This window comes from Triticum aestivum, chromosome 4A (genome assembly GCF_018294505.1).
Source record: "Triticum aestivum cultivar Chinese Spring chromosome 4A, IWGSC CS RefSeq v2.1, whole genome shotgun sequence".
Lineage (NCBI taxonomy): Eukaryota > Viridiplantae > Streptophyta > Magnoliopsida > Poales > Poaceae > Triticum > Triticum aestivum.
In genome coordinates this window covers 715,386,607-715,458,695 of record NC_057803.1, presented here as the reverse complement: position 1 = coordinate 715,458,695, position 72,089 = coordinate 715,386,607, and the positions used below count along the sequence as shown (strand labels likewise).

General features: G+C 42.8%; 3 protein-coding genes across 4 annotated transcripts; all 3 read left to right on the top strand.

The window, feature by feature from the left end:
- The first annotated feature begins 32,285 nt into the window (after nucleotides 1-32,285).
- Nucleotides 32,286-34,400, top strand: LOC123088309 (7-deoxyloganetin glucosyltransferase). The gene is made up of 2 exons (XM_044510503.1): nucleotides 32,286-32,968; nucleotides 33,107-34,400. Exons 1-2 carry the CDS (start codon nucleotides 32,437-32,439, stop codon nucleotides 34,042-34,044), a joined length of 1,470 nt encoding a protein of 489 aa, XP_044366438.1. The 5' UTR covers nucleotides 32,286-32,436; the 3' UTR covers nucleotides 34,045-34,400.
- A 15,989-nt stretch (nucleotides 34,401-50,389) lies between these two features.
- LOC123088307 (7-deoxyloganetin glucosyltransferase) lies at nucleotides 50,390-52,394 on the top strand. 2 transcript variants are annotated; one of them, XM_044510502.1, is made up of 2 exons: nucleotides 50,390-51,126; nucleotides 51,308-52,394. In XM_044510502.1, exons 1-2 carry the CDS (start codon nucleotides 50,586-50,588, stop codon nucleotides 52,240-52,242), a joined length of 1,476 nt encoding a protein of 491 aa, XP_044366437.1. In that variant the 5' UTR covers nucleotides 50,390-50,585; the 3' UTR covers nucleotides 52,243-52,394. The 2 variants fall into 2 exon arrangements, with proteins under 2 accessions (XP_044366437.1, XP_044366436.1); XM_044510501.1 differs by having other exon boundaries at nucleotides 50,400-51,126; nucleotides 51,305-52,394.
- A 6,842-nt stretch (nucleotides 52,395-59,236) lies between these two features.
- Nucleotides 59,237-64,282, top strand: LOC123083354 (1-deoxy-D-xylulose 5-phosphate reductoisomerase, chloroplastic). The gene is made up of 12 exons (XM_044505417.1): nucleotides 59,237-59,474; nucleotides 60,741-60,925; nucleotides 61,164-61,250; nucleotides 61,364-61,489; nucleotides 61,579-61,641; nucleotides 62,028-62,177; nucleotides 62,350-62,417; nucleotides 62,499-62,610; nucleotides 62,699-62,803; nucleotides 63,131-63,252; nucleotides 63,350-63,496; nucleotides 63,996-64,282. The coding sequence occupies exons 1-12, from the start codon at nucleotides 59,384-59,386 to the stop codon at nucleotides 64,165-64,167; spliced, it is 1,428 nt and encodes a 475-aa protein (XP_044361352.1). The 5' UTR covers nucleotides 59,237-59,383; the 3' UTR covers nucleotides 64,168-64,282.
- The last annotated feature ends 7,807 nt before the right edge of the window (nucleotides 64,283-72,089 follow it).

Here is a 72,089-nt window from a genome sequence, read left to right as displayed (position 1 = left end):
TAATTACTTATTTATTTTCTTTTATGATAATTCTTTTTGGTTTTAATGTTTTGAACAGAATTCTAATAACTTATTTATTTTCTTTTATGATAATTCTTTTTGCTATTAAAGTTTGTAACAAAATTCTAATTACTTATTTATTTTCTTTTATGATAATTCTTTTTGCTTTTAATGTTTTGAAAAGAATTCTAATTACTTGTTCATTTTCTTTCATGATAATTCTTTTTACTATTAAAGTTTGTAACAAAATTCTAATTACTTATTTATTTTCTTTTATGATAATTCTTTTTGCTTTTAATGTTTTGAACAGAATTCTAATTACTTATTTATTTTCTTTTATGATAATTCTTTTTGCTATTAAAGTTTGTAACAAAATTCTAATTACTTATTTATTTTCTTTTATGATAATTCTTTTTGCTTTTAATGTTTTGAACAGAATTCTAATTACTTATTTATTTTCTTTTATGATAATTCTTTTTGCTATTAAAGTTTGTAACAAAATTCTAATTACTTATTTATTTTATTTTATGATAATTCTTTTTGCTTTTAATGTTTTGAACAAAATTCTAATTACTTATTTATTTTACTTTATGATAATTCTTTTTGCTATTAAAGTTTGTAACAAAATTATAATTACTTATTTATTTTCTTTTATGATAATTCTTTTTCCTTTTAATGTTTTGAATGGAATTCTAATTACTTATTTATTTTATTTATGATAATTCTTTTTGCTATTAAAGTTTGTAACGAAATTTTAATTACTTATTTATTTTCTTTTATGATAATTCTTTTTGCTTTTAATGTTTTGAACAGAATTATAATTACTTATTTATTTTATTTTATGATAATTATTTTTGCTATTAAAGTTTGTAACAAAATTCTAATTACTTATTTATTTTCTTTTATGATAATTCCTTTTGCTTTTAATGTTTTGAACAGAATTCTAATTACTTATTTATTTTCTTTTATGATAAATCTTTTTGCTATTAAAGTTTGTAACAAAATTCTAATTACTTATTTATTTTCTTTTATGACAATTCTTTTTGCTTTTGATGTTTTGAACAGAATTCTAATTAGTTATTTATTTTCTTTTATGATAATTCTTTTTGGTATTAAAGTTTGTAACAAAATTCTAATTACTTATTTATTTTGTTTTATGATAATTCTTTTTGCTAATGTTTTGAAAAGAATTCTAATTAGTTATTTATTTTCTTTTATGATAATTCTTTTTGCTATTAAAGTTTGTAACAAAATTCTAATTACTTATTTATTTTCTTTTATGATAATTCCTTTTGCTTTTAATGTTTTGAACAGAATTCTAATTACTTATTTATTTTCTTTTATGATAATTCTTTTTGCTATTAAAGTTTGTAACAAAATTATATATAATTTTAGTTTCAATAATAGTAGAGGTTTATAAAAGCTTTTTAGTTGATTCCTTTAATACCAGTTCTAAGGCTGTTACAAAGGCATTTTATTTGGTACATGTTTTAAGGCTGGTGCCCCATAAGCACCTTTTAGTACCGGTTCGTGGCATGAACCGGTAAAATAGTTTTTTAGTTGATTCTTTCTGCAGTTGTTTTTTAGTCCCAACTCGCCAAGCGAGAGGCACTCGCAGCGGTTTATAAGCCCTGAGTGTAGAGACGATGAAGGTGGAAGCGCAGTGCTCACCTGCACGTTGTCCTGAAGCTAAGCAACGTGCAGGTAAGCATTGCGCCTCTCTTTTATTTTGGCATGGTATATATAGGTATATCATTGGTCCCGGTTGGTGGCATCAACCGGGACTAAAGGGCAGATTTTGGTCCCGGTTCAAGCCACCAACCGGGACCAATGGTGATGGGCCAGGAGCGAGGCCCATTGGTCCCGGTTCGTCCCACCAACCGGAATCAAAAGGTCCAGACGAACCGGGACCAATGGCCCACGTGGCCCGGCCGGCCCCCGGGGCTCAGGAACCGGGTCCAATGCCCCCATGGGTCCCGGTTTTGGACTGAACCGGGACTAATGGGCTGACCCGGCCTGGGCCTTTGCCCCCTTTTCTACTAGTGAACATTTGAAATGCGTTTCTCATGGCAGAAATCAATGCCATCAAACTGTGCTCCTCTGACTTGAATCTCCTGCATGATGTGATAGTAGACAGGTTTTGATCCCTCCATTAGCGTGTTGATTACCATTTGACAATCAGAAGTGATCTCGATTCTCTGAGCCAACAGGTCATCTTCTAGTGAGAGGGCTTCTGTGATTGCGACGGCCTCTACCGTTTCTGCATCCATACAGCCCGAGAAAACCACAGAAGAGGCTCCCAGGAACTCGCCATCACAGCTTCTGCAACAGCAGCTACAGCCGCCATATCGTCCGTCTTCCCCAGAGCTCCGTTCACATTGATTTTAATCCAGCCTGTCGGAGGTGGCATCCACTGTTGGACAGTGGCCGCCTCTTGTCTCACTGTTGGACAGTGGCAGCTTCAGCTCTTTTTTTAGTAACTGAAGCTTCAGCTCAGAAGTATGGCAGAACGGACGACGCATTCGAGTCCCGGATTACTGGGCTTATGCCGGCCTTACCAAGCTACCATGAAGCCTAGTAATCACTCCTATGTCCAGCCTGGGCCTATGTCTCGCTTTATGTTTTTTGAGAAAACCCCTATGTCTCGCTTATCGTGTGCACCCCATCCACGGCCGCACCCCGTAGCACGCGCAGACAGCCACAACCGTACCCCAAAGCGCACGCGGACAGCCATGGCCGCACCTCCAAGCGCACACACATGGCTCCATCTAAGCCATGTCCGCTGCAGGTGTGCACCTATGAAGAAGAAACAAGATGCAATAGACTGAAAAGAGGAGATAAGGTTGATGAGGCCTACATAGACACGTGTAGCATAAATAAGGCGGTGGACACGCGACTTGTTTTCAGCTGGCTGAATAGGATCATTTCCCTTAGATAAAACATTTGGAAAAAATGTTAACCAAGTCATTGAAAAATGTAAATGTGTATAGAGAAAATGTTGCTCATGTATACGAAAAAATATACAATGTGTGTGAAAAAAGTTGATAACATATTAAAAAAGTGTTAATCAAACCTATGAAAAAGATGTTAAACAAGTATTTAAAACATGTTAATCAGGCATTTAAAAATATTAACTGTGTACAGAAAAAATGTCGAACGTGTATTAAAAAACATGTTAATCTTGCACTAAAACTGTTAATCAAGCATGTGAAAAATGTTAAATATATATAGAAAAATGTTCACCATGTATCCGAATATTTTTAATCTTTTATCTGAAAAATGTTAATCAATCAACTAAGAAATGTTAAAATGTGTGCAGAAAAAATGGTGACTATATATTAAAAAATCTTAATGTTTTATTTGAAAATTGTTAATCAAGCATTAGAAAAAGGTTATATATGTGTATAGAATAAACATTGACTGTGTACTAAAATACTGCTAAACTAGTCGGTGAAGTTAAACATGTATTAGAAAAATGTTCTTGACATATAATTTTTTTAGAAGAAAAACCAAAAGAAAAAATAAAATAAAAATACTATGGAAACTGAAAAAGAAACAAAGAAACCAAAGAAAATCAAAGAAAAAAAACCAAACAAACAAGTGCAAAGTAACGAAAAACAATGAAAACTGGTAGGGAAACGATAGAAAACCGTTGAGAACCAAGAAAGAAACAAAAATACAAAGAAAAAACAATAGCGTATAAAGTGGAGTGGTCAATGAGATGAAGAGACACGGGGCAGGCTAAAAGCCATTTAGGGGCAGCGAGGCGAGTACATAATGATACAAATCGAGCTGGACACTATAAAGGCAAATAGCTATGCCGGTGTCCATGCCTACCCACAGTGGTATAAATCACAATTTCATTCATGGATTTTTTTTAAGATTAAAAAATGACACATCATGAAGCATATCCTTTGTATTTAAGTTATTTGTTGTAAATCAACCTTGAAGTTGTTATTATTAGAATCCACTTTGGCAAATACATATTTAACATATTCTTTTTCATAAAACATATAGGCTATATTTTGCATGAAATGACAAAACTTTTCATTTTTTTCATTAAAATCGTATTTGACTTCTACACTGTGTGTTATATCTTCTACAACTTCAAAAATAAAACTTTCAAACGAATTAAATTATTTTTAACCCCTTTTAGAAGTATAGAATTAAATATTCAGGTCCTAAAAGTTGAAATGTAAATGAAATTCCAATCTAACCTAGCCGTGACATTTCTCGCGTATCTATTGTTCCCACATTTGAAAATTCGTGCCAAAAAAGTTCGGGTGTGTCTCCTGCTCACGTTCCCGTGGCTAGGCACAAACTATAGAAATATTTAGGTCCACTCCCGCTCATGAGTTCAAATGGAAAGTGAAATAGGGTAAAAAAGAGAGCTGTGACTCAAACTAGGCTATCTCTTCCCTTTCATCTGGGCAAACGGTTGAGGTTGACAAGAGAAACTGATCGATCCATGCATAACCACTATTGACCAGTCAACACCCATCAATTTGTGCCACAGCATGCGCATTCGCCAAATATGCCCACCCACGACCTTGTGCCAATCCATATCTGATTTTTTTTAAGCATGGTGCTTCCACTCAAACGCCCGTGGTTTCGGCGCACGAGATATCGGGAGAAAAAATGAAACCCAATAAAGAAACCAAGAAAATGGGTGAAAAAATAAAACCATACAAAAACAAAATAAAAATAAAAAAGCAAATGATCCATTGAAGAAAAAAAACCAAGTAGGGACGAATAAGGAAAAGAAAACGGAATAAAACCAGTAAAAAAATAAAAAAAACTACCCCAAAAAAGTGAAAACCGGAAAATAAACTACACAGAAAAACCAGCCCAAAACAGTGAAAAAATAGAACAAAAAAAAGAGAAAAAAAAACAGAACCACGGCTACAGTAACGGGCCTGCCCCGATTGCTCCGGACTTCAGACGAGAGGCCATAGCATCATTTATTGGGCTAACCCAGCGCACGCGAGGCCACACCATTATTTGTTTTGTGTTTCGTTTTCATTTCTTTTTTGTTTCTTTTGCTTGTTTTAACTTTTGTTCATACTTCCAACTATTCTAAATATAAATGTTACAAAAAACTCTTTACATCAAAATATTTGAAAAATGTTAATCATGCATTTGAAAAATGTTACGTGTGTATAGAAAATTGTTTCAAATGTATACGGAAAATATACAATGTCCATAAAAACATAAAAAATGAGTTTTCAAATATGTAAGCATTTATTTGAAAAATATTAAATGTATATACAAAAATTATTTCGTAAGTATATGAAAAATGTACATTGTGTGTGGAAAAAATAGACAGGAAAATACAAATTTCAAGAAATCTTAATCATGTACTCCCTTCGTAAAGAAATATACATGTGTTTAGATCACTAAAGTAGTTATCTAAACATTCTTATATTTCTTTACATAGGGAGTATTACATAATTTTAAATGCGCATATAAAAATGTTTCTGATGTATAAAAAATCAACAATATGTATGAAAAAAAATCAGATGTTGAAAGATGCATGCTAAAATAATGTTAAGCATGTATCTGGCAAAAATTAAATTTTAATGTAAAAGCAGGCATAATAATATATTCCTAATGTATACAAAAAATAAAAGATTTTCATGTAAAGGCAAGCATCAAAATATATGTTTCAAAAAAAATTAGTGATGCATTTCCAAAAAATTAAACATGTATATTAAAATTTTCTTGGTGTGTACACAAAATTTATAATGTATCTAAAAAATTAGAAATTAAAATAACATAAGTTTTAAGAAATGGCAATCATGTATTCGAAAACTTCTAAACGTGTATATCAAAAATATTCCTGATGCAAAAAAAAATGTACAAAGGAAATCCCAGAGAAACAATAAATACCAAAAATGGAAAACAAAGAAACAAAGAAAGACGAATAAAACGGATAAAGAAAGAAAGAGAAGCAAAGGGCCAACTGAAGCTGAGAAATGAACAAAGAAAAATGAAGAAAAATAAGGAAAATAAAAATCATGAAAGAAACGAAAAGTAGGATGAAAATCAAAGTAAAACAGGAAAACAATTGAAGAAAACCTTGAAGATACAAAAAAAGAAAAGAAAAGAAAGAAAGAAATAGAAGAAAATCAGAAAAAACAGGACCAAAAGAAGTGCGACAAGCAAGCAACCGATTTCAAAGGGAGCGAGTGCGCGAGGAGAAGTGGGCCTGCCCAGCTAAAACGTGACGCAAAGTTTCTTCGGGCGGGCATACGTACAAGTCGCTGTAAGCAAGATATAGTCGCCGTGCCCCTCTCTCTCTCTCTCTCTCTCTCTCTCTCTCTCTCTCTCTCTCTCTCTTGCAACGGATTTCAGAGAGCTCCTATTGAACATTGTTTGTGCCAAAATGTCACCCAGACGCACCAGAACGTCGCTACCTTGGCCGGTCCAACTGGAAACTATAGCGATCGCCAAAAAGAACCACTTTAGCGACCCCGCATTGTAGCGAACGAGTACGGTAGCTGACCCAGTCACTGTTGCAATCAATTTTGTATTTACTTTTCTTCACATTGAACACTTTAAAATAAATGAGAATAATTGGATTTTTTTTCTTTAAAATGCCTTTTTTGGATTGAGAACTTTTTTGAAAATAAGAATATTTAAAAAAATGAAATTGACTATGTGAACAAGTTTTAAAAATGGGATAATTTGCTGTAATTGGAAATTTTATGAAATTCGATTTTTTCTATAAAATATGATCATTTTTTTATATTTATGAATAATTTTTAAGGACAACATCAGTTTTTGAAATTTTGTACTATATTTGATACACATGTTTTTGGAAATAACGATTTATTTTTGAAATTGCAAACTATTTTTTAATTTTAAACAATGTGAAAGTAATGAAAGTAAATATCAGACTCAAACATTTTAAAGTGTAACACCCGAGTGTCATGCTGTTGTGACCTCACACTAATGGTGCCATGTCATCAAGTTCGACTAAGCCAAATTGCCCCTTGATAAAAGTCAAAGTCAAATTCAAAAAATTCAAATTTAAAGTGAGGATTTAAATTAACAAACATGATGGAAAAATAGTTTATTATCTGGCAAACATTCCGTAGAAATTATTGGTTAAGAAAAACAACATCACTTGTTTGCTCTTTAGCATTTAAAAGGGTGCTATTTAAGCATTTTTAATTGCCTTTCCAATAAGGAAAAATTCAAACTATTTCAAATAAAACCAAAATTTTTGTGGCAGTGCCAAATATTGCATAGCACTTATGTGCCAAGTCTCATGATCAACAAATTTCATTTAGTACCTCAGATGAATGTAGAACAAGAGCTATATTAATTAGCAGAAAAAGAAAATGGAAAAGAACAGAGGTGCACTGCACTGCTGGGCTTCATGTCAAACAGTGACCGGCCTAGCCCACGTAACCCCCCTCGTCCCCTACCTCTGTTCATCGCGCCCCCGTGGACGCAGAAGCGTCGTCTATGGCTGGATCTGCCATGGGGCAACCATCCCGTGCCAACCCGCCATCTCTGCACGAGGGACAAAGTCTACCCCGAGTCCCTGGACAAGACTAACACACTTCCCTCCGCTCACCTCGCATGCTCGGCTCAACTTCGCACACACCCGAGCGCTCCCATCACTGTCGCCGTGTCGATCCCGCGGCCAGGAGCCACCCCACGCCACCCATCGCCGCCTCGCTCGTCTACTCTGACTACGTAGAACGGCTCGAGTGCTCCATCCTCTTCGGTCACCGGTGCCTTCTCCATCGATCCCGCCGGCGCTGCTGCTCCTAAGCCACCACAGGGCCTCCATGTGCCTCCACGGTGAGCTCCCCGTCGACCCCCTCTGATTCCCCATTCGATTTCGACCTCTAGCTGCCCCGGCCGCCATGGTCGAACTCTTCGTCACCATCGCCCTTGTTGCCATCACTGTCATCCCTCTCGTGGCCGTCTGAGCACGTAGGCGTGCTCAGAGCATCCTTGTGGTGCGTCCCGTGCCCTTAGGTCGCTCCTGTTCGAGCTCAAGCAACGAACCCGACGAGCTCCGGCTCCAGCCGGTACTTTACGCGCGCTGTAATTTCTGCCATCCCCTGCACGCGCTGCTGCCACCGCCCGACACGCCGCGTCTGAAGGAAATATGCCCTAGAGGCAATAATAAAGTTATTATTTATTTCCTTATTTCATGATAAATATTTATTATTCATGCTAGAACTGTATTAACCGGAAACTTAGTACATATGTGAATACATAGACAAAACATAGTATCCCTAGTATGCCTCTACTTGACTAGCTCGTTAATCAAAGATGGTTATGTTTCCTAACCATAGACATGTGTTGTCAATTGATGAACGGGATCACATCATTAGGAGAATGATGTGATGGACATGACCCATCCGTTACTTCGCATTATGATCGTTACAGTTTCATTGCTAGTGCTCTCTTTATGACTTATACATGTTCCTTAGACTATGAGATTATGCAACTCCCGAATACCGGAGTAACACTTTGTGTGCTACCAAACGTCACAACGTAAATGAGTGATTATAAAGGTGCTCTACAGGTGTATCCGAAGGTGTTTGTTGGGTTGGCATAGATCGAGATTAGGATTTGTCGCTCCGTGTTTTGGAGAGGTATCTCTGGGCCCTCTCGGTAATACTCATCAGTATAAGCCTTGCAAGCATTATGACTAATGGGTTAGTTGCGGGACGAAGTATTACAGAATGAGTAAAGAGACTTGCCGGTAACGAGATTGAACTATGTATGATGCTACCGACGATCGAATCTCGGGAAACTAACATACCGATGACAAAGGGAACAATGTATGTTGTTATGCGATTTGACCGATAAAGATCTTCGTAGAATATGTAGGAGCCAATATGAGCATCCAGGTTCCGCTATTGGTTATTGACCGGTGATGTGTATCAGTCATGTCTACATAAGTTCTCGAACCCTAGGGTCCGCACGTTTAACGTTCGACTATGATTTGTATTATGAGTTATGTGATTTGATTACCGAAGTTCGTTCGGAGTCCCGGATGAGATCACGCACATGACGAGGAGTCTCGAAATGGTCGAGACGTAAAGATCGATATACCGGAAGGCTATATTCGGACATCGGAAAGGTTCCGAGTGTGATTCGGGTATTTTTCGGAGTAGCGGAGAGTTACGGGAATTCGCCGGGGGAAGTAATGGGCCTTAATGGGCCATACGGGAAAGGAGAGAAGGGCCTCAAGGGGTGGCCGTGCGCCCCCCCATGGGCTGGTCCGAATTGGACTATGAGGGGCCGGCGCCCCCCTCCTTCCTTCTCCCCTCTTCCTCCTTCCCTCCTTCTCCTACTAGGAATAGGAAAGAGGAGGGGAATCCTACTTGGACTGGGGAGTCCTAGTAGGATTCCCCACACCTGGCACGCCCCCCTTGGGCCGGCCACCTCTTCCCTCCCCTCCTTTATACACGTGGCCAGGGGGCACCCCATAGACACACAAGTTGATCTTTTAGCCGTGTGTGGTGCCCCCTCCACAGTTTTTCACCTTGGTCGTATTGTCATAGTGCTTAGGCGAAGCCCTGCGCTGGTAATTTCATCATCACCGTCACCACGCAGTCGTGCTGACGGAACTCTCCCTCGGCCTCAGCTGGATCTAGAGTTTGAGAGACGTCACCGAGCTGAACGTGTGCAGATCACGGAGGTGCCATGCGTTCGGTACTTGATCGGTTGGATCGCGAAGACGTTCGACTACATCAACCATGTCGCATAACGCTTCCACTTTCGGTCTACGAGGGTACGTGGACACACTCTTCCCCTGTTACTATGCATCACCTAGATAGATCTTGCGTGATCGTAGGAATTTTTTTGAAATTACTGCGTTCTCCAACAGCTTCGCCGTCGCCCCGTAGTGCCGCCTCTCGGGCAAAATGGTGGCTGGGAGCGCAGGTCCCTGCGCCACCGCCGCGATCCGTGGTCGCCGGCGCGCACCACCGCGCGCGCGTTCACTCAGCTGTTGTGGCTCACTAGCATGTGGGCCCAGTCGTTAACTAATAAGATTACATGTTAATCTAAAAAACTAATTAGGCACTAACATCAGACCCGACTGGATGATTAGTTTACTTAATAAAAGCGTTTAAAAACATTGTTAACCACTACAGTCACAAACATATGGGTCCCATTGGTCCATTGACCAGTTAAACTTGCTGACTGGGTAGTCCCAGTCAATGACAGGTAGGACCTCGGCGCCCACTTTGACCAGTCAACAGTGACCAGCCAACTGTTGACTGGCCAGTTGATTGGGTCCACTACTAGCCCCTTGTGGCTTCTGGCTGGGTATACTTTCAGGTGTACTTAGCATTTTAGTCCTTTATTTTAAATTTTAATTTAATTCGAGGGAATTCTAGAAATTGTTTAAAACTTTAAAAAATTATATGAAATAAACCATCACTTGGATGAAAATAATTTATATATGAAACTTGATCAGAAAAATATGACGAATCCGAATACGCCATCCACATACCTGCCACATGCCCCCAACGTAGCAAACACGGAAACTTTCTCTCCGGGTCGTCTGACCATAATTCCTAGAGCCGGGAAAATATTCCCGGATATTTTCCTGCTCCACCTATAACACTTAGCACTGCGTTAGGTCACCCCTAGTATAGCATACTGTCATGTCATGCAATGTGATGCATTTGCTTGCTTTGTATTTGTTGTTTCTTCCCCTCTTCTTCTCCAGCAGACCCCGAGACTGATGCTGGCGCCACCGAGTATAACTACACTCCTGACGACCAGCCCCTTTCAGTAGAGCTTCCAGGCAAGCAAACCCCCCTTGATCATTCATATATTGCCTATTCTGTACCTCTCATGCTTGCATAGGTTTTTCTAGTGTGGTTCGATAGCTCATATTCTGATGCATAGCCTGCTTTTGTAACCTGCTGTTATTACTTTACATGATATCCTATATGCTTAGTATGTATTTGAAAAATGTTAAATGTATATAGAAAAATTATTTCGGATGTATATGAAAAATGTACATTGTGTGTGGAAAAAATAGACAAGAAAATATAAATTTCAAGAAATGTTAATCATGTATTCCCTTCGTAAAGATATATAAGTGTGTTTAGATCACTAAAGTAGTTATCTAAACACTATTATATTTCTTTACAGAGGGAGTATTACATAACTTTAAATGCGTACATAAAAATGTTTCTGATGTATAAAAAATTAACAATATGTATGAAAAAAATCAGATACCAAAAGATGCATGTTAAAAAATGTTAAGCATGTATCTGGAAAAAGTTAAATTTAATGTAAAAGCAGGCATAAAAATATATTCCTAATGTATACTAAAAATGTAAAATTTCCATGTAAAAGCAGGCATAAAAATATATGTTTCAAAAAATGTTAATGATGCATTTCCAAAATATTAACATGTATATAAAAATGTTCTTGATGTATACAAAAAACTTATAACGTTTATAAAAAAAGTAGACATTAAAACAACATAAGTTTTTAAAAAATGGCAATCATGAATTCGAAAACTTCTAAAAATATACAGAAAAAATATTCCTAATGCATACAAAAATGTACAAAGGAAATCCCAGAGAACCAATAAAAACCAAAAATGAAATACAAAGAAACAAAGAAAGATGAAGAGAAACGTACAAAGAAAGAAAGAAAAGCAAAAGGCCAACTGAAGCCGAGAAACAAACAAAGAAAAATGAAAAATAAATAAGGAAAAATAAAAATCACGAAAGAAACGAAAAAAAGGTGAAAATCAATGAAAAACAGGAAAATAACCGGAGAAAACCGTGAATATACAAAAAAACTAAAAAGAAAAGAAAAGAAAGAATTATTAGAAGAAAAGCAGAAAAAACAGGACCAAAAGAAGTACGACAAGTAAGCAACCGTTCTCGAATCGAGCGACTGCTGGAGGAGAAGTGGGCTGGCCCAGCTAAAACGCGACGCAAAGTTTCTTCGGGCCAGCATACATACAAGTCGCTTTAAACAAGATAACGTGCATTTTCGTTAACTGGCCCCTGTGGTGTCCGTAAATGGGCCGGCCTTTCTAAGCGCCGATTAATATTTTATTTTTTGAAAATTCTGTGATCTTTTTTGAATATCTATGAACTTTTTAAAAATTTCAACTATTTTCAGATTGATGAACCTTTTTGAATATCTATGATTGTTTTAAAATTTGATGAACATCTTTTTGAAAATGTATGAACTTTGTTTTATTTATGAACTTTTTTTAAGTTCAATGAACTTTTTCTAAAGATATATTAACTTTTTTTGAATTTCTATGAACATTTAGAAAATTTAATGAACTTTTTAAAAATTTAATAAACTTTTCCTAAATTGGATGAACTTTTTTCAAATTGATGAACTTTTACAAAATTGATGAAGCTTTTTTGAAGATATTTAATTTTTTAAAAATGGATTAACCTTTTTGCTTTAAATCTGTAAACATTTTTCTATTTCATATTTATATTTTCGTAACAAAAAAATAAAATAAACTGGGGCAGCACGCTAGTGGGCTGGCCCATGCTAGCAGCACTGCAGGCGCTGGATTGTTAACGGGCGCCTGCAGCGCTGCATAGGAGCTCCCCCCCTTCTCTGTCTTGGAACGCATTTCGGAGAGCTCCTATTGAACATTGTATGTGCCAAAATGTCACCCAGACGCACAGAGCGTCGCTACCTTGGCCAGCCCAACTGGAAACTATAGCGACCGCCAAAAAGAACCACTTTAGCGATCCCGCATTGTAGCAAACCGAGTATGGTAGCCGATCAGTCACTCTAGCAATCAATTTTGTATTTACTTTTCTTCACATTGAACACTATTAAAATAAATGTGAATCATTGGATTTTTTGGGCAAAATGCCTTTTTTGGGATTGAGAACTTTTTTTGAAAACGTGAACATTTTAAAAAATGAATCTGACTCTGTGAACACGTTTTAAAAATGGGATCATTTTGTGAAATTGAAAATTTTATGAAATTCGATTTTTTTTATAAATTGTGATCATATTTTGTATTTATGAATAATTTTGAAGGATGACATCAATTTTTGAAACTTTGTACTATATTTGATACACATTTTTCTTTGAAATTCCAAACAATTTTTTAAGTTTAAACACTATGAAAGAAAGTAAAGTAAATATCAGACTTGAACCTTTTAAAGTGTAATACCCGAGTGTCATGCTACAGTGACCTCACACTAATGGTGCCATGTCACCAAATTTGACCAAGGCAAATTGCCCCTTGATAAAATTCAAATTTAAAGTGAGAATATATATTCACAAACATGATGGCGAAATAGTTCATCATCGAGCAAGTATTTCATAACAATTATTGGTTAAGAAAAACAACATCACTTGTTTGCTCTTTTGGGCTCTAGCATTTAAAAGAGTGCTATTTAAGCATTTTTAATTGTCTTTCCAATTATGAAAAATTCAAACTATTTAAAGTAACACCCAAGTTTTGTGGTAGTGCCCAATATTGCATTGCACTTATGTGCCAAGCCTCATGATCAACAAAATTCATTTAGTTCCTCAGATGAATATAAAACAAGAGCTATATTAATTAGCAGAAAAAGAAAATGGAAAAGGACAAAGGTGCACTGCACTGCTGGTCTTCAAGTCAAACAGTGACCGACCAAGGCCACGTAACCCCCTCGTCCCCTACCTCTGTTCATCGCGCCCCTGTGGACATAGGAGTGTCGTCCATGGCCAGATCAGCCATGGGGCGGCCACCCCCCCCCCCCCCCCCGACGTCTCCCCGCGATGGATAAGGTCTACCTCGAGCCCCTGGACAACCCTAACACACTTCCCTCCCCTACCTCGCACGCTCCGCTCAAATTTGCACACACCCGAGCGCTCCCATCGCTGCCGCAGTGTCGATCCCGCGGCCAGTAGCCACCCAATGCCTCCCCGCCATCTCCATGAGCTCCGCCTTGCTCGTCTATTCCGACTACGCAGAACAGCTCGAGATGCGCGCCTCTATGTCGCCGGGATCGAGTGCTCCTTCCTCTTCGTTCGCTGGTGCCTTCTCCATCGAGCTTGCCGGCGTTGCTGCTCATAAGCCACCAAAGTGCCTCCGTGTGCCTCCACGGTGAGCTCCCCGTCGACCCCCTCTGATTCCCTATTCAACCCCGTCCCCTAGCTGCCCCGGCTGCCATGGTCGAAGCTCTTCGCCGTCGTCGCCCTTGCTGCCATCATTGTCGTCCCTCTCGTGGTCGTCTGAGCACGCCGGCCTGCTCAGAGCATCCCTGTGGTGCGGCCTATGCTCTTGATGTATCGCGGGCTTTGTTAATATAGTCGGATCATATGGTGTTTTCCCCTCTCTATCTTGTGATGAGTTGAGTTTTCCCTTTGAGATTTTGTTTTATCTGATTGAATACTTTTATGGATTTGAGAACACTTGATGTATGTCTTGCTATGAATACTCGTGGTGACAATGGGGTATCGTATTGATTCACTTGATATATGTTTTGCCACTCAACTCGCGGATTCCCGAGGTGACATTGGGGTAATCTATGCATAGGGGTTGATGCACGTTCTTGTGTTTGTTTCTCCGGTAGAAATCTTGCGTCACTCCTTGAGGTTGTTCTTTCTGTTGGATTGAGTATTATGGATCTGAATTTGCTTTGGTGTTAGTTTAGTACGAACTCTTGGATAGATCGATCGAAAGAATAGCTTTGAGGTGGTTTCGTACCCTACAAACAATTTCTTCTTATGTTCTCTGCTAGATAAGAACTTTGGAGTGATTCTTCATCGCACATGAGGGTATGATCCAACTATGCTAGCATTGTTGAGAGATTGCACTAGTGAAAGTATGCACCCTAGGCCTCATTTTCCATCATTGCAATACTGTTTGTGCTCCATTTTACTATTTACTACCTTGTTGCTTTTTATTGTTCACACTACAAAAACTCATGTCTACTATCCATATTACACTTTTATCACCATCTCTTCGCCGAACTAGGGCACCTATATAATTTGCCATTGTATTCGGTGTGTTGGGGACACAAGAGATTTCTTGTATTTGGTTGCAGGGTTGTTTGAAAGAGACCATCTACATCCTATGCCTCCCACGGATTGATAAACCTTAGGTCATCCACTTGAGGGGAAATTGCTATTGTCCTGCAAAACTCTGTGATTGGAGGCCCAACACGAGTCTACAAGAATAAAGTTGCGTAGTAGACATCAACAACCAGGAGCAAGAGTATTGTACCAAGCTTTAGCATCACCCTTTAATGAGAACGGAAATAATTTGAGAATATAGTAGTAGCATATTTTCTCATCATGCGCAAAAAGGGTGGCTATGTCATTTAACTTAGTAACATGTGCCACTACAATTTCAGTTTCATAACCATGAAAAGGATCAGATTCAACCAGAGTAATTAACTCTGGGTCGACAGAGAATTCATAATCCTTATTAATAATAAAGATAGGTGAAGTAGCAAACTTGGGATCACATTTAATTCTACCATTCAAATACTTTTCTTTCAGTTTGCATAGTAATTTCTTAAGATCATCTCTATCATTCCAAGAAAGAAAATCTCTAGCTACCTCCTCATCCATCACATAACATTCAGGTATCTTAGGCAACTCATATCTAGGAGAGCTAGGTCTAATAGGCGTTTCAAGATTTTCTGTTTCAAGTACTTCATCAGTTTCAATAATTTCATTAGTTTCAGCAATTTGTTCATCAAGAAACTAGCAATTATTGAATAACTTCATTAATTTCAATAGCATCAGTTTCAATAATTTCATTAGTTTCAAGCTCTAGCAATTTGTTCATCAAGAAATTCACCTAGTGGCACATTATCATCAAGCAAGGTACAAGCATCATCATGAGTAGCATTCATAGCAGAAGTAGCATCATCAATAACTTGCGATATATCAGGATTAATAGAATGTGGTGGTGTTGCAAGTCTACTGAAAATAGAAGGTTAATCAAGTTTAGAGTGTGATGGCAGTTCCTTACCTCCCCTCGTCCTAGAGGGAACGATCTTAGTCTTGGTATCCTTCAGATTCTTCATAGTGATAAATAGATAATAATCCCAAGTGACTCAACAAATATAGCTATGCTCCCCGGCAACGGCGCCAGAAAAAGGACTTAATAACCCACAAGTATAGGGGATTGCAACAGTTTTCGAGGGTAGAGTATTCAACCCAAATTTATAGATTCGACACAAGGGGAGCCAAAGAATATTTGCAAGTATTAGCAGTTGAGTTGTCAATTCAACCACAAATGGAGATTAATTATCTGCAACAAGATAATCAGTAGCACATTAGTATGATAATTTTGATAGCAGTGGTAATAGTAGCAGCAATAGTGATAGCAATAGTTTTGTAGTAGCAAGTGTAATAGTAACTGCAACAATAGTAACTTAGCAAGAGCAATATGTGGAAAACTCGTAGGCATTGGATCAGTGAATTCGTTGGATGGTATTCATCATATAATAGTCATAACCTAGGGCGATACAAAACTAGCTCCAGTTGATAAATATAATGTAGGCATGTATTCCGTAAATAGTCATACGTGCTTATGAAAAGAACTTGCATGACTTGTTTTGTCCTACCCTCCTGTGGTAGTGGGGTTCATACGGAAACTGAGGGATATTAAGGCCTCCTTTTAATAGAGAAGCGGAGCAAAGCATTAACGCATGGTGAATACATGAACTCCTCAAACTATGGTCATCACCGGAAAGTATCCCAACTATTGTCACTCTGAGGTTTACGGATCGTAACATATAGCAGGTGCATATGACTAGCAAGATCGAATCTAGAACATAAATATAATGGTGAAAACATAAACGGTTCAGATCTGAAATCATGGCACTCGGGCACTAGTGACAAGCATTAAGCATGACATATACATAGCAACATCAATCTCAGAACACAGTGGATATTAGGGATCAAGCCCTAACAAAACTAACTCGATTACATGATGAATCTCATCCAACTTCTCACCGACCATCGAGCCTACAAAGGAATTACTCACTCCCTATGGGGAGCATCATGGAATTGGCGATGAAGGAGGGTTGGTGATGACGAAGATCGAAGATTCCCCTCTCCAGAGCCCCGAAAGGACTCCAGATCTGGCCTCCTGATGAAGAACAGGAGGTGGCGGCGGCTCCATCTCGTGAAACACGATAATTCTTCCTCCCCGATTTTTCTCTCCAAAAATAGTATTTTATGGAGTCAGAATCAGGGTCAGCAGGGCCACGAGGTAGGGATAACCCACCGGGGCATGCCAGAGGGGGGGGCCCCTGGTGTCTTGTGCCTAGCCAGGGCCCCCCTCCGGTGGTTCTTGGCTCCAATATTTTTCTTTTATTGTAAAATAATTCTCCAAAAAGTTTCGTTCCATTTCGAGAACTTTTATTTCTGCACAAAAACAACACCATGATAGTTCTGCTGAAAATAGCGAGTCTGGGTTAGTTTCATTGAAATCATGCAAATTAGAGTCGAAAACAAGATCAACAACGTTAGGAAAAGTAGATACGATAGAGACGTATCACGGGGGCAGCTCGACTTAGCGTACGGATGTGGCTCCATGTGGCGGCGCCAGGCTAGAAGTAGGACAATGCCATCATGGTGGCATGGAAGCAGTGCCAACGATGAGCATTTGTCGTGGCTTTTGCCACGTGCCACACAGATCCATGGTTCTAGCCTGACTGAGCGTGTGGTGGCTGGTGGCACACCAGTTTGATATGGGCCCTACTGGGCCGATGGCCACCGCATGTGGCACTGGCTTGGTCACGTCTCCGTAGATTGTTTGACAGTGGAGAAATGGTCAGCGAAAGTTCTTCTTGGTTTTATTCTGGGTCGAAGATTGTGACACCTTTGAGTGTCGTTACCTTGTTGAAGGAATCATCGATGTCACTCTCCCCTACCTGCCTGTTGCTCCGAGGGGGGGGGGAGGGGTCCAGGTGATCTTGAATCAGATGATGATGTCAATGGTGTCATTTTTATGTCTCGAGAGCATCATTTTGGAGCTGCATTGGTTAGTGAGGGCAATGGACGATGGGAATCTCACACTACAGTTGTCGCTTCCATTTCTTACTAGCGTCCTATTTTGAGTGGCTAAGGCGTCAAGATAGAGTGTGACAGCAGTGATCCTTCATTGCAACGCCGCGTTACAAAGATGGTGCATGGCAATTTGCCGGTGATAATCATGAACTTGGCAGGGCGGTGAAAACTCATGTTGTATTGTTTGAGGTGCCCAAATTTAGCATAGACACTAGCGATGGAAGTGTGGGATTGCTGGATCGTTTCCAAGGTGGGATTCTGTAAATTAGAGGGAGAAAGAGTTGAGGGAAAGGCGACTCTGGGAGATCATGCCTTGGAGACCAAGGACTTGACCCAACCTTATCAATCACATCAACTGACCAAATTTTGGTTGATACGACAAGGGTGATTACTTGCGTAATACACAAGATATTTACTTTAACACCCCCTCAGTCAATGCAACGAATGCACATACTGAATTGGAAGTCCAAGAACAGCTGGGACAGTAGAACTTTGGCACATGAAGAACCCAAATCTGGCCGAGAGAAACCTTTTCACGAAAGAAATGGATGTTGATCTCTATATGCTTGGTGTGATGATGTTTTCACAGGGTTGGAGGTCATGTAGACAATGCTAACGTTGTCACATAAGACGATAGTTTTGGTACAGAGGGGTCGATGAAGCTTGTGAAGAAGCTGACAGAAACAACACACTCAGCTGTGGCATGAGCAACAATGAGATACTCTGCTTCAGCAGTAGAGCAGTAGACTGTAGTTTGGCACTTAGAAGACCATGACACAAGGTTGTCTCCAAAGTAGACACAATAGCCCGAAGTGGAGCGACGAGTATTGAGGAAGCCCACCCAGTCAACGTCAGAGTAGGCTTTAAGAGATGTAGTCGGTGTCGAGTGGAGGCGTAGACCAAGATAGAAGGTGCCCTTGATGTAACGAATAGTCCTCTTCACAAGGCTGAGATGTGGCTCTCAGGGTGCATACATGTACAAGCATGATTGATGTATAATGTGAGATATGTCTTGACGAGTCAATGTCAAGTATCTAAGTGTTACCAGCAAAGCTATGATACTCTGTGGGATAATCAATGAGGGGCCCCTCATCGGCGGAAATCTTGCAACGAGTGTCAATGGGGGTGGGGCACATGTGTCATTCAAGCATGCCAGCATGGTGAAGGAGCTTGATGGCATACTACCACTATAACAGAAACATCCCTAACGGTGAGCAGGAGACAGAGATCTCAATGGAAATATGATAGCACTACTAGGGAAAAGCCTATACACAGAATCTTAGCAGCAGCGCGGCTCAAAAAGGAGCGCTGCTGCTAACTAGTAGTAGCGCGTGTGCTGGAAACGCGCTGCTGATAAGGATTTAGCAGTAGCGCGCTCGGCGTAAAACGCGCTGCTACAAATATCGCCCGGTGGTGTTCACCTAACTCTAATTAGCAGTAGCGCGGTCGCGGGAACCGCGTTACTGGTAAGGTTGTAGTAGTAGCGCGCTTTTTCTGAGATCGCTGCTGATAAATTTCAAATTGCCACACTTTTTTGTCCCAGTTAGCAGTAGCGCCGTATCCCGAAGCGCGCTGCTGCTAATTACTTAGCAGCAGCGCGTTTTAGATCCCGCGCTACTGCTAACCCGCACCAACCCACCAACTTTCCCCATCCGTCCCTCCCCTCCCCCTCCTCTCTTTCCCTTCCCCCTACCTCCCCCTCCCCCTCCTCTTTTCCCTTCCCCCTACCTCCACCACATGCTCCCACTCTCACTCTTCTTCTTCCTCAATACTTCTCCCCCATTACTCTCTCTCTTCTATCCACCTTTCTCTCTCTTCATTACTCCTACCTAACTACACCACCTCCATTAATGCATCTCCTTTCTCTTTTTCCTTTCCACTCCACTAGTTGAAGTTGTCTCCTCCCAAATTAGGTAGCTAGGTAGATGTAGGATTTAGTTAAGTGACCTATTTGCCCCCTAGCTAACTAGATCTATCTTTGTCAAGAAGAGCTTTGTGCACTTTTGATCTCCCTACAACATCATCTCCACCGTGTGCTCGATCTCGATCGAGATAGAGGTGATGAAAATTTCATGCTTTTGCAAAATGGAAATATGTTTATGTGTGTGTGATATGTTTATGGAAATTGTGTGTGTGGCATGAGTTGATGCCGCCAAATTGTGCTTTTGAGTTGCCTATGTTTTGCCGAAATGTCAATTTATTTCCGTTTCGGCGAATTCCGGGCAAACTCTAGATCCATATATGTCCTATTTTTAGGGAATGTCATGCCAAATTTTTTTATGACTTTGATGCATGCATGCATTTTTATAATCAATTTGTTTATTATTACCGTGCAGAGTTGACGATGGTCAGTGGAACGATGGTGGACAGGTGGTTGCGTTCAGCGGTGCAGGACATGAAAGAAAATAACCGGACAGAGGTTTTATGTCCGTGTCGAAAATGCAAAGGAATAGTTTGGCTCGACCCCCATGACGATGGTCGTGTCGAAGTGCACCTGCTCATGACTGGTTTCATGGATGGCTATACTCGGTGGATAATTGAAGATGAGGATGACGATGTTGAGGATGCCGACGGGGCAGGCAATGATGACACGGGGCAAGACGAAGAGATGATTGATAATGGCGGCGGGGAAGAGGCCGGACATGGCGGCGAAGAAGGGGCCGAACATGGCAGCGGAGAAGGGGCCGGACATGGCGGCGGAGAAGGGGCCGGACATGGCGTAGTAGAAGGGGCCGGACATGGCGACGGAGAGAACGACATGGACTCCACGCAGCAGAGTTCGTCGATACTAAGTTCAATTGTGCGGGACCCTCATGTTCAAGCATTGCTTCGCAAGGAGACGAGTACTGAGAGAGCTGCTTCTAGAGAGGAGGCTAAGCTGGAGCAACTGGTGGTAGACTCGAACACTCCATTGTATGATGGTTGCAATCCTGAGGTGACCCGCTTGAGTTTCACGCTCCAACTCCTGAAGACGAAGGCTAAAAACAAATGGACCGACACTAGCCTCGATGAGCATCTCAAGTACCTAAAGGATGTTCTTCCCACGGGTAATCTATGTCCTACTAGTGTTGATGAGGCCAAGAAGATCGTGTGCCCTCTTGATCTGCCACACGTTAGATACCATGCATGCATCAACGATTACATAATTTATCGGAAGGAGCACGCGGAAAAAACAAGCTGTCCGGTGTGCAATGCTTCTCGATACAAGAAGGCCGGGAAGAAATGTCCCCAGAAAGTTGTATGGTACTTACCGATCACTCCCCGTCTCCAGAGGTATTTTGTAGATCCCAAGGAAGCTAAGCTAATGCGCTGGCACGTGGAGAGGAAGAAGCCCGACGATGGAGATGATCCGAAGCTGAGACACGTGAAGGATGGAAGCCAGTGGAGAGCGTTGAACAGCTTCTATCGGTATTTTGAATGTGATGCAAGGAACATCGTGCTCGACGCGTGTACCGATGGCATGAATCCGTTTGGCAACCAGAACACCAACCATAGCACATGGCCCGTGTTTGTATGGATGTACAACCTCCCCCCTGGTTGTGCATGAAATCGAAGTACATTCACATGAGCATGCTTATTCAAGGGCCGAAACAACCAGGAAATAATATTAATTTGTATCTGGGGCTACTTCAAGAGGAGTTAGACACGTTATGGAAAACACCGGCCAAGACATGGGACGCTAGCAAAGGTGAGTATTTCAATATGAGAGCCGCGCTGATCACGATAGTGCAGGACTATCTCGGTTACGGATATGTGGCAGGCCAGGTGTGCCATGGATATTGCGGATGCACGTGGTACATGGATGATACGACGTCTCAGCAGCTAACGTCAAGGAAAGATGGCGGGTCTGGGAAAATCGTGTACATGGGGCATCGAAGATGGCTTGAACAGGACGACCCCTGGAGAAACCGTGGAGATCTATTCAATGGTCACGCTGAGCATCGAGGACCTCCACGTAAGCGGAGCGGTGCCAAAATCGATGAGCTGTTGAAAAACTGGAAGGAGTGCCCCGCGTCGGGAAAGACGATGAGAAAGGCGCCGGAGCCGCTGCTGAAGGTATGGAAGACGAGGTCTGTGTTCTGGGACTTGGAGTACTGGCACAAACTCGATACACCTCATTGCCTTGATCAAATGCATATCTGTAAGAATGTCCTTGAGAGTTTGCTCGCAACACTGATGAACATGCCGGATAAGACCAAGGATGGGCCGAAGGCAAGAAAAGACTTGCAAGATTTGAAAATCAGGGAAGATCTACACATGCCGCCTCGTAAAATGTCAGACGAGACAGAGACGGAGACAGAGGCACGGGAGAAAAAGGGCAAGAAAATAAAGAAAGAGGATTATTGCCCCCCTTCTTGCTTCACCTTAAGTCAGGCTGAGATCAATCAATTCTTTAAGTGCCTTACCGGAGTCAAAGTTAGTTCCGGTTACTGTGGCAAGATAAGCAGATATCTAGACACAGACAAGAAAAGGTTCAGCGGGATGAAGTCTCATGGCTGTCATGTGATGATGATGCAGATACTACCTGTTGCCCTTAGAGGGATAATGGACAAGCACGTCCGTGACACGCTTATTGGTCTCTGCAACTTTTTCGACATCATCTCTCGAAAGTCGATCAGTGTGAAGCAGCTCCAAAGGCTACAGGAAGAGATCGTTGTGATACTGAATGAGCTTGAGATGTACTTCCCGCCCGCGTTCTTCGACGTGATGGTGCATCTGTGTGTCCATATTGTGGATGACATAATAGACCTGGGGTCGTCATTCCTGCACAACATGATGCCGTTTGAGAGGATGAATGGGATCATCAAAGGATTCGTTCGTAACATGTCCCGTCCGGATGGAAGCATCGTCCAGGGCTATTTGGCACAAGAGTGCATCTCTTTCTGTGAGAATTTTCTATATGGCGCAGACCAGCTGCCTGGTGTTAGTGTTGGTTTGCCCGTTAACAAGCACGATGGGAGGCTCGAAGGAGATGGTCACTGCAACGGTCGTAGGGAATTGCACGTGGCATACTCAGATCGACGCAGCGACTTTGACAGAGCAAACTTGGTAGTGCTACAACACCTAGACGAGGTAGATCATTTCGTGGCACTGCACAAAGAAATTATCGCAAAGAAGTATCGTGACCGGGGGGTATGCAGGACGGACGCCGAAGTTACTAGAGAGCACAACTCCACTTTCCTGCATTGGTTCAAAGAGCATATTATTGCTAATCCCCCGGAGGAGGGCTCTAAGGACGGATTGCTCATATACGCCTTAGCACATGGCCCCTCGCCCAACCTCGTAACCTATCAGGCATATGATATCAACGGATACACGTTCTACACGGAGGCCAAAGATATGGATAGTGATGATCAGAACTCAGGGGTGACGATGGAATGCATGACCGACAGCGACAACGGCGCAACTGAACGATTTTATGGAAGGGTCGAGGAGATCTAGGAGCTTGACTACTCTGGACTGCACAACATGACGATGTTCCGTGTCAGATGGGCTAAGAATGTCGAAAGAGAAAGCCGGATGTTCACTACCATGACTATACCCAACGCCAAGAGCACTATCGTGAACGCTATCGCAAAAAACAAGCCATGGGTACACGCTAAGCACGTGACACAATGCTTCTTCATAACTGACCCGCGCAATCCCAGCCGTGTTGTCGTGAGGAGAGGCAAAAGGAACATCATTGGAATGGATGGAGTCGCCAACGAGGAAGACTATGATCAGTACGGCAACCCAATGAGGGAAGATGACGATGATGATGAAGTATACGTCAAAAGAAGAATCAATACTACATTACCTAAGAAAAATCGTACTCCATGGAGAAGGCAAAGTCACAATGAGGGGCTCAATTATTATTCGATGAACAAGAAGGGAAAGAATCTGACTCAAAAACGAAAACGTCAGCACTGAGGAAACGTATATGTTATCGGTCCAATGATGTGTAATATATATATATATATATATATATATATATATATATATATATATATATATATATATGTTCCTATTTTGTATACACACTTAGCCATTATTATGCATGGGTCCAATGATGTGTAATATATATGTTCCTATTTTGCATACATATTTAACCGTCAAATGATGCAATATATATCGCCCTCCCTTCGTTCACTGCCCTCGGGAAATAGAAGTGGGATAAAATAAAGGAAAAGAAAAAGGAAAACTGGCAGTAGCGACGGTAGTAGCAGCGCGTTTTGCATAAACCGCCGCAGCTACTGAATTTAGTAGTAGCGCATTTTGCCTAAACCGCTACAGCTACTGATGTTAGTTGCAGCGCGTTTTGACATAATGCGCTATTGCTACGTCCACTTAACCCAAAATTCTCACTCGCCCTACTTCATCCTGCCTTTTCCCCCCAAATCCCCACTCTCTCTCCCCCGTCGCACCGACGCGCCCGACCCGGCCTCGGCGCTTGCCCCCGACTCCGCCGGCGCCGGCGCTAGCCCCCGAACCCGGCGCTCGCCCCCGTCCCGGCCCTCGACCCTGACCCCGGCGCCGGTGCTAGCCCCCGACCCCGGCGCTCGCCCCCGAACCGGCCGGCCCTCGCCCCCGACTCCAGCGCCGGAGCTCGCCCCCTTTTAGAAATAAATGAGGACACTTAATCATAGGAAACATGTCAAACAACGAAGAAACTGGGCCTTCTGACCAAGATGCAGACGAGATGGATTACGAGGGTGAACAAGAGTACCTCGACTATTTGACTGCTAAGCAAGGTTTGCAGGTTGGCCTTGATGATGGTACTGACGCCGACATCGACACCGACGGCGCCGGCACTGATGGTGGCACCGAGACCGATGGGGAAGGTATCAGCGGGGAAGGTACCGGCCCCGATGCCGCTACCGAAAAGAGGAAGCATAAGAAGCAGAGGATACAAAAACCTAACAAACTAGGGATTGGACAACTTGTGATCACAAAGATGGCACCTGACAAGCTTGAGCCGTTAGAGCCGGAAGAACCTCGCAAGTGCTATGGGAACCAAGTAGGATGCATCCTACGGGAATGCGCGAGCATCAACGACGATGACTTAAGGAGTAAAGAACATTTGAGGCAGTTGCTCCTAACGAAGTTGCACAAGAGATTCAAGTTCCCCGACCGGGATGATAACATAGAACAACTGTGGGATGATCCGAAGATGAAAAATATTAACAATCACGCCATGGGCATGTTCAGCAATGATTTGGCCTCCTGGAAAGGGAGGGTGAAACGAGCTATTGAGGCTGATGAACCCCTGTCCAAGATTCTGGAGGAAAATCTGACACTTACGGAAGAGGAGTTCGAAAAGTTCAAGGACACTTGCGCTACCGAGGCAGCCAAGGCTAAGGCTACGAAATTCAAAAGCCTTCAGCAAAGGAACACGGGGAAGCATCGCCTCGGAAGCCGTGGCTACCTTGGTAAAAGGCCCATATGGGATAAGGAGGACGCGGAACGTGAAGCCGCGGGTCTCCCAGACCCCTTCGCGAAGTTCACCAACCCCTTGGAGCATGACTTCATCAGGGCCCGCTACAAGTGGGACAAGGAGAAAAAGGTTTTTTACACGGACAAGATCATGAGGAAATTGATTAGACTACTGGAGAAGCAACACCGGCTTGTAGCCGAAAGCCCTACTTCTCCAATGAGGCCCAAGTGGGACACCCCTCTCAACCGGGCCTTGAACGAACTTAAGGGACTCCCTTTGGACCAGCGGCCGCAATATGGTCGTGTGCACGGCGCTGGAGATGACGCTACGTGGAAGGTATTTTACAACGACGGCCCGGAGGCCAAGAAGCAGAAAAAGAAGTTTAGTCAGGCGGACATCGATGCAAAGGTGAAGCTTGCGGTCGAGAAAAAAGCAGCTAAGGACGCGAAAAAAGCAGCCGAGGACAAATATGAGTTGCTACAGCAGGCAGTCAATGCAGCTGTAACTGCCTGCAGAAATGATTTTGCTACTAACTTGGTTCCAGTTATCATCAACTGGGCGAAGGAAAATCCAGACAAGACGGTACATGATTTCCCGATGCCCAGTTTTGTCGCGAGCAACTCCATGAACAGCAACACCATCGCACCATCACTTGCTCAAGCAACCGGGCCTCCTCTCGCAGCCGCTCCCGCTCATAGCAGCCTGTCCTCAGTCTCAGGCGCGCTAGGTGGGCCTTCGTCTTTGGCTGAGCTCGACGCCGCCGTCACGGTAATTACATGTCGCACCAACATATATATAGATAATATTCCATTTTTTTGCCTTTCGTTTTTTTTACGCCACAGACATATGTGTTTGCAGGCGAAAGAAACCCCGTGCACCATACTCTACTTGATCAAAGGCCAGAAGGTGGACGTGGGAAAGGGGATGATAATGGACCCCTCTCAACGCACGTTCCACAACCAGCCGATCCCCGCTGGGCACTTCAGGGTTAGCTTGACCAGTGTGAAATCGGGGCATGAGGATTTGCCTCCTCCAGTACAGCATGTGGGAGCGGACAACAAGACCCCGCCGCGGATTGGAAGCTGCAAGAATTGGGTGCTGCTATGGCCAAAGAATCTTATTCGTCTGGAGCCGGCCGAGAGCACAGCAATAACTACCACACATCAACAAGCATGTGCGGAGACCACCACCCCGCCTACGCAATTACCAGCTCCTGTAGTGCTGGGTGAGAGCGGCGGACAACATGATGAAGGGGGTGCACTAGTACTAGCTGATGTAATTTCTCCTGTAGAACAGAGAATGGATGATGAGACGGAGGTCGACCCTATGGATTACCTCAATACAAACGCGTATGACTGTGACATAGATATGATGAGTCAACCATATGACGAATCGGGCTATCAGCTTGCTAATGAGGATATGAATGATATGCCCGGGCAGGGTCGTACCATGGATTGCAAAAAGTCTCTCTTCATGAAATCCTCACAGGACACGCCTGAAGATGCCGCCTCAACACAGGCTCAACTAGCCGGGCGCGAGGGTCGTACAGTACTTAGCCCGGGAACACTGGGGCAGGGGTTAAGGAACGGTCTGGAAGGTGTGCCCAAGAAAAAGGAGAGGAAGAGATCGGGGAAGGTAACTGCCTCCAAACAAGCCAGAGCACATAGCAGCCAGACGATGCATTCTGAAGAGCGTGTACCCGTGAAAGGTGCGGTCATGTTCCATATCACGGGCGAGCCGATGCTACCGCCAAAACCGCTGGAGGCACTATCAGGGGATCTCAGGAGACTGCACGACCATGTGTTGTCGACTGAGAAAAGCCTACTAGCCTCAAAGGATCGAGGATATCCGACATACACGGCTCGTGTGCCTGAGGGGAAGTGCTACGTCGACACACGTCCCACAGAGGTGTTCTTCCTGCGATTTGACCATATCTTTGAGATGTTTCTAACAAGGCGGCTTGATTTTACTATCGTCCGCCTTTTTGCGCTACATATGAGCTCCGTCATGAAGAGTGATGAAGTCTCACAAATCTGTGTGGCGGATCCGTACTACATGCACGAGTCTTTCTTGAGTCTCGGCGTCTTTGAGCGTGAAACTGCTAGGGAGTACCTCCAAAACTTCATGGTACAGAATAAGGACCGGGAAATTGTCCTCGTGCCTTATCATCCAAAGTAAGTCAGTTCCGGACAACCCTTTCGTACATTTCAATCATTCCTTCTCTTTCATATGGGGAATAATTTGAGGTGTCTTTTCCCTGCAGCAACGGGCGCGCCGTCCTTATCGTTCTTTACCCGCAAGTCTCCCACGCCGTGTATTTTGACCCTTCCAGAGACTACGAGAAAAAGGACTACACCCACATAATGAATATTCTAGATGATGCTCTCCAAGGCTTCAGCTTTAGAGGTGGCCACGTGCAGATCAGGAAACAAAGGAACAAGAAGATGGGTTTCGCGCATAAAACTAACTTCTCCTGCATCCATGTCCCAAAACCAAGCAAGAAGGATGGATTCTACATCGTCCATCTCATGATTCAGTTCAACACGGATCATCAAAAACTTCGCATTAACAGCAGAAATGATGATCATATCCACAAGTGGCTAGAATCTCATGGAGAAGCGAATTATAAACTTAGAGATGACTTCTTTTGCATCCAAAGCGACATTGCGACGATCATCATGAAAGAAGTCGTCGATGAGAAGGGGATGTTCCACCACGGCCCTATATCGCGAGCTGACGTCCGAACTCGCATAGGCATGCAACGTCTAGACCTCACGCCGTTCAAGAAGCTAGGGTTCGTCCTCGATGATATGGAAGGATGGAAATTCTAGTGATTTATGATGCCGATGATGATGATATGTGTCGGTTGAACTTGTATACTTTTTGTAGCGATGAAACTTTGTGATGTCCACGGTCCCTGCCGAACTTGCGTAACGCTACTTTGTTAGTTTGCGTACGATGACCTACGTACCTCTAGTTAATTAATTTGCGTACTGTATATGTTGCATCTAGTTGCTAACCCTTTCTTTTTCGGTGTTGCTCTAGTATATTTTGTTGCATATATATGATTGTACATCCTCTTCATTAACATGCATCTCTAACAGGTACCTAGTTTCTTGACGGCGAGATGGAAATGCTATGTCGTGTACAAAAGGAATGTTCCGGGGGTGTACAACGAGTGGCATGAGTGTCAGGCGCAAGTGAATGGGTTCACGGGCGCCAGCCATAAAGGCTTCAAAAGCAGACAAGAAGGAGAAGCTAGTTACTTGAGGTTCACGCTAGCGCGAGAGAGGACTCGTAACCGCCACCTCATGTACTGCATAGTTCCGCTCTCACTCATAGTGATAGCACTTCTTGCGTATACCTTTGTTTAGATGGATGACGTTGTTGTAGTTGCAAGTATTCGAGACTTGCATGTATCGCTATTTTCGAGATGATGACAAGATATCACTTTGTGTTGGATGATAATTATGATGAGACTATTTGTATGTACATGCTACGATTACATTTGTGGTCTCGCAGGCATTTGTATGTGTATCATGATGACATTTCTATGTGCTAAAGATTCTTCTACAAAGCCTGCTCAAATACAAAACAAATATGCCAAAAAGAAACTACTTAAATTAGCAGTAGCGAGTGTATAAAAGTTAGCAGCAGCGCCTCAATAGCAGTAGCGCGTCCAGGCAAAGCGCGCTAGCGCTAGTAGCAGTAGCGAGCTTCCTCTAACCGCGCTGCTGCTACACTTGTGTAGCAGTAGCGCCGGTGTGCACGCGCTACTGCTATGCGTTAGCTGTAGTGCCTTATTAGTAGCGCCTGTTCCCGCGCTACTGATACATCTAAAACTCGCGCTGTTGCTAGCCTTTTCCCTAGTAGTGTAGGTCCCATGGTCTTTCATAGAGAACTCGTGGTGAAGCAGGTCGGTGATGTGATGTATAGTTAGTGCGAACTCAAAGTAGTGAGGATGATGTCATGGACGTACAATTGTAGGTACCCAAGGTCATCGCCCAGCAAAAGGACCAAGAGCCCTGAATGGTCTCCCGCCGCAAGGTGGGAGAGAATCGGAGAATCGGGAGGTCTTTGAGCAGACTGTGGCCGAGCGGATCGACGAGGCCTACATGGGCAAGTCCTGAGTGTAGCACCCGGTGCTCATTGTGGATGAGCTCTGGGTCCACGAGGCCTACAAGAACCGGTCCGATGAGGACGAACCACATGATGGTGGTGGGGCGTGGGGCGGGGGGGGGGGGGGGGGGGGGGGGACGCCAGTGAGGGCGGACCCTCCATGATCGAACGTTCGTCCGACGACTCAACTGATGATGGCGTGAATTGGGAGAAGCTCATGGCGGAAGACAATTAGGATTATTTAAATATATGTTAGTTTATTGAACTATCTAAATTAATGTTATTTAACGTATGATGTGCTATCTTTGCTTAAGTATGAGTTTCAATCGAGTAGTTTAAATTTATGTAATTGTGTAAAGAATAATTAGGGAGATAAATTTAAGAGTTCGGCTAGACACAATTTTCTTTTACTCCTTTAATTTGGGGAGTTAAGATTTGAAGAGGCATTTAAGGGCCTAAATTATATTGGTTCAGCTAGAGATGCTCAAGCTCATCTGATATCTACAGCAAAGACCTGAAGTCCGTCAACCTTTCTAATAAGTATACTACTTTTCACCTCTTGTCGCTCACCGTTGTTGTCACTGTTTGAGCTGGGCCTTTTTTTTTGCATGGTAATACATGTCTCATTCATATCATAAGAATTAAAGTACAAGTCACGTAAGGACCGACATGACAAACTGAAAAGCTAGCAGAACATCTCTGAGCTTGACACCAACGCCCATCACCTGCCTCCGACACCACGACAGCAGCCACCGAAGAAAAGAATAATGGATCACCTCCTCACCCGAGCTCGATGCGGCTCCATCGCTGATATGCAGCTTTGCGGACCTCCAAGGTGGCTCACCAAAAGTGAAGCCCTTACCGTTGAACGAATCAGACCGGGGCAACACCCCGGACACGCGATCGAACTCCAGATCTGGCACCCCACGGCGACTAAGACGTCGCAGAAGAAAACCATACCTACCATCCACGAACCACGAACCCAACACATGTTCCGTCTTCCAGATGTCGTCGATGCAGACCACAATCTGCATCCGCTCCTGGACTACCTCCCAAGCTCCGCGTTGACGCTGGAGCAAACGCCGTCGCAACGGCGGAGCCCGAGGACACATGTCCACCACGAGGATGCCGCCGCCGCCACGCCATCCTTACTTGAACAGACTGGTTTCCAAATTCATCCCCAATCATAGGACCGATGACCTTGTCAAGGAAGGATCCAAAGAATCTTTATTCAACGTTGTCATCGTTGCCGCCGAAATGAAGACGATGAACAGCCTAAAAATCTAAACTACGAGAGAGTAAAAACGATCCACACGCGTGGATCCGGCGGTCCCCCTCACCACTGATGACCGAGGTCGCCGGCGGAGGGGAGCCGCCGGAGGACGGCGCTGGAAGATTGGTCTCCTGGCGGCATGTATAGCATCGAATCCCGCAGGTCTACCCGTTGTCCAGGTACAATATACTTTTTCACCGGAACCGAACAGAGATCTTCCATGTTGATGTGCGTTCTCTCTTCGGCCGTTTTGATGCTGACAAACTTGTGCATGTGGAGCAGTTTACTGATATGAGGTTCTCATTTTTCAGTTACTTTGGATTTTTGTATTGTGCGGCTGTGGTTCGATTCTTGGTTATTTTGGATGGATTAGCGGGTCAAGTACACATGTATATCTATTCGTGATGGATGCGGGGCAGATCCTCTGATGTAGACTACCTTGACTTTAAGTGGCTAATATGTAGGTTGTCTACCCAGCGGGCCCACATGTCAGGTACACCAAGTCAGGTGGCATATGTCCACGGAGGTCATGCTGGCGATGCACATAATAGTCCGATATTGGAAGAAATCACATGCGGCGTGTCCCACATATTTTTTTTCTATTTTGAGGCAAACTTTCAGGGTAGGTATCTGACAACTTATTAGCTTAAGTAAAAATTGTTTAGGTCGGTTTAAGCCCTGCTAGGGCTTTAAATAGCAAGATAGAAACAACATTACACATAATAAAGAATGAAACAAATGTGAAAAAAAAATTGTAGTTGGCAAAAATGAAACAAATGTGAAAAAAAATTGTAGTTGGCAAAAATTGTGAAATAGTTTGCCATTGATAAAAAAATGTAAAAGCAAAAACCAGTCTAAAATGATAATGTAAAACTTGAAATACATATATGGTACACGAAGCTTGCACTTCCGTGTCAGGCGCATGAGCTGGCAAAACAGGATGCAACTTATTTTTCTTTTGGAACACAATAGAGACGCGAATGCTCACACATACGGATATGAACACACACACGCACACCCTATCTCCATGAGCACCCCCGAGAGACTGAGCTGACACATCATCTTGAAATTGACGAAGTCGTTACAGACATCTTTGAAGTCAACATGAACGTCTTCTCTCATTGACGCACATCGCTGGTAAGCCTGAAATAAATCCAGTAAAATACGAGCACCAATGCTAAGTTTAGGACTTGAACTGATGGGCTGTGGATACCACCGTTCTCCTAACTATCCGATCATAAGTTGGTTCGCGGATGCAACTTGTTAGAGGTGAGATTGGCAGGAAGGATGAGTGGTGTGGAAATTAGCGAATCCGCCAAACTATTCGCCATAAGCAAATGAATGGACGTGCGGATCTCATGCATGGTCCCGTCGTCCTCCCAGAACACCAATAATTCATGAAGCCAACGACAGCAGCCAGGCGGCCATTGAAGTGGCGATGGACTGACCCAACAACCTGTGAGCACGCCGAGCACGCCTCCAGGCCCGCCAGCCATGTTATATACCAGCACGTCAGGAGCTCATGGCCGGGAACACGGTCACACGCACAACACAGCGTTGTGGCCTCTGAGTGAGAACTGAAGTAACAAAGGTGAAGCGAGCTTGCTAGGGAGTATAAGCCATGGAGATCGGGTCGCTGGCGCCGGGTGAGAGGCCGCACGCCGTGATGATCCCCTACCCGGCGCAGGGCCACGTCACGCCGATGCTGAAGCTGGCCAAGCTGCTCCACGTCAGGGGCTTCCACGTCACCTTCGTCAACAACGAGTTCAACCACCGCCGCCTGCTGCGCTCCCAGTCTGCCGAAGCGCTACATGGCCTGCCGGGGTTCCGGTTCGCCGCCATCGTCGACGGCCTTCCGCCGTCCGACCGTGAGGCGACGCAGGACGTCGTCGCGCTGTGCTACTCTACCATGACCACCTGCCTCCCCAGGTTCAAGGAGCTCGTCGGCAAGCTCAACAAGGAGGCCGGGGCCTCCGGCGGCGCGCTGCCGCCTGTCACCTGCGTGGTGGCCGATAGCTGCATGAGTTTTGGCCTTCGAGCGGCGCGGGAGCTCGGCCTCCGCTGCGCCACGCTCTGGACCGCCAGTGCCTGTGGTTACATGGGTTACTGCCACTACAAGGATCTACTCGACCGTGGGCTCTTTCCTCTCAAAGGTATATACATATACACAAGAAAATCAAATTTCTTCAAGTAAGCTATGTTCTTGGCTAGCTGCGTGCACTTCGAAATTAAAATGGAGGTAACATTTTATTCAGAGGCCACATAGTGTAATTTATTTGTTGTTGGTGCAGAAGAGGCGCAGTTGAGCAATGGATACTTGGACACGACCATCGACTGGATACCGGCGATGCCCAAGGACATCCGGCTACGTGACCTCCCGACCTTCTTGCGTGCCACGGATCCCGATGACATCATGTTCAACTTCTTCGTCCACGAGACGGCCGCCATGTCGCAGGCCTCGGCGGTGGTCATCAACACATGGGACAAGCTCGACTCACCCCTGCTCGACGCCATGTACAAACTCCTGCCGCCTATCTACACAGTGGGGCCGCTCCATCTCACGGTCCGCAACAACGTACCGGAGGAGAGCCCCCTCGCTGGCATCGGATCCAACCTGTGGAAGGAGCAGGACGCGCCCCTTCGGTGGCTCGACGGCCGGCCGCCACGCTCCGTGGTGTACGTAAATTTTGGAAGCATCACGGTGATGTCCAAGGAGCATTTGTTGGAGTTCGCGTGGGGGCTGGCCAATACAGGCTACGTCTTCCTGTGGAACGTGCGGCCTGACCTCGTCAAGGGTGACGACGAAACCGCACTTCCACCGGAGTTCTCTGCGGCGATAGAGGGGCGGAGCATGCTCTCGACGTGGTGCCCGCAGGAGAAGGTGCTAGAGCACGAGGCTGTAGGGGTATTCCTCACGCACTCTGGATGGAACTCATCGCTCGAGGGCATCTGCGGAGGCGTTCCGATGGTGTGTTGGCCCTTCTTCGCGGAGCAACAGACTAACTGCCGCTATAAGTGCACGGAGTGGGGCATCGGGATGGAAATTGGGGACGACGTGAAAAGGGCCGAGGTGGAAGCTATGATACGGGAGGTCATGGAGGGGGAGAAGGGGCGGGAAATGCGAAGGCGCGTGATTGAGCTCCGGAAGACTGCAGTGACCTCCGCACGGCCTGGTGGAAGGTCCATGCGCAATGTTGATAGGCTCATCCATGAGGTGCTGCTGGCTTGAAATGAGTAAATTAAAGTGGTAAATAAATGGTTTGGAGAGCCTGAAGCGCTAGCAACTCATCTGTGTTGCCACTTCTTCTCCTGGTCATCGTCGTCGATGTTGGTCATGTTGTTCACATGCTCACGACAAAATGATCAATCTTGGGCCAATGAGCGTGGTCATCACACTCTAGCACATGGCTTTCATGAGCCCCTCCCTACACCGACTTGTAATTCTATGGATTTGTAATGATGAGTGGGCACCGCCTCCGTCTCATCTACTATATAATACCCGTATGTGTTGCTACCAACGAAAAAGTAGCACGCTATAAAATATAGTAAGTTCCTTCTCCAAATGCTACATAAGTTCTAGCGCGCTAATAGCATATGCTATATTTCAAAATAGCGTTTGCAAAGATGACAAAATATATCGAGAAATAAAGTATTTCAAAAACTAAATTTTTCCAAGGAGCAGTACATCACAAGGGCCAAATCTAAGGCAGCTTGTCCCTGTACGATTGATGTTGTGCTTGACACACCAACTTACAGTCAGAAAACAAGAAACATCAGTAATTCTGTAAAGCTACTAGTATTCATATTCAGAAAAATACTCCATATATGTTCTCAAGCATAAACAATTAAAATTCATATTCAGAAAAGTACTCTACATTTTAAACATCAGCCATAACCAACAACAAGAACTTTACTTGCTTCCACTTTAAGCTTGCTTCCTCCCAAACAAGCATGGCCTTTTCTTCTCCTTCATAGAGGTTGTATGCAAAGGGCCTTGTGCTTACTAGTGGAGCACTACTAGTAACGCGTACTAGTACCTTAAGACACCATCGTAGAGACATAATCTAGCCAGATAGCTAGATAGGAAGCACAAGGGTTTAAACTGAATCTGAAACTGTAGTCAATCTATTCAACATATCAACTCTGAACATTTAGCACCGAGCCTACATCTACCGTGCACAAACCACAAACCACAAAGTAAACCTGTGTTGGCCTACATCTACTCTGAACACTGATCTACTCCCTCCGTCCGAAAATACTTGTCATCAAAATGAATAAAAGGGGATGTATCAGGGAGTACCACCGAGTTAACATAAAAAGAGCACCGAGCCAGCCTACATCTGTAAGAATTGGAGCAATGTTCTAAACATAAACTCTACACCTCATATTACCTCGTGGCTGACTTGTTGGATGCGTGGTTGACATCGCCCCTGCTGGTGCTAGACTGGAGTGGAGCCGAGGAAGATGAAGTTGCCGCGGCTGCTCATGAGAAGATCCTGCCGCTGTAGCTCACAAGAAGATGATGATGCTATAGCTCACGACCAGAGGGTGCCGCACTAGTAGAAAATATGGCTTTGTTCCTGGGCAGATTAGAGCATTAGTCTCGGTCGTGTTATGAACCGGGACTAATGGAAGCATCGGTCCAGGTTCGAGAGGCTACGACACCGGCCGAGCCTCAGCAGGCATCTGTCCCGGTTCAGCTAGGACCTTTCGTCCTGGTTCCAGCCACCAACTGGGACTAAAGGGGTTGCTGTCCTTTAGTCTCGGTTGGTGTCTTGAATCGGGACTAAACTTTTGCCTATATATATCCACGCCCCCCTCCCCCCTCCCCCACCTCCTTTATTTTTTGGCCGTGGAAGGGTGGAGGTGTGGGCTACTCTGGTTTTTTTGCACGTATATGCACATTAGGTGTCTAATGAAATGCATGAATGACACTTAAGCTTTCTTCTCTCCAAGCTCAACCTCCAAGCTACATTTTCCCCAAGATTTGTGTTGGTTTGGCGGTGCACCAACTACACAAGTGTTCTAAAAGGTTAGCAACTTTATCATTTCATCTCTCATTGTTGGTTTAGCTCATTTCAAATGCTCTAGAAGCAGAGTAGTTTGTGGTTTTTAGTAGAGGAGTGTATGTGGGAGTTCTTTTGATTTAGATGCACAATCTGAGCTCTAATTAACTTCTTAGAGTCTGCACATGTGTAGGATGCGGTCCCATCCTCGTCCTCACCGCCGCCGACAGCCCACGCCGATCTCCTCGACGGCACCACCATGGTGAGCCTCTTGTTCTTATCTTCTTTTAAAAAAAATCTTACTTGTATGATTTAGATAGCTACTTGTATAATTTTCTTATTTTTCTTGTTTTTTGTTATTATATAGTGTCATGGTTTTGGTATCCGCCCCCGTCCAGTCTCGTCCGGTCTATGATTCGGATCTGGTATATTATCTTTTATAACTATTTATTTTATTTAGTGTTTATGACAATTATGCCGACCAACTTGACATAGATGTCTTTATTTAGGAGGTATGTGAACCGGAAATTTCAACCGACCCTCTTGTCGAGAGGTTAAATTTAGTTGAAAAAGAAAACAATTATTTGAAAGAAAAATTGAAAAGTGTTGAAGAAGCGAACATGAAATTGAAGTTGCATGTTGCCGATGTCGTCGATGATCACAAGATCCAGATGGATGCAATGCGCTTGAAGATTAGAAATATTAGAAAATATGATTTTGATAATGAGGCTTGGTATCATTATGTTGTTGAATCAATTGTTACCTTAATTGTAATTTTGATCGCATTTGTTGTTGCATTTAAATATTTTACATAGTTGTATGTTACTTTCAATATATGTTTTAATTAGATGCTTTAGAGAGTTGTATATTGTTCTATGAGAACTATGTATGAACTTTATGTATTTATTTTTTCAGTAATAACATTTGATCACTGTTGTAGTTTGGTTTAATGTGATGATGAACTTCTATTAATTTGGTCATTTCTCTATTCATGATGTTCTGTAATGGTTTTTGATACACTTAATGATGTTCTCTATTCGTGTGATGATGAACGTGTGTGGGATGGGCACAAACAACAGGAATATGACCTACGAGTATTGTTGTTTGTAAGAGATTGTCAAGTTTGTACATGAAGTGCATCCAGTTTTTGCCGTAAACCTCTCAACTTTTTAGCACATGTTATGTGGATGAAATTATGATACCATGCCAGGTTTCAACCTTTTCAGAGTTCATTTGTAGTGCTTTTCAATTTTAGGGCTATTTAGCTAAAAAAATCATTAAATGCATTAAAAATAGCAAATGAAGTCCAAAAATGGTTGAAAAGTGATGATGTGACTTTGAATGGTGCATATTAAACGCACAAAAAACCTGGAGTTAAAATAAGTTAAAAAATGAAATCCCTTTATAATAGATGAGTTCTCGTCCGAAACCCTGATACTTCGAAAGAGATTTGTTCAGTTTGTACACGAAGTGCATCCAGTTTTTGTTGTAACCCTATCAACTTTTTAGCACATGTTGTGTGGGTGAAATTATGATACTATGCCAGGTTTCAACCTTTTTAAAGTTTATTTGTAGTGTTTTTCAATATCAGGGTCATTTAGCTCAAAAAATTATTAAATCCATAAAAAACATCAAATTAAGTCTGAAAAGGGATGAAAAATGATGATGTGGCTTTGAATGGTGCATATTGAACGCACAAAAAGCTTGGAGTTAAAATAATTAAAAAATGAAATCCCTTTATAATAGATGAGTTTTCGTCCGAAACTCTCATACTTCGAAAGAGATTTGTCCAGTTTGTAGACGAAGTGCATCCAGTTTTTGCCGTAACCCTCTCAACTTTTTAGCACATACTATGTGGGTGAAATTATGACACTATGCCACGTTTCAACCTTTTTAGAGTTCATTTATAGTGTTTTTCAATTTCAGGGTCATTTAGCTCAAAAAAATCATTAAATGCATGAAAAATAGCAAATTAAGTCCGAAAAGGGTTTAAAAGCGACGATGTGGCTTTGAATGGTGCATATTGAACGCAAAAAAATTCTAGAGTTAAAATAAATTAAACTAATGAAATCCCTTTGTAACAGATGCATTTTCGTTCGAAATCATGATACTTCGAAAGAGATTATCTAATTTGTACATGAAGTGCATCCATTTTTTGCCGTAACCCTCTTATCTTCTTAGCACATGCTATGTGGGTAAAATTATGATATCATCCCAGGTTTCAACCTTTTCAGAGTTCATTTGTAGTGCTTTTCAATTTCAGGGTGACTTAGCTCAAAAACCATTAATTTCATGAAAAATAGCAAATGAAGTCAAAAGGGGTCGAAAAGTGATGATGTGGCTTTGAATGGTGCATATTGAACGCATAAAAATTCTGGAGTTAAAATAAGTTAAAAAAATGAAATCACTTTGTAATAGATGAGTTTTTTTTTCGAAACTCTGATACTTCGAAAGAGATTTGTCCGGTTTGTACACGAAGTGTATTCAGTTTTTGCCGTAACCCTCTCAACTTTTTATCACATGCTATGTGGGTGAAATTATGATACCATGTCAGGTTTAACCTTTTAAGAATTCATTTGTAGTGCTTTTCAATTTGAGTGTCATTTAGCTCAAAAAAATCATTAAATGGATGAAAAATAGCAAATGAAGTTAGAAAAGGATTGAAAAGTGATGGCGTGGCTTTAAATTGTGCATATTGAACGCACAAAAAGTATGGAGTTAAAATAAGTTAAAAAATAAAATTCCTTTAGTCCCCGGCATAAAATTTGCACAATGTAGACCTCATATGAACTTTGCTTGTTGGTTGCTAGTAATCTAGACCTCATATGGATATGATTCCTTCATGTGATTTTATGTTTGTGATGTGTACTTTGATGCCATGGTTGGTTGCCACGTTACCTTGTTGTAGCGTGTTTAGTTGTTGCTCTCAAGTTGGTGTCATGTTATATCTGTCAGCCTGTTAACATAACGTTCCATTTTGTAAAATCCATAGTAAATGATTCGTGCATCATATGAAATTGTGGCAATGGAGTATTTGAAGATTGCTATGTCTACTACATGCTCATGTCAGTTTCATAAATTGTAAAATTGTTATGCTTGCTGTTATGTGCCTCCAAAGTCAGCATCATGATGTTGTTGTCAACATGCCCAATTTTTCACGAAGTCTGAAATCTGTTATATCTCTTGCCATGTTCTATTGATGCTACCATCACATCCATGACTCTTCTAAACATGATCAGTTACCATGTTTTGTTGTTTATATTATGCTCTATCATGCCATACCTTTTGCTGCCATGTTCTTGCCCTGTAGCATATTTAATTCTTGCCTCCAAGTCTGAGAATCTGTTTCTGAACATAGGATATGTCTGACAACGACGATAGGAGCCAAGAGTGCAAGGACCGCAGCGTCGACCGGGGTCTGTGCGACAAGCCTCACCTGGAAGGTGTTCGATGCTTCAGTATTAAGCTCGACGAGACCTTCGATGTTGAAACGGTACACAACGTCGACAAGTCTTTTTCCGTAATTAAGCATGACTTATGTTTTTTTCAACGTGTAACTTCCGATTTCTATAATTCAACTAGTGCATCACCTGCCATGCAAGACGTTATGTCTTGGAGAAGCTGCATTTAGAAGATCATGAGAATATGCAGATAAAGAGAGTTCACCTCGGGACCCATCATGGTTATGCTTTTAACGTAAAGCTATACAATGCGGTGACGTACTCCCATTTTGGTTGCTTGAATTGGGCAGCACTATGCAAGGAGTATGGTTTTTAGGTGGGTATGTATGTCACCTTTGATCTGGGTGAGGATCCTGAAGATGACATGGATGAAGATAATGTCGACGAAGATAATATCGACATTTGGGTTGATGTACATACGCTTCCACTTCTATCTCTATGTGAGTTTCTCAAACATATTCAATAATTAATTTATATTGTATTTATAAAAATAGTTGACAACTTATTTCCATTGACAACTTATTTCCATTCTTCAAGAAATGTACGAAAAGTAGTAGACAAAACCTACTACAGTTATGGTCTGAGCTAAATTCTGAGGAGATAAATAATTTTGTTCATGGATTAAAGATGTTGAGACTTTTAAGACGAATTATCATATCTCTACAAGTTATTCTCAATACGGGCCACTAGTGCACGTGTTGAACTACGGTAACATCCATCGAGATATCATGGTAAGATTTTTCCTATTATGTCATCAGTGCATTTTTTTGCATAGATTTTTTAAGCTAAACTACATTTTCCTAAGTATGTTATTATGGTGTTCTTGAACAGAAACTCCAGGCGGATTGTATACCTAGTCTTATGAAAATGAAAGGTGACATGATGATTGTTAGCTTACGACCAAGTTGGCCTATGTACCACCACAGTGCATACACGATTCGTCGAAGCAATGACATCCTCACAATCAAAGATTGGAGAAAAGTTCTGAGATCGCAGAGAACTACTTGGGGGCAACATCAAGCACATCCCACAACTGGGAGATAGGTTCATCTATATTCACCATAATGGAGAACCAGGGGTTTACCTGTTTTATGCTATTTTACCTTTCAGAGAGTAGGAGGTCTTAGGTATTTATGTGCTACATTGTGCTAGAATGGTGACCTAGTTCTTATATGACTATGATGATGAGTTCTTATCATGATGATGAGTTATGTGCTACCTTTGTGCTAGAATGATGATCTAATTCCTATATATATGATTATATGACGATGATTTTTTATTATAATGATGATGATGTATGAGTTCTTATATGAATATGATGATGAGTTATTATGCTCATGTTGAGTTGTTATGTCATTGGGTGGAAGAAACATAGATTAGATTCGTGTGACAAAAAGATGGATTAGTCGTCCTACTAATCCAACTTTTGGTCACATGAATCTAATCCGTGTTTCTTCCACCTAATAATATAATAACTCAACATGATCATAATGATATAACAATCCCTCATCTGAGCAAAATTTGTATAACGATGTATAAATACAAAGGAAAATATGCAGCAGATTTTTTTTAGTCATATGATTTTATGCAGCAGAAAATACCCTCCAAAACCCCTAAACCCCTCCTTAATAAAAACCCCAACACATTTTAGTCTCGGTCGGTGTTACCAACCAGGACTAAAGGTCCTCCTGCCCTTGCGCCCCACAGCGGCCATGTGGAGCTTCTTTAGTCCCGGTTCGTAACAGAACCGGGACTAAAAGTAGGGGGCTTTATTCTCGATCATTTAGTCTCGGTTGCAGAACCGGGACTAAAGGCCCTCTGGAACCGGGACTAATGGACCTTTTTCTACTAGTGCCGCCGCCTCTCATGAACAGTGGGTGTCACCACTGATGACAAGAGGGTGCTATGGCCACTCATAGTCTGCGGGGAAGGGGGGATGAGAAGTCGAGAACTAGGGTTCCAGTCATTGATGTCTACTACACAACCTTCTTCTTGTAGACGTTGTTGGGCCTCCAAGTGCAGAGGTTTGTAGGACAACAGAAAATATCCCTCAAGTGGATGACCTAAGGTTTATCAATCCATGGGAGGCATAGGATGAAGATGGCCTCTCTCAAACAACCCTGCAATCAAATAACAAAGAGTCTCTTGTGTCCCCAACACACCCAATACAATGGTAAATTGTATAGGTGCACTAGTTCGGCGAAGAGATGGTGATACAAGTGCAATATGGATGGTAGATATAGGTTTTTGTAATCTGAAATTATAAAAACAGCAAGGTAACAAGTGGCAAAAGTGAGCGAAAACAGTATTCCAATGCTTCGAAACAAGGCCTAGGGTTCATACTTTCACTAGCGCAAGTTCTCTCAACAATTATAACATAATTAGACACTACTAGGGAAAAGCCTAGCAGCAGCGCGGGTTTTAGGCCTATCAGTAGCGCAGGCAGGAGCGCTGCTGATAAGGCGCTATAGCTAAAGCTTAGCAATAGCGTGCCTGGACCCACGCTACTGCTAAATTGACTTAGTAGTAGCGCTTCTACAGAAGAGCGCTACTGGTAATTAGTAGTAGCGCTTCTCCTTGCCCGCACTACTACTATTATTTAGTATTTTATTTCTTTTTTATTTCATGTTGTATTCATACACCTTTACACAAGTTTTCATACAACAGGAATTTAGAGATTGTTTTTACATCATAATGAGTTATTACATCACGGGGTGAAAGAACCGTGGACTAGTTTCAAGTGGATGTCCATCCACTTGAAACTAATCCGCGGTTCTTTCACCCAATGATATAATAATATCATCATCATATCATATCATTAACAACTTATCATCATAATGCATCATTGTCATATAACACCTCCTCAAGATCAACTTAGCAAATTGGTCACTAGTCGTAATCACAAATACTCCTCATTATCAACTCTAACACATTACCACATAACAAACATATTGTACCTCATAGGACCTACTACATTCGATTAAGACCTACTACATTTTCTAAGGTAAAATAGTAAAAAAACAAGATAGCCCCTGACTCTCCATTATGGAGAATGGAGATTAGCCTGTCTCCAATTCTTGCCTTTCGTTGAATGTTACTTCCAAGAACCTCCTTGCAAATGTTCATACATTTCTTCCATTCTTTGATGAACATGTGTTCACCGGTTTTAGAAATCCGATATGCACATGTGAGCTCCCTAAATTTATCTGGCAGTATGTTCAAAACTGTAAGGCGGCCATTCAGATACATCAGATGAGGCACACAATCCATCGGGAGTTTCTGTTGAAAAACATAGTAATAACTTCGTAGTTAGCAATGATGTACTAGTTTTAGAAATATGCAAAAGATGCACGGATGTCGTAATAGTAAAATATCTTATCAGGGTATCTCCAGAGAAGTTACCGTGGTTCAACACGTGCACTAGTGACACGTATTCACCATAATTTGGAGGAGTTCGATAATAGTTATTGTAATCCTCAAGAAGAGTACAAAATGCGATCAGATGATTTTTCTCCTTATAAGTTAATTCGGAGCCATCGGTGTAGTGAGTTTTGTCTACCATCTTCCGCACAGTCTTTGAAGAATCAAAATAAGCTGTCAATGGAAATAAGTTGTCAACTATTTTGAAATAAACAATATAAATTAGTTAATAACTATGTTTGAGAAACTCACATAACGGTACAATCGGAAGCGTATCAACAAGGACCCAAATGTCCATATTGTCTTGCTCGATGTCAGGATCACCAAGATCCATGGTGATAATCATACCCTCATAAAAACCATACATTTTGCAAAGTGCTTCCCAATTTTGGCAACCAAAATGGGTTATGCTCTGAGCATTGCACAGATTTACTTCAAAATCCATATCATGATGGGTCCTTAGGTGTATTTTCTTTGTTTCAAAATTTTCATGGTCTTCAAAACCCATCCTCTCCAAGACATAGCGTCTTGCATGGCATGGGATAAGCTAGTCGAATTGTAAAAGATGAAAATTAGACGTTGAAATAGTTGAAGTCATGCTTAATTACGAAAAAAACACTTGTCGTTGTTGCGTATCGTTTCAACATAGAAGGTCTCCTCGAGCTTAATGCTGAAGCACCGATCTTCATCCAGCTCAACGAACCTGTCGCACATACCTCGATCGTCGTGGCACCAGCTACACTCCCCCGGAAGACTGTCGTCGTCCGAGTACGACATTTCCTACGTTCATAATTCAAAGATTAAACTTGTACATATTCTAGCACAAGTCATGCCAGAATTCACGAAAAAATCCGGCATGACCTTTGCTAAAAAGGACATATCGAGTGCCTGAAATTTGCCGAAACGGAAATTAATCAACACTCCGGCAAAACATAGGCCACTCGGAGGTGTAACCAAAACATGAAATAATTGCTTAAACTAAAAAATAACAACAAATATGACATGTTCGACTAGTTCTATTAATTCAACTAGTTCTTACTAAATATAAACTTACTATAAATAGAAAAAAACTAGTTCTTTCTAAAAACAAAGTAGTTCAACTAGTTATTAATTTACTTACTAAACTAGTTCAACTAAAACTAAACTAGTTCTATTAATTCAACTCGTTCTTACTAAATATAAACTTACTATAAATAGAAAGAAACTAGTACATCTACTACTACTAATTAATATCTACTACTACATCTACTATTAATTAACATCTACTACTGCTAATTATACAACTAGTTTACCATCACTACTACTATTTAATATCCACTACTACTAAAAATCATTATCTATGAACCCTAAATTAACATCTACTACTACTAAAATCATCTACTAACTAAGCAAAGAGAGAGGGGTGGGGAGGGGTTGGGGGCTTACAGAGGGAGAGACGGTGGCGGGGAAGTGCTCGGCGACGGAGGTAGGGGCGGCGAGGGCGGGCTCGGGATCGGGAGGTGGCGGTCCTAGGCGGGCTCAGGCGGTGGCGGTGAGGTCGAAGGCGGCGACAGTATGGTCGAGAGCGGCGGCGGGCGATTATTGTAGGGTATGAAACCACCTCAAAGTTATTCTTTCCGATCAATCCATTGGGCTATTCCTATAAGTGTCACAGACAGCCCTAGAGTTCATAGTAAAACAACACCTTAAGACACACATCAACCAAAACCCTAATGTCACCTAGATACTCCAATGCCACCTCAAGTATCCGCGGGTTTGATTATACGATATGCATCACACAATCTCAGATTCATCTATTCAAACCAACACAAAGAACTTCAAAGAATGCCCCAAAGTTTCTACCGGAGAGTCAAGACGAAAACGTGTGCCAACCCCTATGCATAAGTTCACAAGGTCACAGAACCCGCAAGTTGGTCACCATTACATACATCAAGTGGATCACGTGAATATCCCATTGTCACCATAGATAAACACATGCAAGACATACATCAAGTGTTCTCCAATCCTTAAAGACTCAATCCGATAAGATAACTTCAAAGGAAAAACTCAATCCATTGCAAGAAAGTAGAGGGGGAGAAACATCATATAATCCAACTATAATAGCAAAGCTCGCGATACATCAAGATCGTGCCACATCAAGAACACGAGAGAGAGAGAGAGAGAGAGAGAGAGAGAGAAGGAGAAAGAGAGAGAGAGAGAGATCAAACACATAGCTACTGGTACATACCCTCAGCCCCGAGGGTGAACTACTCCCTCCTCGTCATGGAGAGCGCCGGGATGATGAAGGTGGCCACCGGTGATGGATCCCCCCTCTGGCAGGGTCGCAGAGAAGGGTCCCGATTGGTTTTTCATGGCTTCAGAGGCTTGTGATGACGGAACGGCCGATCTTGGTCTGTTCTGGAAGTTTGGAGATATATAAGAGGTGTTGGCGTCAGGAACAAGTCAGGGGGGTCCACAAGGCAGACACGACATAGGGGGCGCGCCGATGGGGGTAGGGCACGCCCTCCACCCTCGTGGTGGCCTCGGGACTCTTTTGGTCCATCTCCGATGCTCCGTGGGCTTCTTCTGGTCCAAAAACAATCTCCATAAATTTCCAGGTAAATTGGACTCCGTTTGGTATTCCTTTTCTGTAAAACTCAAAAACAAGGAAAAAAACAGAAACTGGCACTAGGCTATAGGTTAATAGGTTAGTCCCCAAAATCCTATAAAATAGCATATAAATGCATATAAAACATCCAAGATGGATAATATAATAGCATGGAACAATAAAAAATTATAGATACGTTGGAGACGTATCAGTCATTGTCGTGTGAGAAGGGGAGTGAGAGGTGTGTAGGAGAGGGTGGTTTTGGGCCTTGGGTTCTGGCCTGGTTTCCCTATTTTTCTGTATTTTATCATCATGTGTAGGTATAACGCTACACGGTGCAACGTTATAGCACCGTGTAGCATGCTGATTACATGAGTAGCGTCATAGCAGCTTAATTTGCTAAAATATAGCATTTCCTTTCCTAGTTTGCTATAAAAGCTTTGGTAAAAGGGTGTATTGGATACGATGAAGATTGTGTGCCAGGTGTATTGTGACTTGTGACAAAGGCCTCGACAAGTGGGGGTGGCAGTACTGGAGGACTGCATTTTTGGCGGTGCTCCTCGAGTACAGAGTCTTGATCCCCAGGGTAAAAACCGAAGGTCTGGCATTTATTGGTTGTATCTAGCAATGGACTTGTTGAAGGCATTGTTTTGGGTGAATTCGGACTTTCTCGGGGGTGGAAACCCGAGATTGTCGATCGGGCAACGACAACGCTTGTGCATTGCTTTCTTCTTGGAGGCGTTGCTTTTGGAGAACCTCTTTTGTATTTCGGGTTTTGTCTTTGGTGATGGTTAGAGTGTTGTTGCTGCTAGCATTGTTCATCGTGGCGGAGTCATTTTTTCTTCCCTTTGCTCTTTTTCTTTTATTTTTATGTTGTGTGTATCCTCGATGTATTTGGACATCTTCTTGGTACAGAGGCCGGATGTAATTGGTACTAATCCACCGACTCAGCCTCGCTGAGAAACAATGTTGAGGAGTCAGGGGATTAATCAATAACCGCCGCGTGCACCTCAGAAAAATCCAATATGGAGAGATGACAAAGAGAAAATAAAGTCATGGTCCCCTTTTCTTTGTCGTTGAATTAACCCATTTACATTATTTTTTACTTAGACCATGGCAATATTTTTAATTTAGACCATGGCAAATTAGCCCAGGGTAGTTTTATTGTTGGTGGCATGGCAAACTTACTTTACAAATATGGGAAATTTGCTTCCAACTACATGGCAGTTCTTGCACAATGGCATATGTCATGAGACATCTTACTGCAAAATTCATAAATTCTCGTGCTCCCAAAAAAAATCGTAAATTCTTTTTTACTCAAATATGTTACTCACAATTTTTGAAAACTTTTTGTAGAGCATTTTTTTATTTTGGTGATGGCAATTATTTAGAGTAAAATTACAACAACTTATGTAGGTATCCAAAAACCTTGATCTAGTGAGAATTCTAATTAGCTGTTGTTTTTAAGATGGCAAAATGTTGATCGTGCTGGGAGGCATACTAAATGGGCTGTGTGGGCCTAGTTCACCCTGGGGTGGTTCTTCTAGCGAAAGAAACATGTCACTCGGGGCGAGAGCAACTAGTTGACGAACAGTCCTTCGGGAGCATCACAACGAACAGCTTCACTTGGCGCGCTCTCAGCCGCCCGCCACATGTCACGCTCTGGACGCTCTCTCCGAATTGTTTTTTATTTTTTTGCACGTGTTTTTGGCTTTTTAAATGGGTTTTTTTGGGTGTTTTTTATGTTTCGGTTTTTCACGGGTCTTCTTTAGCTTTTGGACCAAAAACAATATCATGAGACGCATGGTTTTGCTTTTGCGAGAGGCACAACCGTGCCTCTCAGAAATGAAAAAACACATTTTTTATTTCTTTCCTTCTGCAAGAGACACGGTTTTGCTTTCGCGAGAGGCACGACCATGCCTCTCAGAAAAGAAAAAAAAATCTGTTTTCTAATATTTTTTCTTCCGCCAAAGGCACGACCGTGTCTCTCTGAAATGAAAAAAAGCGCATTTTCTATTTTTTTTCTTTCGCAAGAGGCACGGTTTTACTTTCGCGAGAGGCATGGTTGTGCTTTCGCGAGAGGCACGGCCGTGCATTCTCGGAAACGAAAAAAATGTATTTTCTGTTTTTTTCCTTCCGCGAGAGGCACGATTTTGCTTCCGAGGAATCCAACGGGATCTAGTTTTGAAGATCTCGACGCTAGAAATCCAACGGTCAAAGCGGTTTGAAATTTTGACGCACTGTTTAAAAGATAAAACATTTAGAATAATTATTAACAATATTGAACAGGTATTACCAATATCCAACGGGATCTATGAAACATATTGACCAATTATTTGAAATGTAGAATAATGATTAACAATATTGCAAAGTGTTTGAAAATGTTGAATAATTAATAAAAATTGTTGACAAGTATTTGAAAAATGTTGCACAACTATTTTAAAAATGTTGAATAAGTATTGAAATGTTGAATAAGTATTAAAAATGTTGAATAAGTATTAAAATGTTAAACAAGTATTTGAAAAATGTTGAATCAACATTCAGACAATGTTGAACGTGTATACAAAAATGTTGACAACTTATTAAAAAATGTTTTTAACATATTAAAAAACAAAGAGTGAAATAAAGACAAACATAAGAAAAAATGGAGAAGAAAAAATAAAACCAAAAAAAAGAAAGAAAACCCTTATTTGTGCGACACATGGGCACAGTCGCGAGGAGAGCGAGCCACGTCCCACGAGAAATAGTCGGCGCTTTGATGTTTCCTTTTCCTATTTGTGTTTCCATTTCTTTTCTTTTATTTCCTTATTTATTTATTTTTCATATATTATACAAAGTTCATTGTGTGTTGCAAAAAATGTTCATCATATACTAAGAAAATGTTCATGGTATAATACAAAAAGTTCACCGTGCATTATAAAAATGTCATGGTATATTCTCAATTATTCAGTGAATATACAAATGTTCACTGTGTGTTTTTGAATTTCAGGTTATATTACACAAATGTTCAATGCGTACTCAAAAAATGTTCAGCATATAAAATGTTCAATGCATATTAAAAATTTGTTCAATGTATATATTCTATTTAATGAAGAATGTTCATCATATATTACAAGAAATATCATGTAATACAAAAATTTCATCAAAAATAGGTTGAACAATCTTCATAAAACAGAATATATGATGGACATTTTTCAGTTTTTCTTTTTTGTTCGTTTTTCTGTTTTTCTTTGTTTCCTCACTAGCTTCTCAATTTTTTTCCTTTTTTTGTTTTTAACCATTTTTGTTTGTTTCATACTCAGTTTTCACAGGTTTTTGGTTACCTTTTCCCATTTTTTCCACTACTTTTCTTCTTTTTCTTCTGTGTTTTCACTATTTTTATTTTAAAACCTTTTCTTGGTTTTTCTTCAACTTTCGGTGCTTCTTTCTCGGTTGTCACTGGCCTTTTTTCTTTCCTTTTTGTTTTCTTCCTTTTTCAATGGTTTTGTTTGTTTGTTGCACATTTTTTTATCTATTTTCTTTTATTTTTTATCGGATATTCATTTTTTCCAATTATTGTTTTTGCATATGTGTAATACATTTTCTATTACACATATAACATATTTAAAATACAAGTTTAATATTTTTTTTGAAAACATGGTCCAAAGTTTGCTATAATTTTTTTATATATTTTCCAAATTTGCGATTAACATTTTTCCAAAACAACATTAACATTTTTTGGATACATGGTCAACATTTTTCATTACATTTTAATTTTTTCTAAAATGCCTTAATAACATTTTTCATACATTGTCAATAATTTTATACACATTTATTATTTTTCAGATGCTTGATTAAAAAAATCAAATATTTGTTCAACGTTTTTTGAAATGCTTGATTAACATTTTTCAAATACATGCCAAATTTTGTCATCATTGTTTAATGCATGGCCAACATTTTCTATGCAAATATAACATTTTTCAAACACTTGATTAACATTCAATTTTTTTCAACATTTATTTGTTTGATTAACATTTTTGAAATACATGCTCCAATTTTTCATAGTACTTATGCATGCCAATAAATTTTGTATACACATTTACTATTTTCTAAATGTTTGATTATTATTTTTTAAATACATGTAAATATTTGTGGCCATTTTTATATGCATTTCCAACATTTTTATATGCACATTTGAGAATTTTCGAATGCCTTATTACCATTTTTCAAATAATTTGTCAACATTCATTTTAATGCTTGATTAACATTTTTTAAACACATGAACAAATTTCTTTTATCATTTTTAATACATTGTAACATATTTTTTATATACATTTAACATTTTTAAAATAATTGATTAGATTTTTTAAACACTTGTTCAACTTTTTTTACAAATGCTGGAATACTTTTTTCTACATACATGATCATTTTTTCCTATTTTTTTTATATATTTTCGTATACGTGATAAGCTTTTTCTTGATACTTTAAGTTTTTTTCAACTTCTTGGTTAACAATTTTCAAAGTATTATGTTGAGTGATTTTTAATATATATATTTAGAATATTTGAAAGTATAAAAAATGTAAATGAATAAAGCAAAAATGGAAAACAAGAAACGTGAACAGAAAAATAGAAAAATATTAGACTATGGCCTCCCATTTGCCTAGGCCGTCCCATGCCGTTCACGCGAGGGTTGCCTACGTCTCGATATAACCGAGACATTGTGGACCCCTCCTTCTGGCGCATGCGGGTGTCACACAAGGGTTCCCCCTCTCAGGGGAACATACGGCGGTTATTGTGGTCCAACGAAAATGCAAAACTTGCCAACATATTTAGAGCTCCCATAGCACTAAAAAAAAGAGCTTTCATAATACTCCGTCAGTCCCGTAATATAAGAGCATTTATGACACTATAGGTGCGACCGTGCGAGAGCAAGTATAATAAGATGCAACTTTGTCATAGATGAGATCTTTAGTAAAGAAAAGGCAAGTTGTCTGAAAGTAACCAAATGCGCCGAACTATTCGAGGCGGCCGATATATAGACAAACGAAAGGACGTGCGGATCACATGCATGGTCCCGTGTCCACCTCCCACAACAACAATAATTCATGAATCCAACGACAGAAGCCATGCGGCTACTCAAGTCGAGATCGAGACCGCCTGATCGATCCAGCAACCCGTGAGCACGCGGATTTTATATACCATCACGTCAGGAGCTGATGCAGCACAGCGTTGTGGCTCGTAGCCTCGTGGGTGAGACCGTGAGACAGCCAACTGAAGCGCGCAACAGCAAGGTGAAGCAAGCTCGGTAGCTATAGGATGGGGTCGTTGCCGCCGGCGGGCGAGAGGCCGCACGCCGTGATGATGCCGTACCCGGCGCAGGGCCACGTGACGCCGATGCTGAAGCTGGCCAAGCTGCTCCACACCAGGGGCTTCCACATCACCTTCGTGAACAACGAGTTCAACCACCTCCGCCTGCTGGGCGCGCAGCAGTCGCAGGCCGCCGTGGACAGGCTCTGCAGCCTGCCGGGGTTCCGCTTCGCCACCATCGCCGACGGCCTTCCGTCGTCCGACCTCGAGGCCTCGCGGGACACGCCCGCGCTGATCTACTCCACCATGACCACCTGCCGTCCCAGGTTCAAGGAGCTCGTCGTCAATCTCAACGAGGAGGCTGAGGCCTCCGGTGGCGCCCTGCCGCCTGTCACCTGCGTGGTGGCCGATAGCATCACGAGCTTCGCCATTAGCGTGGCGCGTGAGCTCGGCCTCCGCTGCGCCGTGCTCTGGACCGCCAGCGCCTGTGGTTTCATGGGCTACTACCACTACAAGGATCTACTCGACCGTGGACTCGTCCCTCTCAAAGGTATGATCTTGTTTTGTTGTGTTTCTCTTGTTTTCTTTTGAAGTATGTACCAGGTCGTTCTGCATGCCTAAATCTGTTGCAACTGATTTAAATTAGACGCAGACATAGTACTTGTTATAGAACAATTCAACTGATGGCAACATTACATACAAGTATAATTAAGTTGTTGTTGATGCAGAAGAGGCTCAGTTGCGCAATGGATACTTGGACACGATCATCGACTGGATACCGGCGATGCCCAAGGACCTGCGGCTGCGTGACCTCCCGAGCTATTTGCGCACCGTGGACCCTGACGACATCATGTTCAACTTCTTCATCCACGAGGTACCCGCCATGTCGCAGGCGTCGGCGGTGGTCATCAACACCTGGGACGAACTCGACGCGCCCTTGCTTGATGCCATGTCCAAGCTCCTGCCGCCCATCTACACAGCGGGGCCACTCCATTTGACGGCTCGCAACAATGTGCCGGAGGAGAGCCCCGTCTCCGGCGTTGGGTCCAACCTGTGGAAGGAGCAGGACGCTCCCCTCCGGTGGCTCGACGGCCGGCCGCCGCGCTCCGTGGTGCACGTCAATTTCGGGAGCACCACGGTGATGTCCAAGGAGCATATGCTGGAGTTCGCGTGGGGGCTCGCCAACACTGGTTACGCCTTCCTATGGAACGTGCGGCCTGACCTTGTCAAGGGCGACGTCAAGGCCGCACTTCCGCCGGAGTTCTATGCGGCAACTGAGGGGCGGAGCATGTTGTCGACATGGTGCCCGCAGCAGGAGGTGCTGGAGCACGAGGCCGTAGGGGTGTTCCTCACGCACTCTGGCTGGAACTCGTCGCTGGAGGGCATCTGCGGCGGCGTGCCGATGGTGTGCTGGCCCTTCTTCGCGGAGCAGCAGACCAACTGCCGTTTCAAGTGTACGGAGTGGGGCATCGGGATGGAGATTGGGGACGACGTGAGGAGGACCGAGGTGGAGGCCATGATACGGGAGGCCATGGAGGGGGAGCAGGGGCGGGAGATGCGGCGACGCGTGTTGGAGCTTCGCCAGAGCGCTGTGGCCTCCTCACGGCGTGACGGAAGGTCCATGCGCAATGTTGATAGGCTCATCAAAGAGGTGCTTCTGGCTTAACAAGCAAATTAGGCTGGTAAATAAATGTTTGGCGAGTCTAAAGCGTTTATTAAGAAGTAACCAATCCCTCTCCATTTTAAAGCTTCAGTCATGTTTTGGGTGATAACTTACATGGATTACCAAGATTTGTTATAAAGACGGTTGAAATACTACTTTGGACATTTGTAGCTTTATTCACATCTACTCCCTCCATCTCATAATGTAGGATGTGTACTGTCAAACAACGTCCTGCATTATGGGACGAAGGGAGTATGATTTACACTACACGGATGTTATTATACGCCAAGTATCAAAAATACTCATCAACACCCCAAATATACTTCGCTTTTACTCAGTGTTGGTTGACTGGACATCCCGCTTTCAAAAGCATTCAACCGAAATAATGAACTGGTTGTTTCTGAGCAGGAGTATGATTATGTGATGCATGAGGACCAACCATGCAACTTTGGATAGAAAGATGGGTAGACCGGAGGCTCTGGAACTCATGATCATGTATCGCCGTGCACCTCGAATCACATACGGAACTACTCTGCACACGACAGTTTAGAGCCGATTTGCGTTGATTTCTATCATAAAGTGATCTAATGGATGCTTTTGTCTATCGCGCAGAAATTGTGCACATAGCCGTCGTCTCTGTGGCACTGCTCAATCCCAAATGGCCCAAACTGTAACCAAAATGGTCACGAAATCAGCATGTTGTACAGAATCTAGCGGTGAGAAAATATGTCATTTTTCATATGGCTCTGTAGTTCTGTTCATTGCTGTAACCAAGTCTGGATCTACCATCTCCCATGCATAGTGTGACATAGTACAATCAATGAGCAAGTGCCTCCAAGATCCCATCGATCCACATGGTGCATAGTTGGCCGTCGACCCCATGTTGCGCTGAGATGAGCATATATAGAGAACGTGCGACTGGCTTTTTTTAACAGAGATATGCGGAAAGTGCGGCTGTAATTCTCGATGTAGGGCCTGCGTTTTTTGGAGGCTTCACGCATGTGCCGCCCACTTCGCTGTTTCTCCTCCATTTGAGATTCTAAACTAATTATAGATGAACTAGCTTAGAAACCGAAAAACTAGGGAAGGCAGCTTAGGGCATCTCCAACGCGGACTCCACCCGCATATGTCCGGATCGCGCGGTCCAAACTTGTTTTGTTATCCAACACGGACCTGTATCAGTTTGCTCGGGGATCTGGACACACTTTTATTCGCAAAACGGAAACAAAGTGGGGGAGGGGGTGTTTGCGTGCGTTCGGACTGCTGCCACGTCTGATTTTGACTGCCCTGGTCCACCCAAACCCCTCCCCGCTTGTGCGGGCTTCGCGTCGAAAACGGTCAGCGTCGCTCTAGAGCGGCAGTTCCACATTCACGCCGGACCAGAGCGGACGCGACCTTTCACTGCCGCCGACATTGAAGTGGCGCGCCGACCAAGAGAGCTCCGCCCGCGCCGCTTTCCGAATCACGTGACTGCTCTGCGTTCAAACGACACCACGGTTGTTCGTCACCCTACATTAATGACATGTGGTTGCCGAGAAATCTACCCCGGCGCCACCCGTCCATCCGTCCGCCGCCCATCATTGCCATCACCCGCTATGTAAACTCCAGCCCTGGTCATAGCCACAATCATTCTTCTCCGGTCCCTTTCTCCTCTCCGCACCACGCCCACCATGCCCTCATTGTGCTTCAAAGCCCTTTGGGACGGACTCTCGTCCAGGCATAAAGAAGGAGATAGCCTCCATTGCTGCCGGCTGGCAGGATGGTAGGCAGACGGATGCCGCGATGTCCCAATGCATGGCACGACCGAGGACGAAACAACGCCACCCTCCTCGCCGGTGCATGCTGATATCACCATCGATGAGGCACGTTCCCACTATATGGACATGGTGCGGGAGGAGCGGGAGGCCAAGTTCCTGGAGGCGTAGGCCAACCAGGCCTAAAACCTTTGTCTCCTCGACGAGCACCGGCAAGCGGAGAGCAACTCGCCGCCTGCACGGCCATCGCGCCGGACGCAGACAAGGCAGAGCAGGCAGTGCTGCTCGAGTCCTACCGCCCCGCCTGCGACATTTGTCGTGACCACTGGTGGTACCGCCATTATCAGGTGGAACTACATGCCGCCTATAAGGAGATGGACAAGGTGGCGGATGAGGTGTTCGGCAAGAGCGACGACAATGACATTGTCGGGTCTGCCAAGGCCGCGCCCGGCCGCCATGACCACGAAGCCGACACGTCTGCGGGCTCCAGCGCAGCGAGAAAGAGTAGTGCATGGTAGGTCACCGCCGCTCGGGTCCCAAGAAGGCCACCGCTATTCCCTCCCACTGAAGCCAAGCTTGGTGGACTTAATCGGTCAATTAGCCGCTCAGGCTGCGGTGGTAGAGGCTGCGGACGCAGAGCTAGAGAGCGCATTGGCGGAACTGGAGAAGGCGAAGGCAACAACCGGAGCTTCAATTCTCGAGGCTCATGCCGAGCATGAGGAACGGGCGCCGGCGATCATTTAGATTAGGTTTAGAATAGGGTTTAGTTAAAAATTGTCCAAAATGTAATGAATTTTGTCTGATTTCTATGAAAAATGTCTGTATTATAACCAATGTACTCCAGTTTGTATGAAAATCGGCCATGTTTCCATAAATTTTGCCTAGTCTGTTGAAATGCAGTTTGAAATGTGTGCGGACAAAATTGGATGACTGTCTCCCGCATCCATATCGACGGACTCGCAACCCAGTCCACATACGGATGCGGCAGAGAATTTACAGGCCAGCATTAGAGATGCAAGAAGCTGAGGAGGGGACAGACGCCAAAAGAACCAGTGTTCAATCAGTCCAATGTCGGAGGGATAGAAACCTATGCCGTCCAAAGATCATGTTGAAGCGCCCATCGAACCGCCGGCTCCCGTGAGCTAGGTTTCCTCCGTCCCTCCCCCCGCCGCCGCCGACCTTCCTAGGCCCCACCTCCGCCGGCCGCCCCCGCTCCCATCCCTCCCCCTCCCTCCTCCCGGATCTGCCCCGTGCCGCCTCCCTGGGAGGAGGAGCAGCTCGGACGAGGGGGGGGGGGGGTGGGGGCGGCGACGCCGACGATGTGCCTGCTGCAGCGCGAAGGCGGGAGCTTTACGGGCATGTAGATCCCGACCGGGCCTGTGGGCCCACGGGCCGGTGTGCTCCTACTATTTTGTCCGGTCGGCTACCGTCGTTGACGATCGTTGACGGTGGAGGTTGTGCCCTCCCGCGTGCCGACGGTGCTGCGGCCCCTAGTCCCGGCTCCTATTCCTTGTTGTGCAGACCTCACTTCGTGGTGCCGTGGTGAGACGGCGTGGATGCTTCTTGACCATGCTGGCGCAAGATGGTAGTCGGTTTGGTGGCAGGCTCTGGAGCATCCGAGGTGAAGGTTGGGATCGGGGGAAACCCCTATCAGCCTGTCCGACACCGACGCGGCGACGCCGGTCGGTGCCGCCGGACCTTCCTGGAGGGCGTCGGGGGCGACCCTTCCTCTCGCCTCGTCGTGTACCAGGGGAAACCCTTGACAGCAGCGTCGTCATCGTCGCGGTCCTTCTTGAAGGTGTTGATGGATACCGGTGCTTCGGAGCCTTGGAGCTTGGTGGGAGATCTTCGATGGGTGCAGTGGTCGTGAAGCTTCTTCATTTCCGTCGATCCGCCGTTGTCGGCATTCTTTTCTTTTGATGTTTCTCTTTCGTTTTTTTGTGTGATTGTGCTGCTTTGATCTCAGCACCTATCCTCGACTGTATTGGTTGGTTGCTTTATAATACAAAGCGCAGAAAACCCTTTTTTCGTGAAACCCATGCCGACATCTTCGTGGGCCGGCTCCACCATCGCCCCATTTGGCGGGCAGCGGGCGCGTGCAGCATCATTTAATTTGCTATCTATAGAGCCATTGTAGCCGCCAGCCGGAGATAGCAGCCCACGGGTTTGGTCTTCGGGCGGTTGGACCCAGATAAAAAGGTTGCAAACTGACAAAATTACCTCAACTTAATAAACATGCAAGTGGAGGAGTAGCACCTACCTCTGAAAGATTCGATTCATCAATGTTAGATCACATAATTAATAATTACAAAGTCTAATCACCCGTAAACGAATCATTTCAATATATAACAGAATAAAAAAATCGATGTAGAGTAACTTAACTACTAGTAACACAACGCATTTTAAGACAAGTTTATGGCATGTAGTTTTTTTTTCCGAAAAATAGTTTATGGCATGTAGTTAATAAGAAGAAAGGTGTTTAGAATAACATAATATGTTATCGTAACATAACACAATCAAAAGCAAATGAATCTACAATCTAACAAATGCAATCATTTATGATACTATTTTTATGTTACTTTGCACTATGAATGTACTAACATAAACTAGTGTGATATGCATGGGACGGGAACTGTTGCTCTCGGGTACCCGCGCACCCTATATGCGCCAAAAAAATAGTAACTTAAAAAAAGTTCAAAAAGTTTCAAATCTTCTTTAGAATCAAACATGATTAGGTATTGTACTTGTATAAAAAGTTTGGACAAGAAATGATTCCTATTGATTTCATGGCAAAAAAGTGAAGTTTATGACGATAATATATCGTGTATAGTACTTGTATATAACGTTTTTTTTACCGAATCTTCAACCCAGGTCATTCTCTAACGAATCTTTTTATACGACTACAATATTTAGTCATGTTTGATACCAAAAAAGATTTGAAATTTTTGAACTTCTTTTGAATTACTATTTTTTTTTGCATATAGCGTGCGTCGGTACCAGGTTCTCCTTGGTATTTTCCCATATGCAGACGCTAGTTTAAGTTATAGCTCACTATAACTAGCCTGAGGGGGTGTTTGTTTCCAGGGACTTTTTGGTGTAGGGACTAGAAAAAGTCCCTAGCAAACCAAACAGGATGGGACTTTTTTGGGACTTTTTGCTAAAAGTCCTTAGAAGCACCTCCTTGAGAGTCTTTTTCAAAAAGTCCCAGAGACTAGAAAAAGTCCTAGGACTAGAGAAACAAACACCACCTGAGTCATTGCCAGTGTCTCGAATCTCGATTGAAAAAAATTAATGCGTGCAGTTATTGATGTGTGAATCTGAGTCGATTTTCAGATTTAGAAAGATGCAATTCCGACAAGGTTAGACTGAATTATAATTAAGAAGTCTAACCTGTCAGAGACGAATCATTTCACTGTAAATCAGAATAAAGAATCGATTTGGTCGAACCAAGTGCATGAAGGCGCAGGTGTATTTGCATCCCGATTTCTTTTTTCTTTTTTTACTTCTTGACATAGTGTCCGGGATGGCCGGATCTCATAGGAATCACTGATTTGTGAAATTATTGCGTGAGCAAGATGGAATAAATGCATAGGCATTTAGAAAATCCGGAGTCCAGATCTAATAATTTTGAATAATTCAGCCACACATGGTTAGACTACGCCATAATTAAACAGGCTAACCACCCATCTACAAACCAGTTCATTTTTACAACATAATAAATATTGAAATTGATGGACATAAGAGCTTCAAGTGGCTATTTACGTGCAGCCTGACTTCTTGTTATATTCACCACTGGAATCACGAATTTTCCCAATTGCCACCTACAGTCCTCGAGCAAAATACGCTTGTCCGCGGCCACATGGTGCTCGTGGAGGTGCACAAGGTTGAATTGGCTCGGAGATGCTTCTGGCTTGAAACAAGCAAGCCGGTAAATAAATGGTTTGGAGAGTTCGAAGCATTTATTAGGACAACCAATCCTTCTCCATTTTAAAACTTCAGTCATCTTTTGGGTGATAGTTTACATAGATTACCAAGATGATGGAAATACCTTGGACATTTGTAGCTTTATTCACATATATGATTTACACTACAGAAAAAAATATTATATGCATGTCAACTATCAAAAATACTATACCTGAAAAAAAAACTATCCAAAATACTCTGCAAAGCCCCAAATATACTCGACAACCTCCTGCCGAGTGTTGCACTTGGTGAAGATGTTCAGCTTACACCATGTGGGCTGGACATCCCTCTGTCAATAGCATTCTACAAGATCTGTCAATAGCATGCATTCTGTTACTAGTCATAATGCAGCTAATTAATACAACTTATCAGTTTCCTTGTAATGGCCTGAGAACGAGAGGGGCCCGACGTACTCTATATAAGCCACCCCATAGCTCAGGAATAGGGGTTCATAATCTTTTGTAATCAGTCAGACACAGAGAAAAAAAAGCTCCAGAGCTCGAGACATAGGGCTGTTATCGCCACTAAGTGGGTCCAAACTCGTAAACCTCCATGTCACACTTGCGCCTAGCTAGATCCAGCCTACTTCGTACCCCCTTGCTCCGCTGTCGGAACTATCCCCACGATAGTTGGTGCTCACCATGGGACCGCGCACCTTTGTATTAAAATATAAATAAAAATCTGTTTTGGGATTATATTATCATATTACCTATTTTTGATATATCCCCAAAACCTTTTTTTTTCTGGCCTTCTCTAGGCTTTTGGCTGGGCTACGGGCGGGAATCTTAGGCATGCAGGAGCCTGGCCCGAATGTCAGGCTTCGGGCAAGGCCTGCTGGTTCGGGCCGCCCAAGCCCAAGTTTAGGATATGCCCAGTCCCATGCAGTACAAAAATGTTTCCACAATCGTCAAGCCTTGCAGTCACAGAAACTACGTTCGAGATGATTAAAGATTTGGTCTCCCATCATTAGCTAAGGAGGGTCTTATTGAGCATCATTGATAGCTAGTTGAGAGATAGTGTTTTCAATTTCTTTAGAGTTTATTTAATTTTACCTGAACAATTAGTTTCATTGGATTAATTGCTGCATTTTTTGTTGTATAGATTAAATCTTGGTAATTATATTTGTTGAATTGTTTGATCTAAATTGTAGTGGAGTAAATAAAAGAAAACATGACATTTTTTATGGTGACCGCATTGTGACGAGTATGTGTTTAAGCACAAGCTTAACAGCCTCTAAAAAGTTATGGAGCGTGTTCTACATGTGTTAAGTAAGCTGCGTACATAACACAAGCTTAGCCCGCGTTTTCTGTTTATATAACTCACTCGTTCCCTTACCTCCCACACACCTCCTCCACTATCCCCACTCTCAGCAGCAAACCAGTGTCCCGGGGGAAACGGAGCAGGTCAGAGCAGAGTCGTTGGCGGCGATGGCGCTCAAGGCCTCCTTCCCCGGTGAGCTCGCCGGCGCCACCATTCTCGAGTCCCCCAGTAGTGGAGCTTTCCGCCACCTCCGTCAAGGTTGGGTCCTTTGCCGGTCTAATTTCCCTTCCTTGTTTCTGGGATCGGCATGCTAATTTTCAGGTTACCTTCCATGCGGGCTTCCTGTACTCCAGTTCTTTCTTGCTAATCTCCACTCATTTTGCTTGATTGCTTCTGGTTTTTTGTTTACCCCATGTGGTAGAGTTGTATGGGGCGTTTAGGTAATTACTCTTCAGTTCCGAGGTGGCTGCATTTGTATGTCATGTAGTGCTCCTACTAGCTAGACATACGATTTTAAATTCCACTATGCAAAGATGGTGTGGTGAGGCAGCTGCTGGTGATATAAATTTATACAAAAAAGTCATCTCTTGTCAGTTGATATTTTCATGTGCCATGTTCGTTTTCGCGGTTCAAGATTTGAGAATATTCATAGTTAATATAGTCTGTCAGTGTGGCCACGAGAAAAATATAGTATGTCAGTGTCAGCTACTAAAACAAAGATAGTCCGTTCCCTGCAAAAAAAAAAGATAGTCTGTCAGTGTATAGATTTTATCTGTGCGGATTGTCAGTGTAAAGTTGCATTTTTTTACTCTGACGAGGCCTAAGAGGATGGTTAATAGTATAACCCGTAACCGATCACTATAGCCAACCTAATAGTCAGGGGCGTAGCCAGATTGGCTACCTAGTCGTGGAGAATTTTTTCTTTGTTGACTGTAGCTACAATACCTAATGTGCGTGCAAGGCTGACCTGGGCCGGAGGCAGATGTCGTGCTGCAACTTTATAGCCTGCTTTTATTCCTTCTTATCTAAAGAAAAAGGGCAGCCCGGTGCATATAGCTCCAGCTTGCGCAGGGTCCAACCACTTTAGATTTATAGTACACAGTTTTTACGTACATTTCTGCAAGAGACTATTTTCGGATTCTTGCAGCATACTTGCATTACCTTATTATACTTGCTATAACTGTTTGGCTGAGGACTTCTTTCAAAAGGCGGGATTTCCCTATAAATAAACCTTAGGATGACCGCCACGAATTTTCAGAAATTGATGCAACAACAATCAAGAAAAAAAGATGAGGTCGTGGTGGGTGGGTGGGGGGGGGGGGGGGTGTCCTCCACGTGAATTTGTCATAAAAAAAGGGCCAAACAACACCCCTGGGGCGTCATCGGATCGGAGCACAGTGCCTATGTAAACTTCAGTTTATAAAGTTTCTTTAGCATAGAGCGGAGAGATTTTTTGCCTATGTAAACTTTGGCTAGTGGTGTTGCTTTGTCATTTTACATTGACCAGACTTGTGCTTATTTCAGCCGTGGACTTCACGTTCCGAAAGACGGACAAAAGAGCAGCCTTCCTGAGAAGGACATGCTGTTTTATGCAGCAGGGCCCTTCGCCCGCCTGGCCTGGCCGAGCTGTCGCGGATCCTGCGAGGAGGTCATGGGATAGCCCAAAGCCCGTCTCAATCATCGGCTCAACTGGTTCCGTAGGAACACAGGTGAATGGATTAGCAAGATAAGACTTATGAAAGTTTGCAATGTACCATGTTCAGAACTTCAGATAGTAATAGTATTCATTTTCGAGTCTTTCTTGAGCTTGGTGCATCTATTTGGGAGATGTATTAACTTTTTTTTGAATGTTTTAGATGTTATAACTTTAGTTAGCAAACACTATAGTTGACATGTTCATCTGCTGGTAGTTAACAGTTTCTTCCTTTTCGTTTGCATAACTAAAAGACGTTGGCCATAGTTGCGGAGAATCCTGATAAGTTCCGAGTTGTTGCTCTTGCTGCTGGCTCCAATGTGACTCTTCTCGCTGATCAGGTACAATGATCTAATCTTGTGGGTATATGTTATTCCCTTTCCCCTTCTTTTAAATTCATATTGTGTTCATGTACTGTTATTAAATTGATGAAAGTCACCACCGATTTTAACAGGTGAAAATGTTCAAACCAAATCTGGTCGCTATAGGAAACGAGTCGCTACTTAATGAGCTAAAGGAAGCATTAGCTGACTGTGAGTACATGCCGGAAATTATTTCCGGGGAGCAGGGTGTCATAGAGGTAAGAAGACATTTCTTCTCTGATCCTATTCCCCTAAGGAATCGATGGTTTGCACTGAATCTCACAGATATTCGACTCTTCAATAATAGGTCGCCCGCCACCCGGATGCAGTTACTGTAGTTACCGGCATAGTTGGGTGTGCAGGACTGAAGGTAATCTAGATTCCCTATCTTACATATTTTCCTAGGTGCCTTCTTTTTAGTAGTTTTTTTGAAACAACTTTTTTGTAGTTTTAAGGCTTAAAGAAAATTGGTGGGCCCATCATGCCTCAGTTGTTCTACTTTTAGACTCTTCTCCAGTTATGGATCTTAGTAAATTATACTTCCTCCGTCCCAAAAGAAGTGACTCAAGTTTGTACTAACTTTGTACTAAAGCTAGTACAAAGTTGAGTCACTTATTTTGGGACGGAGGGAGTATGTAGCCAAATAAAATTATGTATGCTTGCCGAAGTTACTATGAAGGGCATCTAACATATGCATTTATTCTAGCACAACTTAGCTTACTGAGTGCACTGTGTTATTTTGTTTGTGTATGTCAGCCTACAGTCGCAGCAATTGAAGCTGGGAAAGATATTGCATTGGCGAATAAAGAGACACTCATCGCAGGTGGTCCTTTCGTGCTTCCGCTTGCGCACAAGCACAATGTGAAAATACTCCCCGCTGATTCTGAGCACTCTGCAATATTTCAGGTGCATACCATTGATAAAATAATTACTTCTTCTTCAGTTATATTTTTCACCATGATGTAAGGTTGGGGTAGTTTGGTTAAGTGGGTCAAAAGAACTTGTTGGCGAGATTTATGTTGCTATGGTTTAAGTTCGTTAATATTTTGAATTTAACTCTGTTGCTCCTATTCTCTAGTGTATACAAGGCTTGTCTGAAGGATCACTTCGTCGCATTATTCTGACTGCCTCTGGTGGTGCTTTCAGGTAAGTCCGGTATCATGTGTATAATACATGTTTTACTCTTGGAAGCATTATACTCCATCTTATATCACTTGATGATGTCAGGGACTGGCCAATTGAGAGGCTGAAAGATGTACAAGTTGCTGATGCTTTGAAGCACCCAAACTGGAAAATGGGGAAGAAAATCACAGTAGATTCTGCTACATTGTTCAACAAGGTCCTTAGAAACTCCACTTTATGTTAAAATTTACTTCTTTTCTGTGTATGTCTGTTTAATTATTATACCGTCAATTTGATTCTTGCAGGGTTTAGAAGTTATTGAGGCACATTATTTGTTTGGTGTTGAATATGATGACATCGAGATTATGATTCACCCGCAGTCTATCATACACTCTATGATTGAAACAAAGGTGAGCCCTACAACACAGTCATAATTTTTTCTTCTTCTTCTTTTTTTTTGCAGGGTATAATTTTTTCTTCTTATAAGAGGCATATATTCTGAAGGACACTGTAACATGCACACATCATCCTGATACGGTGCTTATTGTTTATTCTCGCTTGCTCTATTAGTACCGTTAGCGCACGGGATTAGTAGAATCGGAGGTTTATGTCCTTTCAGGTCCTTGAGACTGATATGCTAAATTGTTTTACAAGAATTTACATATGGCTTAATGTGAGCTTCGAAATGGTCTATTATTATAGAGTCAAGTATTCATGAAGTTCTATTATTTCCTCAGGATTCATCCGTCCTTGCTCAGCTGGGAAGGACAGACATGCGGCTGCCTATCCTATACACCTTATCTTGGCCAGAAAGGGTCTATTGCTCTGAGATCACCTGGCCCCGGCTAGATCTTTGCGAGTATAAGCACCATCCTAGCTCCACAATTGTTTTTCAAAAATGTCCACTTAAGAATTTCCGAGATACTTTCTTGGCTAATTGCAGATGTATAATGCAGGTTGGGCTCGCTGACATTCAAAGCTGTCGACAACGTGAAATACCCATCGGTTGATCTCGCATATGCAGCAGGGCGAGCTGGGGGCACCATGCCGGGAGTTCTGAGTGCCGCTAATGAGAAGGCCGTGGAGCTGTTCATCAACGAAAAGTAAGATTCTTATCTCTTTTATATAAAGCATTGCATAATGGATGCCCTTGTTCTGACTTTGTTTCGGCATGCCTTTTCTGCTGCTAGCAGTATTACAATAAAAATTTGTTTGGTGTCAACCAAAGTTCATGAAAATTCTTTGGGTGTTCTGACTTGAAAGGAGAATGTATGTCCTAAAATCTACTCCCTTCGTTTCAAAATAGATGACTTAATTTTGTACTAACTTTATACTAAGGGTGAATGTGTAAAGTTAGTACAAAGTTGACTCATCTATTCTGGAACGGAGGGAGTAATATTCTCAGGCACTTTGAACCATAACCTACACATATGCGACGGGTTATAATAACTCCACGGAATCTTGATTTCACAACCGATTAACATAGCGTAGACTAAGTTTGGCCTACCTACTGTTGGATATTTGTTGCGATATGAGCTGTTAAACGAACATGGACATAAAACCAACAAGTCCTCATCTATCTCCTATGTTTGTTACTTGCAGGATCAGCTACCTGGACATCTTCAAGGTGGTGGAGATGACGTGCGATGCGCACCGCAACGAGCTGGTGACAAGCCCGTCGCTCGAGGAGATCATACATTACGACCAGTGGGCGAGGAAGTTCAGCGCCAACCTACAGCCATCGTCATCTAGGCGGAGCACTGTTCTGGTGTAAGGCCGCATTTGGGAAGAGGAACGTTTTCGATGTATTTTGGTATTAAAAATATTACGCAATACAATATAATATAGCCTAAAATATAATAATAAAATTTTAAAATATTATTGGGAAAGGATGATTTGTCCTTTGTTCCTAATTAATACTTTTTTAAAATATATAACTAGAAGTCAAAGCGTAAAGAATGTGTGAAGAGTGCTTTTATTGCAACACTAAAATGGACAATTTGCTTGGTCTTGAAGAAACAAAACTGATGGAAAAAATGCTTATCGATTGGTTGCAATGCAAGTGGAAGGTAAGAAAGAGAAGCCGAGGAAAAAAAATACGTATCTACGCGCAACAGTACTCGAAGTTCCAGAGCGCATGGGGACGGAGCAAACGGGGCAAGAGCAGATGGACCAGTACTTCCAACAGCAATGGCAACTGAATACCCAGAGGTGGTCATGATCCTGGTAGGGGTCATGTCGTCCGTCGCCAACCGCGGCCTCCCGCGCAAGCGTGATTGAAGGCTCGACCAAGCGCTCTGGACCCCAACTGGTCGTCTTCCGCTCATCGTTAGGTAGACCCACGATGCCATGAGTGTAGGTAATAGTCGGGCTTTCTTCGCGACAACCGGCATCATTGATCAATTCTCAAGCACATCAGTGAGGGTCCTTCTATGGCTTGTCTTCATGCCCATCGATTGTGCAGCTCATGTCGGATCATAGCACTTCGGCGTTGGAGGTGATTTAGTTGGCGCACAATAGCAAGATTCATGCTTAGTTGTTGGATTTTAATTGCACAGTTAGTCATGTGTCCTAAGTCATGCTATGGTAGTGAATTTTCTTACTTGAAACTGAGATGTGAAATGTTGCAAAATCACTTGGTTAAAATTCATGACTAAGCAATATCAAAAAAGGGGGAAATGAGACACTCTCTATTGGACGGTCCAAAGTTTCAGACATTAAATGAATCCCCTGTTAGTTATAAGAGCAACTCTGGCAGATCCGGTAAAACACGCGTCCCGCAAAAATCGTTTACGGGCTCCTCTAAAACTTTTTTACCCTACCGCGAGCCCTCCGGCAGAACAGATCTCGTAAACCCGTTCTGTCCTGCCGGAGGGCTCGTGGTACCGCAAAAAAGTTCATAGCTTTGTAAATTATGGGTTTTCAACATTGTTAACCGGATGGAATCATAATATAAATTAAATATATGAATATAAATGATCCAAAAAGCAACTCACAACACAACAATCTGTCTCATTACTACAAATGTTTGAATTTGAATTACTATTACAACACTAAATTGTCCAAATCACACACAAATACAAATGAATAAAAAGGGGAATCTATCCCCATAGAGTTTCCAACGATGCTCAATAAGATCATGCTTGAGTTGGTGGTGTGAATCACGGTTCTCGATCTTCCGGTAGGTCCCGGGAAATGCAGTGATCTCATCTTTGTCCCTGGCAGGTTTCTGAGGGTTTTCTTATCCCAGAAGCGAGCGGGACCTTGAACAATGGCAAACTGAGCTTACAAGTTGCAACACGCCAAATGCCCTCCCAACATCCTTTCAGCAAGCTTCTTGTGCTTCTGCAAAAATATTGTGTTTCTTGTCTTTGGTCTCGCTAATGGTCTTCACAAATGTTGATCATGAAGGATAAATACCGTCGGCAAGATAGTACACCATGATATAGTCATGGCCATTGGCAGTATAGTTGCAAGCGGGAGCTTTGCCACTAGCTTGCTGAGCAAATAGATGAGATCGCTGCAAGACATTGAAATCATTGCGAGACCCCTGCAAACCAAAGAAACAATGCCAAATCCATACATCATGTTAGGCCACATCTTCAAGCACAATGGTGGGTTCATGTTTGTGGCCGTTGTATTGCCCTGACCAAGCCACTAGACAGTTCTTCCACCTCCAATGCATGCAATAAGTACTACCTAGCATGCCCGGCCATCCCTTGCTTCATTCATTGCCATAAGCTTCTTTATGTCTTCCTCGTTTGGAGCTTGAAGGTACTCCGGACCAAAAATCTGGATCATTGTCTTTGCAAAGACATGGATTGACTTGATGGTGGTATCTTCTCCAATACGAAGATATTCATCCGTGTAGTCGGCGGGAACACCATATGCAATCACTGTCATCGCCTTTTGATATGCACTAAAGCCAAGCAAAAAAGTGGCATTCCTACACCGAGTAAAAAAATGGCAATTCTGCTCGCAAGCTTCCATGATGCGCAAGAAAAGAAACCTACGCATTCGATATCGCCTACGAAATAGGTGAGCCGGATATGTCGGTACCTCTGTGTAGTAGTCCTTCATGAGCATCTTGTCACCGAGAGCTCGGTTGCATGGAATGCATAGCCGGTCAACCATGGATCCACAATGTTTTTTATTCGAGCCATTCTTAAATTCGTTCACGAGATGCAACAAAACTATATTGTCAACATCATCGTTGAGGATCATCTCTTCTATGTCTGAATTATCCAACGAAGACGAAGAGGACGAACTCCAATCCATCTAAAAAAATGCATGCCCATGAATTTAACCCGAACCTCACCTATCAAAATTGAATGAAAATAACCAGGAAATGCATAGGCGGGCATTGAACGTACCTTCCCTGAAGCAAAGCCGGATGCCCCTTCTTCTTCCCGGCAGGGGAAGCAAAACCGTCAGCCTTTTCTTCTCCCCCACCGTTGAAGCAAATCCAGCCAAAAACTCCTCCGGCGCGCGCGGGCTACCCCGACCAATTCCAAGGCTCACTGGCTCCTGAACCAACTAGATCCACCGGCTACAAGGTTGCATGCCAATCTTTGGGGCGGATCCATGGTGCCGGCAATGGCCGCGAACCTGCAGACACGGTGCGGGGCGGCCGAGCTAACGGGAGGTGTGTGCCAGTCTGGGGCAGCAAGAACCGGCAGGGAGGTGCAGCAGCGGGAAGTGAGGTGGGAACGGAAGTGGGCGAAAAGCTTGTTCGCGCCAAGCAAAGGGGGCCCGACAAAAACAGGCACTCCTCCCGTTGATATGGTGGAAATGGGCCGTGGTTTGGAGGACCCCTCAAAAAATTCTGAAATAGGCAAATATAAGTGATCTACTCGGGCTTGTAAATTCGCCTCTGTCCTGTAAACAGGCGGTTATTTTACCGGATGGCCCGTTTTATATGATCTGCTAGATTTGCTCTAACCTCTTTTGGACGGTCCAAAGCCTTGTGTTAGAACTGATTCACTATTGTACTTCTCAAATCTTTTGAACGGACAAATCTTATAATGGAATCAATAAACTTTCAGCAGGTTAATGAGTAAGAATAGGAAGGTGCTGCCTCTCTGTTATAAAGGTGTTGGGCTCCAAGTGAAGAGGTTTCTTGAAAGTAGCAATTTTGCCTCAAGTGGTTGGATGACCTTGAGGTTTATCGAACCAGTATGACAGCTTGAACTATAGCCAATAATGAGTACTCTATCCTTTCCAGTTTATAGGGCTCAATTCAAAAATCTCACCAACCAAGGTAGATGATATGAGTGGTGGAATAAATTTTACAGTTTGCAAAAATAGTCAATTAATACGCTCGTTTCCCTGAAAAATTATGTTTACCAATGCATTCATGCATGACTAATAAATAACCAAGAACTTTTACTTACATTGGTCAGTTTTCCCTTAATCCTTGCATGCAGCGACTTAATGCACCTCGATATCTAAGCGTGTGATGGGGAGCAATAGAACGGAACAACACAAAAATTTATATAAGCTATGTAAACCGGAAAGGAGGTATTGCCTCCACAGAATTACAAAACTTGTCTTGGTCCCTAGCGTAGATCCGGTCCTAACATTTTGAAGGCCCTAGTGCAAATTTGGTTCTGTGAGCTGATATCAACACATGTCTTGTCGGTCGCCGCTACACGCTGCCACGACAAGTCCATGATATACTAAGTTTAGACATGACTTGTTTTTTCATGACAATACAGTAATTTCAAACAATACAAAAGGCTCACTATGTTTTACTATCTACGTACACATAGCAGTTTGGACAAAAAACAGAGGCCCTCCATGCAAGAACAAGAGAGAAATCCGACAAGATAGTATGAGAGAAAATGAGCAATATAGAATCATCATGTGCTAATTTGGTGATACTTGATCACGCCAACATGAAGCAGCCACTTGTGCAACAATCACTAGTAGAGAAATGGCTAGCCACAAGTTCAATTGGTGACGCGCTATTTCCAATCAACGCCACCATTACTTTTGCTAAATAGTGGTGGCACTGCCATATTTAGTATGCTAGCCTTATAGAGTTACTGGTGGTGTTGTTTTTTGATAACACGCACAAGTTTGTGGGCCTAGCTGTAGTGACCAGACACAAGTTAGTGGTTGCATTGGATTTCTTTGAACGCTTAGATAATTATTCTAGTGCTGGCGTTCAGATTCCTCAGACGCCAGAAATACCTAAAGTAAGAATATTATTTGGAATTACTTTTATCATGTGTTTTAGATATTTATTTATTATATTATTTTCTAAATATTGAACATTTTATATTTTATTATTAGTCTGCTAGTTGTTTTGCCTTTTATTATTTCTAAATGGTGAACATTTTTATCTTATAGGTTTTGAGTCTTTTTTTGTCTTTTAGTTATTAAAGTAAGAATATTTATTTTGAATATTTTATTATTTTTAGTGTTCTTATCTTTTACTTATTAAAGTCAGAATATTTACTTTGAATCTTTTACAATTTTCAGGTATTTTGTTTTGAGCAAAATTATTTTTTAGGTGGTGGCGTTTGCTACTTCTTGAGCTTGCGTTGGTTTTCCTCTTGAAAAGGAAAGGGTGATGCAGCAAAGTAAATTAAGTATTTTCCTCAGTTTGAGAACTAAGGTATCAATCCAGTAGGAGACAACGCACAAATCACCGAATACCTGCACGAACAATCAAACAAACTTGCACCCAAGGCGATAAATGGGTTGTAAATTCCTTTACGGTTACTTGCAAAAGTGAGATCTGACAGAGATAGAGATAGATAAAGTAAATATTTTTGGTATTTTTGGTTTATAGATCGGAAAATAGAAGATTGCAGGAATAGTAGATCGGAAACTTATATGATGGAAAAGAGACCCGGGGGCCATAGGTTTCATTAGAGGCTTCTCTCAAGATAGAAAATAATATGATGGATGAACAAATTACTGCCGAGCAACTGATAGAAAATCGCAAACTTATTATCATATCTAAGGCAATGATCATGAATATAGGCATCACGTTCGTGTCAAGTAGACCGACTCTTGCCTGCATCTACTATTATTACTCCACGCATCGACCGCTATCTAGCATGCATCTAGAGTATTAAGTTCGTAAAGAACGGAGTAACACATTTAGTATGATGAGATGATGTAGAGGAATTAACTCAAGCAATATGATGAAAACCCCACCTTTTTATACTCGACGGCAACAATACAATATGTGTCTTACTGCTCCTACTGTCACTGGGAAAGGACACCGCAAGATTGAACCCAAAGCTATGCACTTCTCCCATTGCAAGAAGAACCAATCTAGTTGGCCATACCAAACCAATAGTTCGAAGAGACTTGCAAAGACATCAAATCATGCATATAAGAATTCTGAGAAAATTCAAATAATATTCATAAATAAGCTGACCATAAATCCACAATTCATCAGATCTTGGCAAACACACCGCAAAAAAGTATTACATCGAATAGATCTCCAAGAACATCAAGGAGAACATGGTATTGAGAGTCAAAGAGAGAGAAGAAGTCATCTAGCTACTAGTATGGACCCGTAGCTATGAGGTAAACTACTCACGCTTCATCGGAAGGGCAATGGTGTCGATGTAGAAACCCTCCATGATCGAATCCCCCTTCGGCAGGACGCCGAAAAAGGCCCTAGATGGGATCTCACACGTACAAAAGGTTGCGACGGTGGAAAGTATTTTCGTGGATGCCTCTGTTGGTTTGGGGATATATGGGAATATATAGGCGAAGAAATTAAATCAGGGGTGCACGAGGGGCCCACAAGGGTGGGGCGCGCCCTACCCCCCTGGCGCGCCCTTCGTCCTTGTGGCCGCCTCGTGGCTCTTCCGACTTCATCTCCAAGTCTCCTGGTTGTCTTCTGGTCCAAGAAAAATCATCGTGAAAGTTTTATTTCGTTTGGACTCCGTTTGATATTCCTTTTCTGTGAAACTCAAAAACAGGGAAAAACAGGAACTCGCACTGGGCTCTAGGTTAATAGGTTAGTCCCAAAAATAATATAAAATAGCATAATAATGCATATAAAATATCCAAATCAGAAAATATAATATCATGGAACAATAAAAAATTATAGATACGATTGGAGACGTACCAAGCATCCCCAAGCTTAATTCCTGCTCGTCCTCGAGTAGACAAATGATAAAAACAGATTATTATTATTATTGATGTGGAATGCTGCCTAACATATTTATCCATGTAATTTTCTTTATTGTGGCATGAATGTTCAGATCCGTAAAATTCAGAACAAAAGTTTAATATTGACATAAAAACGATAATACTTCAAGCATACTAATAAAGCAATTATGTCTTCTTAAAATAACATGGCCAAATAAAGATATCCCTACAAAATCATATAGTCTGGCTATGCTCCATCTTCATCACACAAAATATTTAAATCATGCACAACCCCGATGACAAGCCAAGCAATTATTTCATACTTTTGATGTTCTCAAACTTTTTCAACTTTCACGCAATACATGAGCGTGAGCCATGGATATAACACTATAGGTGGAATAGAATATGGTGGTTGTGGAGAGGACAAAAAGAGGGAGATAGTCTCACATCAACTAGTTGTATCAATGGCCTATGGAGATGCCCATCAATAGATATCAATGTTGGGGAATGCAGTAACTTCAAAAGTTTTCTTACGATCACGCAAGATCTATCTAGGTGATGCATAGCAATGAGAGGGGAGAGTGTGTCCACGTACCCTTGTAGACCGAAAGCAAAAGCATTTCAATAACACAGTTGATTTAGTCGAACGTCTTCGCGATCCAACCGATCCAAGTACCGAACGTACGGCACATCCGCGTTCAGCACACGTTCAGCTCGATGACGTCCCTTGTGCTCTTGATCCAGTTGAGGGCAAGGGTGAGTTCCGTCAGCACGACGACATGGGTGACGATGATGATGATGCTACCGGCGCAGGGCTTCGCCTAAGCTCTACGATGGTATGATCGAGGTGTCTAACTGTGAAGGGGGGCACCACACACGGTTGGGAGAGAAACTTGTGTGTTCTAGGGTGGCCCCCTGCCCCCGTATATAAAGGAGCAAGGGGAGGCTGGCCGGCCCTCTTAGACGCGCCCCCAATAGGGGAATCCTACTGGAGTCCAAGTCGTAGTATGTCTCCACCAAGAGGGAGAGAGGGGGAAGGAAGGAGAGGGAGAGAAGGAAAGGAGGGTGCCGCCCCCTCCTAGTCCAATTCGGACCCAAAGGGGAGGGGCGGGCGGCCTGCCCTGGCCGCCCCTCTCTCTCTCTCCACTAAGGCCCATCGAGGCCCATTAGTTCCCCCGGAGGTTCCGATAACCCACCGGCACTGCGGTTTTATCCAAAACTTCTCCGAGACACTTCTAGTGTTCGAATATAGCCGTCCAATATATCCATCTTTATGTATCGACCATTTCAAGACTCCTCGTCACGTCCGTGATATCATCCAGGAATCCAAACAAACTACGGCCATCAAAAACACATAACTCATAATACACATCGTCATCGAACTTTAATCATGCGGACCCTACGGGTTCGAGAACTATGTAGACATGACCGAGACACCTCTCTGGTCAATAACCATTGGCTCCTACATATTCTACAAAGATGTTTATCGGTCAAGCCGCATAACAACATACGTTGCTCCCTTTGTCATCGGTATGTTACTTGCCCGAGATTCGATCATCGGCATCATCATACCTC

Coding starts and splice junctions, on each gene's coding strand:
- LOC123088309 (XM_044510503.1), top strand. CDS start 32,437: ATGGAGATCGGGTCGCTGGCGCCGGGTGAGAGGCCGCACGCCGTGATG. Junction 32,969..33,106: donor TGGGCTCTTTCCTCTCAAAG/GTATATACATAT, acceptor TTGTTGGTGCAG/AAGAGGCGCAGTTGAGCAAT.
- LOC123088307 (XM_044510501.1), top strand. CDS start 50,586: ATGGGGTCGTTGCCGCCGGCGGGCGAGAGGCCGCACGCCGTGATGATG. Junction 51,127..51,304: donor TGGACTCGTCCCTCTCAAAG/GTATGATCTTGT, acceptor TTGTTGATGCAG/AAGAGGCTCAGTTGCGCAAT.
- LOC123083354 (XM_044505417.1), top strand. CDS start 59,384: ATGGCGCTCAAGGCCTCCTTCCCCGGTGAGCTCGCCGGCGCCACCATT. Junction 61,251..61,363: donor TGACTCTTCTCGCTGATCAG/GTACAATGATCT, acceptor CGATTTTAACAG/GTGAAAATGTTCAAACCAAA. Junction 62,804..63,130: donor ACTCTATGATTGAAACAAAG/GTGAGCCCTACA, acceptor TTATTTCCTCAG/GATTCATCCGTCCTTGCTCA.